At 35.0% G+C, this 72089-nt stretch overlaps 6 protein-coding genes across 7 annotated transcripts in view; 4 read left to right on the forward strand and 2 right to left on the reverse strand.

Annotated features, from left to right (window-relative positions):
• Positions 1 to 12434: 12434 nt before the first annotated feature.
• Positions 12435 to 13632, reverse strand: LOC140021355 (uncharacterized). The gene is made up of 3 exons (XM_072072110.1): positions 13285 to 13632; positions 12920 to 13075; positions 12435 to 12821 (listed from the first exon to the last, which is right to left on the reverse strand). The coding sequence occupies exons 1-3, from the start codon at positions 13630 to 13632 to the stop codon at positions 12435 to 12437; spliced, it is 891 nt and encodes a 296-aa protein (XP_071928211.1).
• A 5846-nt stretch (positions 13633 to 19478) lies between these two features.
• On the forward strand, positions 19479 to 25713 carry LOC113717859 (transmembrane 9 superfamily member 2-like). Its single transcript, XM_072072969.1, has 8 exons — positions 19479 to 19683; positions 20845 to 20997; positions 21605 to 21645; positions 21782 to 22337; positions 22454 to 22591; positions 22690 to 22846; positions 24338 to 24822; positions 25349 to 25713. The coding sequence occupies exons 1-8, from the start codon at positions 19664 to 19666 to the stop codon at positions 25563 to 25565; spliced, it is 1767 nt and encodes a 588-aa protein (XP_071929070.1). The 5' UTR covers positions 19479 to 19663; the 3' UTR covers positions 25566 to 25713.
• A 7149-nt stretch (positions 25714 to 32862) lies between these two features.
• Positions 32863 to 41747, reverse strand: LOC113717977 (uncharacterized). Of its 2 annotated transcripts, XM_027242853.2 has the most exons (5): positions 41276 to 41747; positions 37727 to 37882; positions 37134 to 37208; positions 35610 to 35747; positions 32863 to 35387 (listed from the first exon to the last, which is right to left on the reverse strand). In XM_027242853.2, the coding sequence occupies exons 1-5, from the start codon at positions 41655 to 41657 to the stop codon at positions 33136 to 33138; spliced, it is 3003 nt and encodes a 1000-aa protein (XP_027098654.2). In that variant the 5' UTR covers positions 41658 to 41747; the 3' UTR covers positions 32863 to 33135. The 2 variants fall into 2 exon arrangements, with proteins under 2 accessions (XP_027098654.2, XP_027098655.2); XM_027242854.2 differs by lacking the exon at positions 37134 to 37208.
• A 7565-nt stretch (positions 41748 to 49312) lies between these two features.
• Positions 49313 to 49852, forward strand: LOC113718402 (uncharacterized). The gene has a single exon (XM_027243310.1). The coding sequence runs from the start codon at positions 49313 to 49315 to the stop codon at positions 49850 to 49852; it is 540 nt and encodes a 179-aa protein (XP_027099111.1).
• A 13098-nt stretch (positions 49853 to 62950) lies between these two features.
• Positions 62951 to 66233, forward strand: LOC113718403 (subtilisin-like protease SBT4.13). Its single transcript, XM_027243311.2, has 9 exons — positions 62951 to 63036; positions 63152 to 63243; positions 63343 to 63592; positions 63698 to 64190; positions 64367 to 64461; positions 64555 to 64773; positions 64868 to 64979; positions 65276 to 65489; positions 65571 to 66233. Exons 1-9 carry the CDS (start codon positions 62960 to 62962, stop codon positions 66128 to 66130), a joined length of 2112 nt encoding a protein of 703 aa, XP_027099112.2. The 5' UTR covers positions 62951 to 62959; the 3' UTR covers positions 66131 to 66233.
• Positions 66234 to 70138: 3905 nt separating this feature from the next.
• Positions 70139 to 72089, forward strand: part of LOC113718404 (transmembrane 9 superfamily member 3-like) — a 4017-nt gene continuing 2066 nt past the window's right edge. Inside the window, exons 1-4 of the mRNA XM_072072111.1 lie at positions 70139 to 70284; positions 70449 to 70507; positions 71324 to 71906; positions 72057 to 72089. The exon at positions 72057 to 72089 is cut by the window's right edge and continues 105 nt beyond it. Coding sequence (XP_071928212.1) covers positions 70139 to 70284; positions 70449 to 70507; positions 71324 to 71906; positions 72057 to 72089 — 821 coding nt within the window. The remainder of the gene's footprint in view (positions 70285 to 70448; positions 70508 to 71323; positions 71907 to 72056) is intronic.

A 72089-nucleotide genomic window follows, 5' to 3' on the forward strand; every position in this document is an offset into this window, starting at 1 on the left:
GCAGATATTAGTCATGACACATCAGCAAATTCACAGTTTTCTTTACATTTGATAAACTTAAGTGTTAGTAATTCACAATTCGCCATTCAAAAGATTAGCGAAAGAATTAAAGAGTTGGGTTCAGCAAATGGGTTGTTCATTTTATTTGTTTGCAAAGGTAGAATAAGCGATGTTGTTCATTTTATTTTGTCATGATCCCCTACGAGTTGATTGCGTAAATTGAAATTTACAAATTCGGCTGCTGAATTATCCAAAAAAAAGTTTCATTATGCTCCTTAATTATCCAACAATTATTCCATAATTTTTCCCTAAACTTATGCGTAGTTTGACACATTAGTATTTTGACACGTCCTAGGCCCGGGATTGTATTGAAAATGAAAATAATATTTTTACATCTTTTTATATTGTGGTACAGAATAATAAATAAAATATATATACATATGTATATATGTATATATTACAGAAAATTTGAAATAAGTGATGCATGACATGCTAAAAAAATTGTAATGTATAATGATTTACATAACAGAAAGATTGTTAAATACAGTGAATGAGAAGGTTATGTTGGTTGGGAAGATTAGAAATAGTTTTTGAAAAATGTATCGATATCTGACAAATTATATTAAGAAATACCCATCTACCAGTACTTGCACTATTATAAAAATTTATAACTAATTTGATCATTGTATTTCTTGACAAACAAGTGAAAGTGGTACGTCGTGGCCATAAAATTGTTGACTGTGAATATTTACGGTAGCAGTTCCGATAAATTTGAACACAAATTTAAAAAAAAAGTTGTTTACTGATATGTTCGGGTGAGTTTTAAAAAATGTGAAAACGCATCTTCATTTCCTTCTTCTTTTATCTGTCCCCTATCAATCAGACGCCTTCTAGTACTTTCATATCTTATATCATGGTACAACTCTCTCTAAATTTTTTTGCATAATATTTTTCATATTCCTATAATACCCTTTATTCTTTTCTCCATTCTGCGCCCTTCCTTGAAACCCATAATTTTTCAACCCATCTTGTAACTTTTGAACTCCTCACTATTTTCTTACCATTTTCTGGTCATCCTTGTAAATGCATTGCACAGAAGCACTCCATTCAAATCAAGAATAAGAAACTTTTTCTTTGAATCATTGGCGGACGCAAGTTCTGGCGGATTTTTTGTTACCCTTGTACTTCAACTGGGGAAAAATTGAAGGCATACAGCATTTCAGCACATGAATTTTGCTTGTGAGATCCAATTTGAATGTCATAATGCGAAATCAAACAAGAGGAATTGGAAAGTGTAAAGCAATGTTCTGAGGTCGAGAATTTATTACAATGTCGTGAGCAGCAACCCTGCAATAATGGAATAGCGGGAGTAGAAAAACAATTTCTGAATGCGATAGTCACGAGGAGATGCATCGAAACAAAGGTACATACACTTTTTATGGTTATACAATGATTAATTTCGTACCAATAATCTGCTACAGCCCTAAAGAATTTAAAATTTAATATTGCCTTCATATGCAACGAGCCAATTGCAGTAAAGGCGAGACATAATGTACCGTTCCCTGTTTCCTGATGCCCCATATCCTTGGTAGCATCATCTTGGAAATCTCCTCTGGTTACAGGTTCATGTGCCTGTTTATTCTCTATCAGGAAAGCAGCATAAGCGAACGGGTCAGCAAGTTTTCCCATAACGATCTCTCAGGCAATAAATTTTCTAGCAATGACAACATCAAGCTGTACATACATTCAGAAACAATGTCAGACGCAATAAAGTGAACTTGCCACAAAGGGTTGTCTATTTGTGCACTTACAAATTGTGGCTGACACCCCTTTGCCCAACATTGCGCAAATTTCAAGGTGAAAACCCCGCAACTTGCTGTGTCTATTTGTTTTAGTTTGTGTTTTACAAAAATAAATGTCCAGGGTTGATTTTCGTGAAAAATTTCCATCAAAATCCATTCCTAAAAAGGAAATAAATACAGCAAGTATCGAATGTTAGAAATATGTTACCTTCTTCGGAAATGAAACTAAGGTACGATTTTGAAGTTTACTCACCACAGATTGCATCAAACCTTGGTAGAAGGTTTTGTAATTGTTCATAGAATCAACAATGTACACTTCTTTGTCCTTGACATGTGCAATCATGAGCAACTAATGATTTGAATAAATGATTGGCAAAAAAATCTGTAATTGCATACAACAAGCAATGTTGAATGTGTTAAAAGCTAAGGCATATTAGGCTGAATCCAATTCCACTAACATGCAGCTGCTACTCATATTGTATAAGAATGTTAAGGCGAGAATGATAGTTAATGTTTACCTTTTCAGGATTTGTCATGGAGTCGTCATTGCTTTGATCAACGAATATTTTTTTGGTTGCGGGAGATATGCATGGATAGTCTAACACGCATTTCAGCTACAATGAAGTGATTGAGAAGCAAGTATTAGGTCCACATTTTGCAAGGCACAACAGCACATACAATAATTTTCCTTACGTACCCAAAATATAGGATTGAAGAAAACAAATTGCTTATATTATTTCTGGAGTAAGTGAAGGTACTGGATCACAATCTTCACAGAATGGAACAAATTCAAACATTCAATAAGAGTGGAAATACAAAGCGAGATCAGTGAACAAGGTAGGCCTGTGCAATCGCATAAAAAACTTACTTTGTCATTGAGACATGTCTCCTGAAGCATCACTTGCTCCAGTTCTTCTCTTGTAATATCAAAGAGATGCTGCCTATCTAGTGTACTACCACAACTGTGAACAATGATTGACATGATTACAATAATCAGATGAAAGCGAGATCATTGTTAGCCATTGACAGTACCGATACTTTAACATACATCTGCGGGACTAGTTCTCTGACATGAAAGCATACGGCTTCTTTCAATTCATCAGGTGTTACGCCGGAAGCTTGTGGTAGACACTGGACAATAAAGGTATTAGCATATATAAAGGGGATTACAGGAAAGCGCAAGAGCATGTCTTACATCTCGTAGAAATAGCAATGTCTCAAATCCACAGTCCTTCACTTCGATGGTACCAACCCTTTGTAAAATTTATGTCACTTTATCCACAACCTAGTCATACAAATATTGGGTTATGCTCCTGTGTTGCCATCGAGAAGAAGAAACAAAAAAAGAGTAAAATAACATTGTCACATACACTTGCCGTTTTTCTGGTTTGTTCAGATAGTATGACAACATCTTCAAGGTGTGCCTTTTCCCCCACAACCAGCCGCACCTCGACCCCGACACACTTCCCCTCCTTATTCATCTCTTTTATTTCTTCAACATTTTTATTCGCGTCCCCAGTCTGACCAATGACAGCATCAGAGGTATAGGATTTCTTCCACATCCAAACACCATCTTCAGCTTTAAATGCCAATTTTTTGAAGTACGATACTCCCATTTTTTGGACGTAAAATCCTTTGTCAATATAGTCAACCAAGAATGGCACATTAAAGTGCCTAAAGTGCCTGGTCAGCAACATACCAAAAGGGAGATGTATTCTCTTATTCTCCCTACTCTTAATCTTCCTAATCCTGTTGAGCATTGTTGCAATGATCAAATTGCCTATGTTAACGGGTTGTTTGTATAACATATGCCACAATATAACTCTTTCTAATGCACTAATGGAAGTGATACTTCCGACTTTAGGTACAATGTTATGAGTTATTATCAGATGTAACAGCCGTGGCAACACTTTCATATACGGCGCATAAAACTTAGTTTTTTTGCCCATGTTCATAACTCTGTCACCATTTTGCCTAATCTCTCCAAAAAATTCTAGGTCATTGTACCCCTTCACAGCAACCTTATCTACATTCTTTGCGCTAATCCGTTTATAGTCAACAGTGTATCCACTGTCAATCAACCCAAACTCTGAACACAAAACTTCAGCAGACAATTTCATGTGTACATTCCTAACCACTGAAGATCAACAAATCTTCTACAGCTGATAGATTCCAGAAAATTTTTGCGGTGTGAAGGTTGTCCGCAATGGCAACGTTGCGTGTCATACTGCAGGATACCCCTGTTCAGCCAGAAATCGTGTTACAGATCAGTCTTCAAAGTTGGCGCCGAAGTGGATCCACACGTCAGTATGGAGCAGTGATTTTAGACTGAGGAAATGTGCAACAAATTCCTCATTGCCCACAAACCAGGCATTGTAGGTCATGATATAAAATGCCTTCAGGTTCTGAATAAGGGGGAGTGGACGACGGCGCCACTTGACCAGCGTCCGGAATACTTCCTCGTTTGCAATGGGGTTGCGAACGGGGATGCAAGACATCAGCATCGACTGCGAAAACTCCACTCCGGAAAACCTATCTAACCGAACCAGCGCTTCCTCAACTATCCACTTCACTCCAATGTGGTGAAGTGGTAAGACCTCATCTTGAACGCAGCCGACCATGCCTCCGTTGTTGAGGACATGTATTTCAGGAAGTCGTCCAAGTGTCATGAGTCAGTCTGGAAAAGGATTATGTTACGAAGAAGCTGGTCGATTCAGGAGTTAGAACATACAGAACGAAGCGAATCTTTCGTCTAGTTACATGTTACAGGTGGTAAAGGAAGATGCGAAACTTACAGAAGATGGTTGTATGAAACTGAAGCGGCATGCAATAGCGAAGGCTGTTGTGCGAAACCAATACGGGGGTGAATGGGCATGCAAGGAAGAATTTTAGTTGTGTGAAACTCTTATAGGAGGAGATATGGATGACGGACATGAGTTTAAATGGAGGAGCTTGCAGTGCATCGACTGAGTGGTTAAGAGCAGTTTGACCTCTTTCAGGCATCCTTTTGAGGACTACGGTTAACGAACCTAAGTTAGGTTAGTGCGATAATAATTCACAGTAGGCACTACATCTAAATTTATTTTTGGGAAAATTAGAAGAACCAAATCGAATGCATATTTCTGAATTGCACTACTCCGCTGTAGAAGACCAGATGTGGACGGGTTCAGTAGGAATATGAGAACAGAATACCCATTTCCGTAGATAGACATGTTTTTCCGAATACAATAATAACAATGATTTTTCCAATAAAATACCAGTTTTTTATGTGTTTCCACCATTAGAACAACAGGGTACTCATTTTCCCTTCTACAAATACATTTAGTTGTGGGTCGAATAACAATGCAACCGTTTTCGAAGAAAATACCAGCTGTTTACGCCATTCCTCCAATACAACAAAAGAGTACCCATTGTTCCATACACAACTTAATTTAAGGGATAAAATACAAATAAAAATATTTTTGAATAAAATACCAACTATTTTCTGCCTATCCTCCGTTATAAGATGACGGTACTCATTTTCCCATTAGCGGATTCAGTTCCTCCTTTGGCTGAAACAATAATAAATCCATTTTGGTGGACAAGAATAACTCTTTATGCTTTTCCTACCCCTATTTGCTTGGAACAAGTTTGTAACTTGATTATTACAATAAACGAATTGAAGACGGTTAAACAAAACGGACTTTATGGCTTTCATGTTGCACAAGTAATACCACAGTGCACATTTAAGCAGAGTACTACTAACCAAATTATGTATTTGAGTTATAAAGTAACCCTTGTCCACTTCAATATACGCTTTTCTTGGGTTTGCTCCATTGTAATCGGAGTACCCATTTTTAGGCATCAAAACGAATTTGCTTGAATTCGGAGTATCGTCCCCCGAAAATAATTTGAGAAGGTTAAAACACCAGCTTTTTAAATCTTTCCTCCTTCATGACCTTTGACTACTCGTTTGCCCAAAACGCGTTATGAAGTTGGGATGACAAAAAATGCCAGGCAGTTCTCGCATAAAACACCGGCCATACTTGGCTTTTCTCCATTCAAGTAAACAAATACGTATCCTAATCTAGGTTGAATGGGGCATGCAAGAGAGATTTTTTTATCATCAGTAAGAATATATTTGTATCACTTACTGTATCTTAATTTATGTTGGATGGGAGCCTACGGAAGCCGTTGTACGAGTTAGTGGATTAATAAAACCCAACTAGGTTCAACAACTGGTGTAAGGCACACCAGTTATATTTTTTAAGGCAGCAGAAAATTTGGCTCCGGTGATCATACGAGTCACATGGGTTACAGGGAGCTTGTGCTAGAGAGCAAATTTAGCTCGATTGGGGTGTAATTCCCCAAGATGACAAGACTGGCGCCAGTCTTGCTTATAGAAGAAGATGCACAAAGGTGTACGGTTGGACAGATAATGAACGGTGTGGCTTCAATGGTGGCCCACCTTTCAACGTGAATTCCAATATGAGATTAGAAGGCAACGTTTTTGAATGACTACTGCACCGTACCCCTTCACATTTGCTTAGGGGCGACAACACTGGCGGTTCCAATCGCGTATTACGAAAAGACGAAAGCATGTTCCCGCCTTGAAATTTAGTCCAATCTTTACAGGCCATATGCACTGTGCAGCCGCAGATATTAGTCATGACACATCAGCAAATTCACAGTTTTCTTTATATTTGATAAATTTAAGTGTTAGTAATTCACAATTCGCCATTAAAAAGATTAGCGAAATAATTAAAGAGTTGGGTTTAGCAAATGGGTTGTTGATTTTATTTGATTGCAAGGGTAGAATAAGCGATGTTGTTCATTTTATTTTGTCATGGTCCCCTACGAGTTGATTGCATAAATTGAAATTTACAAATTCGGCTGCTGAATCATCCAAAAAAAAATTTCATTATGCTCCTTAATTATCCAACAATTATTCCATAATTTTTCCCCAAACTTATGCGTAATTCGACACTGTAGTATTTTGACACGTCCTAGACCCGGAATTGTATTGAAAATGAAAATAATATTTTTACATCTTTTTATATTATTGTACAGAATAATAAATAAAATATATATGCATATGTATATATGTATATATTACAGAAAATTTGAAATAAGTGATGCATGACATGCTAAAAAAATTGTAATGTATAATGATTTACATAACAGAAGGATTGTTAAATATAGTGAATGAGAAGGTTAGGTTGGTTGGGAAGATTAGAAATAGTTTTTGAAAAATGTATCGATATCCGATAAATTATATTAATAAATACCCATCTACCAGTACTTGCACTATTATAAAAATCTATAACTAATTTGATCATTGCATTTCTTGACAAACAAGTGTAAGTGGTATGTTGTAGCCATAAAATTGTTGACTGTGAATATTTACGGTAGCAGTTCCGATAAATCTGAACACAAATTTTAAAAAAAAAGTTGTTTACTGATATGTTCGGGTGAGTTTTAAAAAATGTGAAAATGCATCTTCATTTCCTTCTTCTTTTTTCTGTCCCTTATCCATTAGACGTCTCCTAGTACTTTCATATCTTATATCATGGTACAACTCTCTCTAAATTTTTTGCATCATGTTGTTCATATTCCTATAATCCCCTTTATTCTTTTCTCCCTTCTCCGCCCTTCCTTGAAACCCATAATTTTTCAACCCATCTTGTAACTTTTGAACTCCTTACCATTTCCTCACCATTTTCTTGTCATCCTTGTAAATGCACTGCTCAGAAGCACCCCATTCAAATCAAGAATAAGAAACTTCTTATTTGAATCATTGACGGACGCAAGTTCTGACGGGCTTTTTGTTACCCTTGTACCTTCGACTGGGGAAAAATTGAAGGCATACAGCATTTCAGCACATGAATTTTGCATGTGAGATCCATTTGAATGTCATAATGCGAAATCAAACAAGAGGAATTGGAAAGTGTAAAGCAAAGTTCTGGGGTCGAGAATTTATTACAATGTCGTGAGCAGCAACCCTGCAATAATGGAATAGCGGGAGTAGAAAAGCAATTTCTGAATGCGATGGTCACGAGGAGATGCATCGGAACAGAGGTACATACACTTTTTATGGTTTCCTTTATACAATGATTAATTTCCTACCAATAATTTGCTACAGCCCTAAAGAATTTAAAATTTAATATTGCCTTCATATGCAACGAACCAATTACAGTAAAGGCGAGACATAATGTACCGTTCCCTGTTTCCTGTCGCCCCACATCCTTGGTAGCATCATCTTACAAATCTCCTCTGGTTACAGCCTCATGTGCCTGTTTATTCTCTGTCAGGAAAGCAGCATAAGCGAACGGGTCCGCAAGTTTCCCCAAAGCGATCTCCCAGGCAATAAATTTTCTAGCAATGATAACATCAAACTGTACATACATTCAGAAATAATGTCAAACGCAATAAAGTGAGCTTGCCACAAGGGGTTGTCCATTTGTGCATTTACAAATTGTGGCTGACACCCCTTTGCCCAACATTACGCAAACTTCAAGGTGAAAACCCCGCAACTTGCCACGTCTGTCTGTTTTAGTTTGTGTTTTACAAGAATAAATGTCCAGGATTGATTTTCGTGGAAAATTTCCATCAAAATCCATTCCTACAAAGAAAATAAATACAGCAAGTATCGAATGTTAGAAATATGTTACCTTTTTCGGAAATGAATCTAAGGTACGATTTTGAAGTTTACTCACCACAGATTGCATCAAACTTTGGTAGAAGGTTTTGTAATTATCCATAGAATCAACAATGTACACTTCTTTGTCCTTAACATGTGCAATCATGAGCAACCAATGATTTGAATAAATGATTGGAAAAAAAATCTGCAATCGCATACAACAAGCAATGTCGAATGTGTTAAAAGCTAAGGCATATTAGGCTGAATCCAATTCCACTAACATGCAGCTGCTACTCATATTGTATAAGAATGTTAAGGCGAGAATGATAGTTAATGTTTACCTTTTCAGGATTTGTCATGGAGTCGTCATTGCTTTGATCAATGAATGTCTTTTTGGTTGCGGGAGATATGCATGAATAGTCTAACACGCATTTCAGCTATAACGAAGTGATTGAGAAGCAAGTATTAGGTCCACATTTTGCAAGGCACAACAGCACATACAATAATTTTTTTTACGTACCCAAAACATAGGATTGAAGAAACAAATTGCTTATATTCTTTCTGGAGTAGGTGAAGGTACTGGGTCACAATCTTCACAGAATGGAAGAAATTCAAACATTCAATAAGAGTGAAAATACAAAGCGAGATCAGTGAACAAGGTAGGCCTGTGCAATCGCATAAAAAACTTACTTTGTCATTGAGACATGTCTCCTGAAGCATCACTTGCTCCAATTCTTCTCTTGTAATATCAAAGAGATGCTGCCTATCTAGTGTACTGACACAGTTGTGAACAATGATTGACATGATTACAATAATCAAATGAAAGCGAGATCATTGTTAGCCATTGACAGTACCGATACTTTAACATATATCTGCGGGACGAGTTCTCTGACATGAAAGCATACGGCTTCTTTTAATTCATCAGGTGCTACGCCGGAAGCTTGTGGTAGACACTGGACAATAAGGTATTAGCATATATAAAGGGGATTACAGGAAAATGCAAGAGCATGTCTTACATCTCGTAGAAATGGCAATGTCTCAAATCCGCAGTCCTTTACTTCGATGGCACCAACCCTTTGTAAAATTTGTGTCACTTTATCTACAACCTAGTCATACAAATATTGGGTTATGCTCCTGTGTTGCCATGGAGAAGAAGAAACAAAAAGGAGTAAAATAACATTGTCACATACACTTGCCCATTTTCTGGTTTGTTTAGATAGTATGACAACATTTTCAAGGTGTGCCTTTTCCCCCACAACAGGCCGTACCTCGACCCCAGCACACTTCCCCCCCTTATCCATCTCTTTTATTTCTTCAACTTTTCTATTCGCGTCCCCAGTCTGACCAATGACAGCATCAGAGGTATAGGATTTCTTCCACATCCAACCACCATCTTCAGCTTTGAATGCCAGTTTTTTGAAGTACGATACTCCCATTTTTTGGGCGTAAAATCCTTTGTTAATATGATCAGCCAAGAATGGCACATTAAAGCGCCTAAAGAGCCTGGTCAGCAACATACCAAAAAGGAGATGTGTTCTCTTATTCTCCCTGCTCTTAATCTTCCTAATCCTATTGAGCATTATTGCAATGATCAAATTGTCTATGTTAACGGGTTGTTTGTGTAACATATGCCACAATATAACTCTTTCTAATGCACTAACGGAAGTGATACTTTCGGCTTTAGGTACAATGTTATGAGTTATTATCAGATGTAACAGCCGTGGCAACACTTTCATATACGGCGCATAAAACTTAGTTTTTTTGCCCATGTTCATAACTCTGTCACCATTTTGCCTAATCTCTCCAAGAAATTCTAGGTCATTGTACCCCTTCATAGCAACCTTATCTACATTCTTTGCGCTAATCCGTTTATAGTCAACAGTGTATCCACTCTCAACCAACCCAAACTCTGAACACAAAACCTCAGCAGACAATTCCATGTGTACATTCCTAACCACTGAAGATCAACAAATCTTCTAACCCATCTTGTAACTTTTGAACTCCTCACCATCCCCCCCTTTCCTTTTACTTCAGCAAGTTTCATCCAGCTAATCCAGTGGAGTTTCTTTTCCTGCTCAGTATTTCCCCACCAGAAATTTGCAATACTCTTGTAAATGTCATCACACAGTTCTTTTGGTAGTTTGAAGCTATATTTTCAGAACTGAACCGGATATCGAATCAGTCAAACTCAGGGGTCAGGGGTCAATGGGTTCAACCGGATTCGATCGGGGTTCAACCAGATGATGTCATAAATAAAAATTATTTAAAAATTAAAATATTATATATAAAATACCTAATAACATGTTAATATTAATAAAAGGTATATTCATATATATTTGATGTTTCAAATATATTTAATAAGAAAATATAAATAAATTAGAACAATCAAGTAGCAATTTATATTATTTAATGAGCATTAACAAGTTTAGAATTAAAATTATGGATTTAATTGAAAAATAACACCAAATTTTAAGACAACATTTATAAAGTATGAAATATTTGAGATATATTAATAATTTTTAACAACTTAAGGGTCAAAACATAATATTAAAAATATTTTGACCTTTCAAAAAAAATAAAAAAAAAGAAGAAGAAACCGGGTTCTTTTTTCGGTCAAATCAGGTCAAATTCGGTCAAACCCGGGTTTTGAACTGGTTTGACCAAGTCTTTAAATTTCTGATTTTCAGAGTTAACTCGGACCGGCTAACTAGCCGGTTCTCAATTCGATTGGTCGGACCGACCGATCCGGTCCGAGTTTAGAAACAGAGGTTTAAAGCAGGCCATTACGTAGTTGGGCATCGCAAGTATCACCGATTTGATGAGCACTTCTTTTCTTGCCATACTCAACATTTTGTTTGTCCAACCTTTTAGCTTTTTGATTACTGCACTTTTAATGTACCCAAACATTGGGTTCTTTGTCCTTCCTATTGCCATTGATAGCCCCAGATATTTTCCATTTGTTGCCTCCTTTAATTTCCCCAACTCCTGACAGATATCTACTCTTCTTGTCCTTTGGATGTTCCTACTATAGTACACAATAGATTTCTCAAAATTCACTAGCTGTCCTGAAGCCATCAAATATCTTTGTAACATTTCTTTCACTTGCTTAGCCTTCTGGATTGTTGCCTTGCAGCAAACCAGAGAATCGTCTGCAAAAAATAAATGTGATATTTGCAGACTATTCTTGCTTACTTTAACTCCTGTGATCAGCTTATTTTCAACCTTTGTGTGTATCAAATGAGACAAACTTTCTGCACAGATTAAGAAGAAATAAGGGGAGAGGGGATCTCCTTGTCTCAGGCCTCTACTCGAATTAATATATCCCACCTTAGCTCCATTAAGATTGAAGGAATAAGACACTGAAGAAATGCAAGCCATGATCCACCTAAAAAAGATAGGACAGAAACCCATATGCATCATCATTCTTCCTATGAATTTTCATTCCACTCTATCGTACGCTTTAGACATGTCAAGTTTAATAGCCATGAATCCTGTCTTACCTTTTCTTTTATTTTTCAAAAAATGCATCACTTCATGAGCAATGAGAACATTATCCACTATTTGTCTACCTGGCACAAAAGCTGACTGCGACTCACTAATGCATTTGTTTAGGACAACTTTAAGTCTATTAGTAAGCACTTTTGAGATGATTTTGTACAAGGTGTTACACAAGCTAATAGGTCTGTACTGAGTCAGATTGATGGGATGTTCCACCTTAGGGATCAAAGTAATCAAAGTTTCATTGACAACCTTAAGCATGTTACCAGAGTGGAAGAAACTAGTGACTGCATTTACCACATCTAGTCTAACAATATTCCAATATTTTTTGAAAAAAAGAGGAGACATACCATCTATCCCAGGTGATTTGTTTGGATGCATGGAAAGCAATGCCTTATGTATCTCTTGTTCACTCACAGGTCGAATCAGGTGTTCGTTCATCTGTCGTGTTATATAGTATTGGGAACTCCCTGTAGTGTTTCCTCTATTTGATTAGCTTCTCTAGCAGTGAGCAGCTATTTATAATATCCACAAATTTCCTCCTTCACTTCCTGCTCGTTCTTGCGCCATTGTCCATTATTCTTTTGCAGACATGTGATTTGCCTTTGTTTCCTTGCATTCATTACACTCGCATGGAAAAAAGCTATGTTTTTGTCTTCTTCCTGTAACCACCTTGTCCTTGCCTTTTGGCTACAGTATAATTCCTCCTCTCGATATGCCTTACTCAGTTGCAACTTCAGTTCCACCAACTGGCCCTTTTTTCCTATGATGTTGCTATCCTTTAGCTCCTGAATTCTCTCCTTTATCACCTGGATCCTTTTCCCTGAGTCCATGTTTTTTTCCTTTTCCATGTTAGTAATGCCATTCTGCACTCCTTTATCTTTTTCGTTACCTTGTACATCCTGGATCCTTTATGTTCTGAACCCCAAGCTCTTTCTATCACCTCTTTGGTTTCCTCATTCTTGGCCCAACGATGATCAAAATAGAATCTTCTTTTTACCTTCTTCTGATTGGGGTTAAGGTCCAAAATCAGCATACTATGGTCTGATGCTTCATTTTCTATATGACTGCAGCGAGCTCTATCAAACATTTGGTACCATTTGACATTAGCCAAGTACCTATCCAATCTTTCTTTTACTTCCCCCTCACCTTCCCACTGATTTTACCATGTCCATGATTTCCTTTCAAAGCCTAAATCAACCAGCTCATTTTCCTCTATAAACCTATTAAACTCCTTAAAGCTACTCTCATGTCTCCTCTTCCCTCCCCATTTTTCCTCCCCAGATCTGATATCATTAAAATTCCCTACCAATACCCAATGTTCCCCCACTCCCTTTTTTTTTGCTCTATCATTTTCCACTGTACCTTTCTTGTGTTCTCATCTGTGCTTGCATAAACTCCCACCAGCCACCATTCACAACCAGAATCACTGTCTTTCATTTTCATTCCTATGAAGAAAGTCCCCTGGTCGATACTTATCACTTCTATATCTTCCTTCCATACCATTGCAAGTCCTCCTGCTTTACCATTAGAGTTAACCACACAGCAATTATCAAACTTTAATTGTTTTTGAACCTTTTCTATGATTGTTTTCTGATTCTTTGTCTCAGCCAAAAAGACAACACTTGGAAAGTGGAGATTTATCACCTCCTTTAGTTGGAAAATTGTCAAGGGTCCTCCTACACCTCTACAATTCCACACCAAAACCTTCATTTACACTGTGGAGGCTTTAATGGAATTGTCTCCAGTTCCCTCATTTTAGTCATTTTCTGACTTTTCCTTCTTCCTTGTTCCTAAAATCCTTCTTCCCCTCCATCCTCTTCCATTATCTCTCCCTCCTTATTAACTATAGGTTTCTTTCTTTTTTCCTCCTGATCCCCTACATGAGTATTCATTTTTATCTCTCCCAGTGGTGTTCTTTTAAGCCTATAGAACCCTCTTTGCATCTTTAATTTGTTTTCCACCTTCACAGAAACTAGAGGAATCATTATTTCTTGGCCTTCCCCCATTCCTAGCTTCTGAACATTCTCCTTATTATCTGGCCATTCCTTTATTACATCTCTTAACTCGCCTCCCTGCATTTCGAAATCCATGTGACCTTCCACCTCCCTTGTCGTTTTCTCCTCCTCTTGTACTTGAATTTCTTTTCCAGAAGCCTGATCTCCCATGCTCACCTCATATGTCCTTGGCTCCCTCGTTTTCTCTACCATATTACTAATTACTAAAGCCTTTTCCCACCCTCCCTCTTCCCTACCTTTTCCTACATTTCCCTCCAGATCTTGTCCCCTTCCCTCTGCTCTCTATCTCATCCTCTCATGTTGTACTGCTCTCTCCCCTATCCCATCCTCCTTTCCTCCTGAGTCAACCCTATCCAGTATGTTGGATTGTCCTTTAGGGTGCATTTGTTTTCCATGTTCACCCCTAAGTGGTGATGTCATTATATTCCCTGCTCTCATCCACGGTCCAAACTATGCTTCCCTATGGGATTGATTGGCCCTTATTTCCATTCTGCAATTTTTATCTCCATGTTCTATGATACCACACTTATAACAAAAATCTGGGCAGCATTCGTACCGAAATTCAATCCAGACCATCTCTCCATTTAGTTTCACTGCTGTCCCTCTTACTAGTGGCTGGTGCAAATCTACTTCCGCATATATTTTCATATGCCTCCCCTCCTTTCCACCCCTAGGTGGTAATATGACCTCCCTCACTTTCCTGAACATCCCCCCTATTTTCTTCCCCGCTGCCTTACTCATCTAGTGTACCAGGAGATTCCAGATTTGGATCCAGAAGCTGGCAAATCTAAAGCACTCAGCTTGTTTTTCAAATCCTACACACCACTCCCTAATAACGAGCACCTGATTGTCTAAAATCCATGGACCTCCTGCCACTATCTTTTCCTTATCCTCCTCCCTTTCAAACTGAAATTGAAACACATTTGGGCCTATCTCAGTGACTCGTAAGTTTCTGGGATAACCCCAAACATGGTTGGTGAACTGTTTTACCCCAGTGAAATTGGCTATCTTATCTCCCATAATTCGGCCTACCAAACTTCCTCTACAATCTTGAACGCTCTGTTCTACATCATCATTACTTAAATCTATTCCACCCACTTCCTTATCTGATAAATCAAACCTTCGCAAAGCTGTTGCTAGAGCTTCCTCCATCTTCCCCCAAAACCCTACAGTGTTCCCAGTACTATCTTAGGATGAACAAACAGCCTTTTCACCTGTGTTTACAAGAGATAAAAAACACACAGCAAACTCAAAACACATTAGGTTATATAAAAGAAAAGCTAAAAAGGAAAGCTAAACCTTCTTCCTTTTTGGAATTCTGGATGTTCATAGTTTGAATGCGTACCACAGAAGCCTACTGCTACCCTTTGTTAGGTGGATACTAAGTGGAAAACCGAAATAACGACGACAAAGAAGTAAAAGAAGAAAGTGCAAGGAAATGAAGATGACTGAAGCTACTGGCCATTAGTGAGCTGAATCTTCTTCATGGGTTACTAGACTCCTCACTATTCCCCTGCGTAACTCCTTCAGGATTTTCCAAATTTTGGACCAGCTGATTTCCGCTAGCTGTGTTCTTGAGATTTGAAAAATTTTGAAAGCTAGGCGGGCTTTGGTACAGACAGTGGAAAGTGGTGTGAAAAGGTGTTCGAAAGTATTTGCTCCAATACCGAGGAGGGAAGCTCTCAATTCTAGAGAGAGATGCTCTCAATTCTAGAGAGAAAACTATGCTCTAATGATGCTAGAAAAATGTAACGTGTACATCAAATAAGCAAATAACAAACATAATGTTGAAATGAAATGGAAATTTTATTGAACTATTAATACTAACAATTTCACAGCTTTAAGGGGAGAGTAGATTGCCTATTGCTCTTGGTAAAATCAGTATCCTTCTTGAGCTGTTGATTTTAAATTAACTTTTTTAAAATATAGGTTTGACCAACTCCAATCGAGGCATATCAATCGTTGTTCGATTTGGATGATGAATTGACCTCTACAACTATACCTATGATTTTAAAACCCCATTTCGTTGATCTTAAACTACATAAAGCGCCAAGACTCCACCTATAGTGAATTGTCCCAATTTTAATGTGATTCTGCACTTGATTTTGGCATTTCTTGTCTTTAGCATTTTATGGGGCCTCCCGTGGACAACTTTGTCTGTTGTTGCTTCCTTTCTCAATTTTCCTTTTGTCATCTTATTCCGATTACGCCCTTTTGTCCTGGTTTCTTTGTAAATTTACTGTCAATTTTGTCTTTTTGTTTGTTGTACCACTGCAGCGGCTACCCTTAGTTCCGTGATACAGATGTGAATTTTTTTGGCCTCCGCTATACAAATTTATATAATTTATGTATCCTTGCGCTTTCTTTGTGTGCGTTTATATATATATGTATATATATATAAAATTTTTGCAAATTATATATTTGTATGGACAAAAATATTGATTGTTTGGAAAATATATACATAACAATTATATTTCCCTAAATTGTCTATCTTCATTGTAAAAAAATCAGAATTTTCTCACCAACTATTAAATTTCTCTCATTATCCAACATTACAAAATTTCCAACATTACTAATCAGCCTACTCATATATTGACTTCTAGACATGCCCTTCTCCAAAATCCTTCTAATACACCCCAAAAACAACGGACTTAAAGAATTAAAAAATTCAAAAATATAATACTAAAAAACAAAATAAAAAAGATAAACTTTTCTTCGAAACTATAACAAAAATAGCCAAACTACCACAAATTTACATACAAATATTTCAAACCACGCCCCTACAGATATATAGACAAAAATATACATGATGCAACTAAAAAAAAATTCATATTCACACATGAATCACAACACAAATAAGAATGCCACATCTATAAAAAAAAAAACAAAACCAGAAAATATATAAACATTAAAACAATATTAAACAATCATACAAGCTCAAATAAAATATTAAATATCCATATATATATATGTATATATACACATATATAAATAAACAAAAAATAAAAATATGACAAATTGACAAAACCACAAAAAATATAAACACAAAAAAAATAAACCATTATATCACCTCAAATAAAATACTAAACATGCACAACACACACTCACACACATATATACATATTAAAAAAATATGTTATATACCTATATCTATATATTAATACAAATTCACCACAACTTTGAGTAACATAAAATAAGTCACATAAACATCAAACAATAAATTTTTAAAAATTCTACTACAAATTACTGTAATTAAGCTTTATAATTTTCATATGCAATCATTTCTATTTCTTATAAAAAAATTTATACACATCACCTTACTTTCAATAATATCCATTTATCAATAAACTATTAATATAAAATCTCTTAGCTCTCAAAATTAATATTATCCCTCACTTATTCAAACTCTATTAATTAAAAAAAATATAACTTCCATCAATTTCAATCTAGGGCTGCAAACGAGTCGAGTCGTGTCGAACTTTGGGTAATCGAGTCGAGCCTTGACTTAATTTCATTGAACTCGAATTCAAGCTCGAGCTTGACGAGTTGACAATTTCAAGCTCGAGCTCGAGCTCGAAAAAATAAAAATAATTATTTTATATTTTAAAAAATAGATAAAATAATATTTTTTTCTTAATAAATAATAAAATATTAAGGATATATATATAATTTTACTATTTAAATTAAAAAATATAAAAATATATATATATACTTAAAATAAAAAAAAAATATATATATACTTAAAAAAAATATATATATATATATATATATACATATATACTCGAGCTCGCGAACTGGCTCGCGAGATAACTAGCTTAATATTTTGATCTCGAGTTCGAGCTCGATTTTGACTCGGGCCAGCTCGAACTCGATTCGAGCTCGATATTGATGACTCGAGCTCCTCGCGAGCGGCTCGATTCGTTTGCAGCTCTATTTTAATCACATTCATTCATAACTAAATCAATATCATCTTCACTCATCGAAAAAAAACCTACTTAATTAATAAACACACATGTTACCAACCTATAATATCAAATTATTCCAAATTATTAATTTATCTCATCACACAATGCCCAAATTATAACACTCTTAATGTAATTCTCCACTTAATTCTTTGTCCTATCAACTTTAAAAAATATATATATATTCCATTAATTTAAATAACATTTAATTATCACTAAATTAAAATAAAAAAAAACTAAATTTTTTAAAACCAATATTATCCATCAAATGCTTAAATCATATTAATTTTAAAGAACACAATACAGATCACATCAAATTTATTATATTTGTTTATAAATAAATCAATCCTCTATCCATAATTCCAACTCCATTATCATACACAACACTCTAACTATACATTACTAAATAAATTTTACATTACCCTAATACAATCAATAATGGACACCCGAGGAAGCCACGGGCCACAAAACGTGGTAAGTTCTAACGCCTTTAATGGTCTTGGCACATTTTACCAAAGGCCCATATTTTGTCAAAGTTGGTAATGGTACCTAAGGAAGACCCGGTCATTCGCACCCGCTAACAATTCTAATTTTCAAAATTCTCAATTAATAATTTATCTAGGGCTGAAAAGTTAGAACAAGTTATTTGATATTCCAATTTAGCTCGTTCAAATTTGAGAACCTATCAAACCAAATATAAACTAGCAGATCCAAAATCAATTTCTCTTTATACCTCTCCTTTTTCTCTAATTTCTCTCTATTTCTTCTTATCTTCTTAGAAGGCTTTCCTCTTTAGAAGGAAGACCACCATCATCTCCCTCCCATGGATTTCGTTTTATTGTGTTCCTTAATCATGGCAATTTAAAATTTTCTTACATTTTTCAGATATGTAAAATCATTCAGATTTACTGTATTTGTTGTTAAATTGCAAGTCTGTTACTTTAAGTGCATGTTTAACCTGCCACTAGAGTAGAGATGTAAATCAAATCGTGTTGGACAATTTTCAACAATTCGTTAATGAAATTTACTTGTTATTAAATAAAACCAAACGTGAACAATATTTTACGTATAGCAAAATTTCAAATTCGACTCGAACTTGGCTCAATTAGTATAATAATTAAAATTTACGTATAAAATATTCAAGACTCGAGTTTGATTTGGTAAAAAGTCATTCGAATTTGATTCGATAGACGAACAAACCAAAGTTGAACATAATTTCAAATCCATCAAAATAAACAAACAAGGTTGAAGATTGAATATTAGATTTGATTAATTTTACTAACGTCCTGACGCCACCTCACTCCCACCATCTAATGCAATGCTCTCATGCTTCCCTTTTCTCTAAAATTTTACGTATTTTCGATTCTTTACTTTTAGACACCATGCAGTAATATCACTACTCTAGTTCAGAACAAAATGAGAAAAATGCACTAACATCTCAGTTACTCTAGAGTCATAGCCAAATTACTTTTACAGGAAGTACTTAATTGGTAAAAAGAAACAATAAAAAAGAAAAAAGAAAAAGAGTAAAGATCTAAATTAGGTACAATACTATCTCAAATTCTCAATACATAATTTGCCCATCCACATCAACGCAAAGAAAGTCAACAACCTTGTAAGGGGGGATGCCCAATTTGTCTGAAATATCTCCAAGTCAAGTCGATGACACTATGCCGAAAGAAAGAATCAAAGAAACCTTCCTGTCTTTGTATCAAAGAAACCTTTCCATCTTTGTAGCTTTCTGGTGGACTGAATTTGTATTAGATGGCTTTCCCGTTTCTTCTGTAAGAATTCCTTAACCTTCTGCATTAATGCAAACATTCTGTTCAAACATTTCTGCAGATTACAAATTTGCATTTGGACCTGCTCTGTATTTTCTGATGTTTTGCTTTTGCATAATTGCAATCATTCCTCTACAATCTACTAATCATAAGATAGATTCAGGAAGTTGATGCTTAGTTAAATGAAGGGCTTGAATGATTTTTAACTGTATAGGGGTGTATAGCCGAACTATGGTGTTTAATTAATCGATATTGGATGGCAAGAACTGGGCTTTGCTTTAGCTGTGGAATGTGTGAAAACGTAAGTTTTACCTTGACATGTGGCTTTTAAATGAAAAATGACGAATTCAATTACTTGAAGGTGAGGGATGGTGAGTAATCTTGAAAGCTAGGTAGAAGCTGATACTTGTATTTCTGAATTGTGATTAGGATCAAAACATGGACAGTGGGGATGTTACAATGCATTATTTTATCTTACTTGATTGGCTTTCTCTGTCTATTTTGTAGCATTGGGCGATTAGTTTTGAAGGAGGATGGCTAAAGATAAGTTAATAATTTTAAAAATGATTGAGTTTATGTGGTGAGATGATCTGAACTACAAAAGGAGCTTTGTGTTTCAAGAGAAATGATGAATCGTTATCCCCCCAAAAGCTAGACTTGTGAAACATATATGTTGAGCCCATCTCTGCGCAAATTAGTTTGCTCCTGCCAAAACAACATTGTAATTTAATCATGTCAAGTCATCCTACCTATATCACAAGGAGTAAGTTCATCAAATCAACTATAAATGGCACCTATCTGGTGTTCCTTGGAGGCTTCAAGAATATGAATTTAGCAATAAAATGACTCTGCACGGCCAACCTTTTTTTTTTATTGGATAGAAAACCAACTATTGTAAGCTTGGATTATGGCTGGTGCTGACTTGTACCATATCCATGCTAATATTGGTAAAAACGATTAAATGCTGTTGTGTATGAGGTTTGGAAGATGTGGATTTCTCTTAAGACATGGGAAATTAGGGAAAATGTTGAGTTCTAGACTCTTTATGCTGTGTTACAATTTCTAGGAACTCAGTCTGTAGGCTACCTTGCTTTCCTTTCAGCTGTGCATCTGAGTTTGCTGGGTTTTCATTTTAATTGTCTCTATTTCTCTATGATGCCATAGGAGCATGAAAGGGTTTGTGGACATTCTTGCTGTCACTGTCATATTTACCAGTATTTCTAGCCAAGTGAAATCAGATGCTTCCAAGCACATATATCAAAAAGGAGATCCAGTCCCACTCTATGCCAACTGGGCTGGTCCATATGGCAACCCCAGGTAACAGCCGCATTTTGTCTATTAATCACAGTTTTGTAAGAATTTTATTCTTAAATGACTATTGATCAACATACCATTTAGATTCAATTTAATTTATTTGAGAATGAATGATTGGTCTTTTATGGCTTATATAGACTGGTTTTGCTTCAATTGTCTTGATAGTAGGATAGGAATTGGCATGGATATACCCTTCAACCATTCAATTTATATCTTGATTTCCAATTCATATATGTCAAAAGCAGTTACAACCTTTTCTGTATTGTTTCTGTTACATTGATGGGACAAGGGTAAAGGGTGGCTGAAAATCGAACCTACTTATATGTTTAACATGGAAAATGATGACACTGCCACTACCTGAGCGATGCTGTTCATCTATGTACATGATTACTGTGGAATAATGAATTAACCCTGTAATTAAATGAATTCTACCTACCTATCATGATCTTGTCATATGATCTGAATCATGTAGTGACCCTTTGTGCTAAGTGAGAATAAGTGGTTGCACAGCTCTGGACTGTCCTATTGCTTTCACAGATTTTTAGCTCACATCATTATAACTGTACTCCTAATTCCTACTTTTCTTTTTGTTATTGGATTGTGATGCCAGTGAAACTTTTCCATATTACAGTCTTCCTTTCTGTCAACCAGGTTCTTTTCTTTGCTCTACATACCTTTTCCTATATACTTATATACCAGTGAAACTTTTCCAGACTTTCTGCTAAATGCATATGTATACACACACACACGTGTTTGTGTGTGTGTATATTGAAATAATATCTGGCAGATCCTTTGAAACAGAAGAAACAATCTATTGGCGAAGTGTTGAATGGAGATCACCTTGCTTCTTCTCCATATAAGATTGATTTCCGAATGGAGCATAAATTACAGGTTGTGTGTGGGAAAAATCTGACCAGGCATGAAGTATCTTTGTTTCGAACTGCCATTGAGCAAGACTACTTGTGGGAAATGTACTACGATGACTTGCCATTTTGGGGTTTTATCGGCTATGTTGGGCCTGGATATTTCATATTCACACATACTGACTTTAAAATTCTTTATAGCGGAGACCATGTGATTGGGATTCTTGCTATGAACACACATCCTGCTGAGCTGGCAGACGGAAAGGAAGTTGATCTAAACTTCACATATGCAATAATGTGGCAAGAAACAAACATCACATTTGATAAAAGAATGGACGAGTACATAGACATCTCAAGGCATTTACCACATAATATCAAAATCCATCATGTTGCAATCTCAAATTCATTGTGGACAGTTCTCATTTTATTTGGTTGTCTGGTGGTACTGTATGTGCGAGTCCTTAGAAAAGACATTTATGAGTAAGACACTCAGCATAAGATCATTTCAGCTAGTGAAACACTCTCTATTTCGCAATGTTCTGATTTATTTCTTCTTTTGCTTCACACGTGCTTGTTTTCTTTTGAATTCTGTAAAGGTATGCAAGTGATCAGGAATCTGCTCGTGATCACGAAGAGACAGGGTGGAAGATTCTCCATGCAGATGTGTTTCGGTACCCCAAGTACAAGTCTTTGTTTGCTGCAGCTATTGGTTCTGGTACCCAGTTATTAATATTGTCAGTATCAAGAAGAAATTGCATTGCTCAAGAATATAATTCCACATTTGGTTGGTTAAATATCTGTTTATTGATCCGCTACATTGTTCATGCTGCAGGTCAATGTTAATACTGGTCTTAGGCCTTACTGGTTTATTTCATCCGTATGATCGAGGAGTTTACAAGACGGCATTGATCATATCATATGCAATTACATGTGGGGTTGCTGGATTCTTTGCAGTTTCTTTCTATCATCAGCTTGAAGGAACTGACTGGGTGACAGGTTGTCGAAGCCTGTGCAATAATAAAACCTGCTCAAACTAAAAGTAATTTCTGTAGATAGTGGTAAGCAGGGTCGAATCCACAGGGACTGGGAGTAATTGTTTCTTTTCAAATTCACAGTGACAAGGGGGTGTTTTTATGCAGGATGTGACAATCAAAGAAATTCAACTAAAATCTAAAAAGCTACTAAAAATTAAATAACAAATTACTGAAATCAAATGAGTGATAATTAAGGATCTAGCCAAGAAATAACTTCAGTAACGGTTCACCCAATTGATCATCGATAAGCAAAGGCAATTCCAATTATTTACTAATAAATAGGTTATAACTGCCAAACAAGCGATGACAGTCAACCCCTCCTTACTGTGTCGATGATTAAGGTACGCCCGTTAATCACTGCTCTAATTGAGAAATAATCCTAGGTACGCCCGTAGAATTTAATTCCCCAATTGCCTTACGTATTAGAGGAGCCCTATTCTAACCAAATAACACACTACCAGGGTTATTTTAGATTAGCCTGCGTATCCCCCTGACACGAATCTAATCGTGTCAGTTGTCACTATTTTGAGGTAATTAAACAATTACGGATTTAACGCCCCAATTGACAATAGATTACCCAATCAATTAATTATCCGGATCCAAGACAATCAACGAATTAAATAACCATAAGCATAGTAATTAGAGAATACACGAATACCAATAAATAAAAGGGAGAAATTAAATTAAATCGATCTCACAATTTTTAGGCGAACCAGAGCCTTCGTTGCTCCTTGACTAGATTTGGAAAATTAGTTCATAGTTGATGAACTAAACCCACAGGAAATTGAAGTAGGAGCTGCGGCCATTGATTAGAAAATTGGGCAATGCAATTCACCCGAAGGAATAAAGCAAAGTAAAGTAACAATGGATGATTTAGTCTTCAGTGCTCCTGACTCACGTAGAGGTAGCCACAAAATATTCCAAGAAAAGTCAAAAGCTCTCCACTACAAGACGAAGGAGACCCAACGGTCAAAGGAAAAGCTAAACTATAAAAATGGAAGAAACTAAGAAGGAAGCCAGCTCCCTCTGTGCGGCGGCTTTGTGCGGCGCCCTCCCTTGCGGAGAGGACTCCGGAGGAATAAGAAGCTCCCCACTTCAGCCCTGCGTTCCTCCTTTTAATGCTGCCATCTGCGAATTACCAAAAAAGACTTGTATCTCCTTATTCCAGAAATGCCCTCGATTGCCTGCTATGTGAACTCTTTCTCGATAACTGTCAAATTGGCCTTTATTGTGACATTTTTGTTCTACTCCCTGAAATAAATGTAAATTACGAAAAGTGAGTAGAATCTAATAATTAATTCACATTGGGTTAAGTAATAGGAAAAATTAATAATAAAATTAACTATCAAATTGCAACCTATCACTGGGTATGTTCTAGTAACTTCTGCTTTCCATCCTCAGTTTTTTTGGGATTTTAATTCTTTTATTTTTTTGATCACTTGACAGATGAGGAATGTATTCCTAACAGGATGTATTTTTGGTGGGCCTCTATTTCTTTCTTTCTGTGTCCTAAATGCTGTTGCCACTATATATGGGCTTACTGTAGCACTTCCTATTGGTGGAATTGTTGTGATTTTTCTTCTGTGGATGTGTTTAGCATTGCCATTGCTATTGTTGGGAGCATTTTTTGGGAAAGTAACTGATTGGCACTTTCAAGCTCCTTGCCACACCTCAAACTGTCCTAGAGAGATTCCAGCTCTCCATTGGTACAGGGGTGCTCTTCCTCAAATGGCCTTGGCAGGATTTCTGCCATTTGTTTTTATCTTTATTGAACTCTATGACATCTTTGACGCTGTATGGGGTTACAGGGTATACAATCTGTATGGGATTCTATGCATTGTCGTAGTGCTTGTTATAATCGCTACTGCTTTTGTTTCTGTTGGTTTGACATACTTTCAGCTTGCTGCCGAAGATCATCAATGGTGGTGGAGGTGAGCAATTCTGTTTAGGTGCTTATCCTATATTTTTTAGCTCATCCTGAGTAATTAAAATTGGTTTTCATGGTGATCAACATTAATTTGGATTTGCAATTTGTACCTGATTGTAGATGTGTTTCTGGTTGTCTTGTCTCTGTGTACTTAGCTCCTTTCTACCTAACATTTAATCTTTGTACTGAAAATTCTCCGACCTTGTCAAACCTACAATTTTATGTGTCCTCCTTATTTTCTGATTACACAAACAACTGAGACATGTTTTGATGCATTATTTGGTTGCTTAGTTATTCTGGATTTAACAATTTTTGATGCTTGTGTTAGAATTAGCAGAGATATTACAATGTTGTACAAATTTCTGGCTCTAAGCTTATTATGGGAAATACTTTTCTCTGCATCTATTTTGTTGTGCTGTTCATTAGACTGCTACATCTCCCTATTACATTTGTCTTCCTTTCTACAATCTATAGAGTTTTGTTGTGGACTCCTATCATTGAGACTGATCTCTATACTACATTCTGAACAGATCATTTCTTTGTGGTGGTTCAACTGGTCTCTACATATTTGGCTACTGCTTCTACTATTACTTTAAATCCCAAATGAGGGGCTTCATACAAACCTCATTCTTCTTTGGCTACATGGCCTGCATCTGCAATGGGATCTTTCTCATGCTAGGTACTGTAGGTTTTCGTGCCTCTTTACTTTTCATTCGGTACATATATGGTTCCATAAAGTGTGACTAGTTCACTGTAGGTTTTGAATGAATTCTTTAGTTGTGTTCGTCATGTTTACAAGGAAAAGCTTTGACTGGTGTAAAAAGAATAGATTTCCACTCTATTTCTGGAGAGGAAAACAGATTGTCTGTGGAATGTAGTTTTATCAGTTTCGATATGGTCAGATATTTTCATGAAACAGAAGGCACAAAAATCCCCATGTCTGCAGCTTGTATATATAGTCAGACAATAAGGCTATGATGAGTTTTATATTTTTGTCATGAAATCATGATCACCACCACAATCTATTACCAAATGTAATAGTTAAAGATACAATCTGAAGTCACATTAGCAATATAAAACAATCTTCCTTTACTGACCAATAACAGTTGTAAGTAGCAGTTCCTAGACAACAGGCATTAGCTATATGGTCACTGAAAACAGCATAGGTTCGATTTTTTGGCCTCCAGTAAAATGACACAACAGAATGGAGTTTTAGCAAAATCTGAGTCAGAAAACTCCTGGAAAGTGTGATTTCCATAAAGATGACAGTATCCGATAGCCTCCATAGGTTCGATATTTAGGACCCCAGTGAAGATGACACAATAGAAAAGGAGTTTGAGCAAAATCTGAGTCAGAAAACTGCTGGAAAAGTGTGATTTCCATAAAGATGACAGTATCTGATAGCCTCCTTTTTGAGCTGGCAATGGAGTGTATAAACGAATTGTTAGGCAGATTATTGAAAATGTCAACATTGGATCCTGAGCAAGCAAATACATGCTGCATTTGGCAGTAAAAGGCCAAAAGAAAGATGGAGAAGAGTATGGCTTTGGTAAAAGGACTCATCTTGCTTTCCAATATCTGTTGGTTGAAGGTAATATCTGCTATATTCATGTAATATAGCCCACCAAAGTATTGGAGAAATGGATAATGATGACAATAGATCATCCATTTATGCATATGCTTTCCTCTGTCAAAGGAAGATGGACAATATTTGAGGTTCCAATTCAATATCTGTGGTTACATGAATTGAATTCTAACTTCGCCAAGCTCTTGATGTGAATCAAATTCTAACTTAAATATTCACAGCATGTATTCATTTTCTTGGGGCTCATGCTAGGTAACATATGTTACTAAAGCATTTGTAATGAAAGGTACAAGTCCTACATCAAAATCTCGTGTCTCAAGCTTGCAACATCTCTAGTCGAAAGAAAGAAAAGAGCTGATTTCTTTCCATGTTCCACTGAACAAAAAGTTTAGCTACACCACTAACCATCCAGCCCAAAAATTGCAAATTAAACGTATGGCATTGTTGCTGCTATTGGCGTATTAAGAAGGGCCAGAAAGGTACATAGGTAGCTTTGGCCAACAATTCCAAAGGCAAATATGAGCAAGTTTTTAATGGTAGAGGGTAAGAAGGGTTAGCATCAGATACATTAAAAGAAACTTATAGAGGTATTTCTTATGTATTTTCCCTTAATTAATGATATGATTATTTTTTTCCTCAACTTCATTTTCCCAGAAAACTAATATGACGCCCTTCAAGAGTTTCATGCTTCAAATTTCTTCGATACCCTAAATGTTGTTTATTTTCAACTAGTGAAAGGAGGCTAAGCTAACTCCAATGTCATTTAGTGCGAAATAATGCAATTAATGGGAATTGCAAGATAATCCTCTTTATGGGAAGAGTGAATGTAGCCCAATTTTCCCCTCTTTGCTCAACAGGATTTCTTTTGGAGATCATTACAACCACATCTTTGCTCAAGTGTCGGAAGAACTTGCCTTTCCTTTTTTTTTTTTTTTTTAAGGATTCTGCATTCGGACTTGTAATGTCCTTTTTAGCAGAAGCATTTTCCCTTGTTCTTCCTTTTCTTGTTGTTGTATTGATTCTTGGACTAATTTCCCTTCTTGCTCCTTGGGATTTGCTTGATTGTTTTTTTTCAATCACATACACTTTGTTGAAATAGTCTTTGTTCTCTTCTTGGACTTGAGAATCCTTTCTGTCTTGCATGAGAATTTCTTTTTCTATACGGATTTAGCAAGGTCTAACTGACTATCTCTCTTGATATTTGCCTTGAGGAGGAAAAGTTTGTGGATGTTGGGTTTATTTGACTTATTGAATTTTTAATAACATCTAACAGTTAGATAAATAAATAAAAATGATATTTACTTTTGATTTCTGGCTGCGTGCCTGTAAGATATACAAATGACTTTCAGATTGCTAAAATATCAAATTGTCCTTTTTTTTTTTTAAAATTGTGTAAACTGTTGTTCATATGTTGTTAAACAGGTAAGTGCAATCTTTATAAGAACGAGGATATGGTTGGAATTCGGCTTCAGAAAGTTGTTGACTTGACTTGTGTCGACAATAATTTTGGAGTCATGTCTAGACGTAGAAATCAAGGATGCTTACTATTCATCATTCGCAAAGAAAACTGATTAAGTCCATAAAATTTTCATTTATTTATTCCAAAGCAATAAAATACATTCAAATGGGCATTCACTTTTTTCCAAGCACTTCAAATCTTAATCAGTAGGAATGAGATCTGCAATACTCATAGAATCTTGATAGAATCCAATAATCAATATAATATGACCATGCTTTTCTATGATAAGGGCTAATACAAAGAATTATGGCCAAGGCAGTTACTATCACCACATATGAAGCAAAAGAGCTCCAAATGAATGCTACCACATCAATTACGCCATCAACTTCTTTGTCTTGACCACCAACATTTACGGGTTGTGAAGCAATGGGGTCACAACTTCTCTTGATCAATGGTCCACAGAGATCTCGATTTCCACTTTCAATACTTGCAAATTCATTGGACCTTTTTCCAAATTGAAGAATCCCAATAGAGTAACTAGGACCCATTCATATCATTCTCATGTTTCAATTGAAAACTTTCCATGTTTGCTTTTTCTCAAGAAACGAGGCCTGCAATACTCGTAAAATCTAGATAGGATCCAATAATTAATATAAAAAGACCATGCTCTTCTATAATAAGGGCTAACGAAAAGAAGTACGACTAGTGCAATCACGATCACCATATATGAAGCAAAAAAGCTCCAAGGGAATGCTGCCACATCAATTGCACCATCAACTTCTATGTCTTGATCACCAACATTTTCAGGGTGTGGAGCAAAGGGGTTACAACTTCTCTTGAGCAATGGTCCACAGAGACCTGGATTTCCTCTATAATTGCTGTCGTCAAAGTTTGCAAACTCCCCTGTATCAGGTGTTCTGCCAGACAAGTTATTGTATGACACATTGAAGATGGACAAGAAGTTCAAGGATGCCAGCTCTGAAGGTATTTCGCCACTGAAATTGTTGTAAGAAAGATCCAAGGATGCCAGTCCTATTGGGTTTCCCAATGTAGTGACTATCGTGTCAAGAGGAAGAAATGCATCTGCGGCAAAGTGTCCTCTGCCGAAAGAGATGTTGCTGAAGCATGAAGGTAGTGGCCCAGAAAATTTATTTTGAGAAAGATCCGTAATTGTTAGTTTCTGCAGCTGACATAAGTGCAAAGGAATATGACCATGCAATTCATTTCCCCCAAATAGAAGAACCCTGAGGTCTCTAAGTTTGCCAATATAGCGTGGTATACCACCAGATAGCTTGTTGTACCTCCAATCAAGTGTCATCAAATTGAAGCTTCCAGACAGCATCTTTGAGATGGATCCTGAGACCATGTTATGGTGCAGGTGGATGAACTTCAAGAACGTAAGTTGGGAGCAAGCTGGTAAAGGTCCGATCAACTGATTTTTGGAAAGGTCAAAAAAACTAAACATCTCAAGATTGCATACAGCATCTGGTAAGTTACCTTCTAGCAAGTTGGCTGACATATCAAGAGAATACAAAAATGAAAAATTTCCAATCCAACTAGGAATTCTGCCCCGAAAACCATTATTGGAGCAACTAATCTTGGTTAGGTTGAAAGGATGTCTTAGATTTGATTCCATCAAATATTTGCCTTTCCTTTCTTCAACAGTGACTCCTGAATCCTTTGTTCTTGTTTTCAAAGATTTGGAGTCGTCTAAAAGGGATGTTAATTTTTATTTATTTATTTAAAAAAAAATATTTTGGGTGACTTGGCACACTTAAACTCAATACCAAGTAGTGACTCTTATTTTTTCCTAAAAACCCTTTTTAGACTTTTATTTTGGGCCAAAACCATCGCATATTTTAAGTTCCATTTTAGGCTCTTTTCCTTTATTTATTTTCTAATATCAAAAAATTAATTTTCAAATAAAAAATATTAATCAAAAAATTTATTTTTTTCTAACACCTAAAAATTCATTTTTTTCATTCTTTCAATACTAAAAATTTATTTCATAAAAAATCATTCTTTTAATACCTAAATCAATTTTATTATTTTTCAAAAAAAAATGGGGCATGTCAATAATAGGATATGGACCTTTCTTGTGACTAATTGCAAATGTTCCAAGTTGTTTCAATTGCTAATATCCTGTTCTAAATCAAGAAATTGGGCTTGCATCAATCTACTTTGCATGAAGAGTTAAATTCTGTAATTCTGGAAGTGGACAAGGATCTTGAGTTCGAGTCAAGTACTTGAGCTTGATCATACTCGCAAGAAAATCGAGTCGATCTCGAATTTTCAAGCAATTTTTCGAATTCGAGTCTGAACTCCATTTCTGCTACTTGGTGGAGCTCGAGCAATATATCTCTACTGTCGAGTCGAGCTCGAGTATAACGATATTCGCACTTGACTCAACTCGATTACATCTCCAGCTATAACTAGCCATTGGAGGATATTTTTTTGTTTAAAACAACTTATGTCAGCTCTTGGATGATTTTCAATTAACATTTGTAGGGGTCTTTTGGAAATGGTAAAATTGTAAAAGTATTGATAAAACAAAGGTTACAAGTGTGTGTTGCAATTAAAATATACTATTATTAGTTTTGTCATATTTGATGACTATTTCTTTCGATAATGTACTATTATTTATCCAATAAAAAATCCTCTCTAACCACAAACGCCAAATACCCACGCGATGCGTGAGCACTCCCCCTAATTTATAGAATTATAGTAAAGTTTAATGGTTGAAAAAGTCTTATTTGACTAACTAATCTCTCTCGCAATTGCCCATAATTGCACCAACGCCCTTTTATTATAGGACTTGTGATGTCAACCCGCTATATTATAGGGATAACTTTTCTATACATTGTTTATGTGTAATTTTTTTTTTTTACACTAACAAATTTAGATCATGTCACGTAACATGAATTCAAAAAATTGAAATTCAAATCATGCACATGTGATATTCATCCAAAATTGCTAATGTAAAAAAATTACTACACTATTTGTGTATAAAAAGTTAATCCATATTATAGTCTATATATATATATATATATATATATATATATATATATATATATAGGGCAAAAAACCGCGGTGGTTCTCAAACTTTCAACTTTGTACACTTTTAGTCTTCCAACTAATAAGTGCGTAAATGTAGTCCTTCAATTAATAAAAATGTGTAATCATAGTCCTTCCATCTAATTTGACTACTAAGATGGACAGGAAGATACAAATATGGCACAAAAAATAAAGGGATAATTTCAGAAACCTCCCTTGAGGTTTTTAACAATTTCATTTAGCTCGATGTTTTAAAAATTACATATACCTCCCTTATCATTTAAAATGACAATACTACCCTTGAATATTTAATGAAATTTCCTTGTTTGGTATGTTTATATTTAGAATAAAATTATTTTTTATTTTTTTTCCTTCTTATTCCTTTTTTTAAATTTTTTGCCAATAAAACTGTGAAACTATCACTATTATCTCAAGTTTCTATTGCAATCAAATGTCCAATTAGTGATTTTTTTTATGAGTTAACTTTATATGCAATCCAATGTTTTTGTTGATCTTCATTTTCTATTTTTTGGTATTAAATAACAATAAATCAAAAGAAAATGGTCCAAAATCACTATTAAATTATGATAATCCAGCTATTTGAAAAATTCATAAACACTACATGAATTATTTCAACATTTTCTTTTCTATCTTATAAATTTAAATCCATAATAAAATACCATCAAAAGTATCCTATTATAGTGATAAAATTATTATTATTGCCGTTTATCAATAGTAGGTACGAATATGAAAAATTGGGCACCTTTTTATTATAATTATACTAGATAATCTTATAATTATATAGGGAAGTAAATTAAAACTCATTGCACAAGGGTATTTTTGGAAATTCATTTAAAAATTTAACCAAATCAATATTATTTTATGATTTTGTTACTAAACTATCAAATCAAGGGAAGTAGGTGTAATTTTCCAAACATTAGGGGAGCTGAGTGAAATTTTTAGAAACCTCTAGGGAGTTTTTTGTAATTATCCCTAAAATAAATGTCATGTGAGCATTGTGTGATGTGTTTCCTGTCTATCGTAATAGTCAAATTGGATGGAAGGACTACAATTACATATTTTTATTAATTAGAGGACTACATTTACGTACTTATTAGTTGGAGGACTAAAAGTGCGCAAAGTAGAAAGTTTGAAGACCATCGCAGTTTGGGGGGGGGGGAATGGGGCGCAGATTTGATTTGAGTTAACCCATTTTATCAAGTTAGAAATAGTTTGAACTGCTCTAATTTTCATATTGATACGAATTTTTTGTAAAAAAAAATAATTAGTGAAATATACACAAATTTTACAAGTTAATTAAACTAATAAATCAAGAAATAAAAATCATTTACTTGCTGTGCCACATTTTGTTAATCGTTTAGTGGCTAATGTTAAAACCCCAAAATATAAGGGTTTTGAGTTTTAATCCCCCTCTCCTCTCCCTACATTGCTAGAAAAAGGAAAACAAAAAGTTGAGCGACTGTACAATTTGGCCATTTGTATTGCAAAATGGGAACTTGATCATTCATTTGCTTTTGACCAATTAAAAATTATCCAAAGCCGCTCTAATCTTCATCTTCATACATTAATTAGTAAAAAAAATTAAGGCTACTCAGAAACGAAATAGTAATTGTGCAAATAAAGAAAATTAAACCACAAAAAATGAGAAAAAAAAAAGCTGCAGTGCAAAATATATTGTTGATGGTCTCAACTCTTTCTAATTTGTTTCATTTTCATTGCTGCACTCCCTTCCCCAAGATTAACTCTATTGGAAAATAAATATTAATTTCCACAAATAGAAAGGAATGCTGAAACTAACAAACACATAATCAACATGTTAAAATTTATTTTGTCTGACCAAGAATTCAGTTTATTATTGTTTCTGGTTATGGACATGAACCCATTGTGGGAGCAAAAGCAACTAATTGTGTTCTGTGGCACTAATATTTTCAATCTTTATGAGAACAAGAATATGATTGAAATTTGCTTCATTTATTCTGAATCAACAACATAGATTCATATGGGACTTCACTTCGAAGTACTTAAAAGTCTGAACCAGTACTTTTTTTTTTGGGATGATAGTGGAAAAGTCCACTTTTATTGTCACTCTACAGTGTTGGACATGAGAATTTCACCTCATAGAGTTCCTCTTTCGATGCTTGCAAATTCATTGGACCTTTTCCAAATTCGAGAATCTCAATAGAGAAACTAGGACCAATTCATCTCCTTCTCATATTCCAATTAAACACTTTCCATGTTTGCTTTTTCTCTAAGGAACGAGACCTGCAATACTCATAGAATCTAGATAGGATCCAATAATCAATATAAAAAGACCATGCTCTTCTATAATAAGGGCTAACATAAAGAATTACCACTAATGAAATCACGATAACCATATATGAAGCAAAAAAGCTCCAAGCGAATGCTGCCACATCAATTGCACCATCAACTTCTTTGTCATGATCACCAACATTTTCAGGGTGTGGAGCAAAGGGGTTACAACTTCTCTTGAGCAATGGTCCACAGAGACCTGGATTTCCTCTATAATTGCTGTCGTCAAAGTTTGCAAACTCCCCTGTATCAGGTGTTCTGCCAGACAAGTTATTGTATGACACATTGAAGATGGACAAGAAGTTCAAGGATGCCAACTCTGAAGGTATTTCGCCACTGAAATTGTTGTAAGAAAGATCCAAGCTCTCTACTAGGTTCAACATGGAAAGTCTTGAGGGAATAGATCCTTGCAAGTAGTTGTGGGATAAATTTAATGCCCGGATATGACTGAGATCACCAAATTCAGACGGAATTGCTCCAATCAATTGATTACATGACAAATCAAGTCCAGACATGAAATTTAATATATTCCCTGTATAGCGTTCGGCTCTACTTTTTGTTGTGAATTCCACTTCTTCTTGCTCGGGAGAAGTTAACTCATCCTCACTCACGTGCTCGTCAATACCCAATGAATTAGACTTATTGAATCCTATTGGGTTTCCCAATGTACTGGTTGTCGAGTCAGGAGGAAGAAATGCATCTGCGGCAAAGTGTCCTCTGCCGAAAGAGATGTTGCTGAAGCATGAAGGTAGTGGCCCAGAAAATTTATTTTGAGAAAGATCCATAATTGTTAGTTTCTTCAGCTGACATAAGTGCAAAGGAATATGACCATGCAATTCATTTCCCCCCAATAGAAGAACCCTGAGGTCTCTAAGTTTGCCAATATAGCGTGGTATACCACCAGATAGCTTGTTGTACCTCAAATCTAGTGTCATCAAATTGAAGCTTCCAGACAGCATCTTTGATATGGATCCTGAGATCATGTTATGGTGCAGGTGGATGAACTTCAAGAACGTAAGTTGGGAGCAAGCTGGTAAAGGTCCGATCAACTGATTTTTGGAAAGGTCCAAAAAACTAAGCATCTCAAGATTGCATACAGCATCTGGTAAGTTACCTTCTAGCAAGTTGGCTGACATATCAAGAGAATCCAAAGATGAAAAATTTCCAATCCAACTAGGAATTCTGCCCCGAAAACCATTATTGGAGATGTCAAGATAACTAATGAATCCATTTGGAAATAATGCATCCGAAATGCTCCCAGTGAAATTGTTATTATCCACGTAAAGCAATTCTAGGGCTGTGGCATTCATGAACCTAGAAGGGAAATTCCCATCCAGATTGTTATAAGATAATACCAGGTTTGTAAGCATGAAACATCCAGTTGCAATTTGATCTGGCACTTCCCCAGATAACCTGTTATGGGACAAATCCATTGACAATAATTCTGTCACGTTTCCCAGTGATTGGGGGATATTGCCTTCAAGAAAATTTCTTGACAAATTCAAGTGGCTCAGATTTGGGAAAAATAAACCCATATGATGAGGAACCTTACCGCTGACCTCATTGTTTGAGATGTCTAACCGGATTAGATTTAATCCTGGAGAGCCATCCAGCAGAAACGGTCCCATAAAATAGTTATTCATTAATTCGAGAGTTTCCAAGTGTGTATTATTTTGGAGAAGCCAAGTAGGAATCTGGCCGACTAACTTATTTGAAGAAAGATCAAGAAGCTGTATTTCTTTCTGATAGAGCAGAAAACTTGGGATTTTTCGAGTCTGATTGTTCAAGTTGCAGCCAGATAAATAGAGAACCTTTAGCTGAAATGGTGGGGGGAGAGCAAGATCCTCAGTGTCGACATGTAAATCATTGCTTTGAGGTACAAGTTCGAACACCTGAAGCTTCGAATGGTTGGCCAAAGAACTGAAAGAGAAAGAACCTCCAAAAGGGTTACCAGAGAGGGAGAGAAACTCAAGGTGTATGAGAGGAGTAATAAGAGCTGCAGGTATGTTGCCGCTAAGTTTATTTTCGGAGAGATCAAGAAGTCGAAGAGATGTCAAGTTGCTGAAGCACATAGGAATAGACCCGTTAAATTTATTCCAACCTAGTTCAAGTTCATGGAGATTCTTCAAACTGCAAATTCCTGCCCAGAAAACCAGTTCCTTATAAACTTTTCATACAGTAATTGTTGATGATAGGTATGAATTGTCAATACACAGCCAATTCAGAAACCGTGAAATCATATCTTACACACAAAAATACTGAAATGTTGTTGTCAATTTTCAGTCCGTTCTCAATCAACCTTTTAAAAGTAAATAGCAACTTTAAGCGAAAAAAGTGAGCCTTTCATAGCCTAGATTATTACCTTGAAGGATGGAGGAATCATTCATACCGATGCCACTCAAAGACAAGGCTTTAAGGGAAGTTAAAACCTCAATGTCTGAGAGTGTGTTAAAGCTTGTATCTTCAAGATTGAGTAGCTTCAAGTTCTCCAGCTTCAATTCTGCAGTTCAAAACTTTTATGTTAGTATTATAGCTTTGGATATATCAAAATTAAATAACTATCATTGAATACCGTATTCTTTTAGAAACTCAAGCAGTCTAAAAATAATAATAATAAAGTAAGATCAGGTCAACCGAATTTTTTTTCAAAATATTATTTAATCACTATAATTTTTTCTTGTCAATTGACCCATTGAACTACTAAAAGTGATCAAATTGGGTTATTGTATCCATTTTTTTGGTTAAAGTGGACGAAAGTTACAGCATGTGAGCTGCACACTAAGTAGGGCATCTTTGTCATATTGTAGTGGAAAAGTTGTTTAGTCGGCTAAATGGGACTTTAGAAGAATACACCTTTTTGGGAAAAATTTTTGAAACTAAAGAAGAATAACAAAAATCTCTCAGAGAAAAGTTAGAACCACAAATTAATCGTTGCATTTCTAATTCTTTTAAAGATTACAGAAGTGCTTTTAGCAAGGAGGATCCATTTCAAGAAAACAAAGAAAGAAAAACTACAAAAAAGAGTCGGTACAAAATATTGAAGGATGTATTGTGTTGATGAACAAGTAAAGAAGAATAAAAAGAAAATATTTCCTTTTAGAAGAGGAAATGCTGAATTTCTTTTCCAAAATTTTGCTGTAACACTTTCTTTTATTTTTTTTTTCTAAATTTTTTCGTAAATCAACTAACTCTCTTACTACAGTACTTATATTATTTCTCATAAGATTTAGGAGTTCAAGGACCACTTGCGTCTTAAGTTTTCGCTAATATAATTTTTCTTTAATTACCAAAAAGTTTGCCAATGAAATACATCAATAGTTACTAAACTTTTCTAAATTCTCGCTTTAGTACACTCTACTATTTTCATATATGAATTGATGGAAATATTCTTGCAAATGTAACGTGCAATTTACGTGACGTAAATTTTGCCCCTTTTATTTGAGAAAAATAGATGGAATGATGCAATTGATTACTTTTAGGAGTTTAGCGAGCAAGTTGACACAGAAACTAGTATAATAGGTTAAAGGAGATTTTAGAAAAGTTTTAGTGATTCGTGTTTCAGACTTCGCCCTGAAAAACAACAGTTTGACTTCATTACTAGATGTGTAACTTCATAAACCAAATATCCTTTGCAATATTAAGTTAATTGAAATTTAGCATAAGAAAATTTAGCATAAGATACTTGAATTTCCTGATTGTTAGTGAATGGATTTTTGAATTAAAAATGAAAGAAAAATTTACATAACTGATCCTTCTAGATTCACAAATAGATCTCCTGCCTTTTATCTATGTTCCATTTAATGTTCATTAAACCTACTAAAACGAATGGAGTATCTCTAATTTAGGCAAATCATATACAACTTTATGTCAAATTAGATGCACATACCTGCAAACGACAAGGAACCAGAAAATCTAGTACGACTTAAGTCAAGAAGCTCCAAGTTTTCCAGTCGATAGAATTCTATAGCAATAAGATGATCCAAGAACAGTTAGAATGCACAGATTGTGCTCCAAAACAACTCTCATGCCTATAGATTGGACCTTTTATCTTTCTTTTTTTTGGGTATATCTATAGATTCATAATAATTTTAGTACATGCAATATCTCTCACAATTAAAAACAAAAAACTAATTAACTTACCCCTCTAATCCAATATTTGTGAAGGTAAAAATGAAAAAAAAATGATTCCTTACAATTTGTTCCTCTTTAATAAAGTTCACATTTCAATGGTATTAATTGCAATAGAGTTCTAAGTTTATATTTTCATTTATATTTATATGCAAAACCAAAGAAATAGAAAAAACAAAATATAACAGATCGAAGCAAAAAAAGAAAAATTGCGTAAACAAAGTTCAAGAAAGCCTCATAAAAGAATTTTACTGGACTATCCATGGAATTATACTGAAAGGAAACAATGCCTTTAAAATTGTAATAATTATACTGGACTAAATATGAATTATGGATTCTAAGTGAAAATACCTTCTAAAGGAAACAATCCCTCTAACTGCAGACCAGCCAGAGACAACCTTTTAAGTTTAGTAATTGCGGTTATAAATGGAATTATACTGTTGTTGAATTTGTTCCAATCGAGATATAAGGACTCGAGATTTTGCAACTTAGCCCAATTCCTGCAACCTGCAAAGCACGGTCATATTCTAAATGAAGTTTGGGGTCAAAATATAATTCTAAAAATATTTCATGGTATAAATTAAATTCTAGAAAAAAGCTTATTCGCTACTGCTTTCTTGCAAAAGAAATAGTGTAGAAATTCACCATGGCTGTTCCCTGCAGAATCATCCCAAAGGACGTGGTTAGAATTTTGTCACACTTTAGTATTTTCTTTGGGCAAATTACCCAGTAACCTATTAAACTTTTGAAATCGTATAGTTTTGGCTATTCAACTTTTAAGAGTATAATGTTTTTTTTCAAAATTATGAAATTACCCACTCAACTCCCAAACGTGCATATTTTGGATCATTTCATCTATTTTTACCGTCCACTTTGCCTCCTGGTTATGTCTCCTGACTTGTGTGAACCCTTAGATGTATGTGACAATATTGACTAATTATCCCATATTACTTTTCTGCAACTGGGAACGGTTTGGTGCTACCAGAGCTACAACTTTCAATTTCTATCACATTAGGTTGACCCATTCAAATGCGTTCACTGAGAAATGGGTTGGGTATTTTTTATTTTTAATTGGGTTTATATTAGTGGGCACTAAATGGATACATTTGGACCCAATTAAAGTTAATTTCCAATTCAAGCCCGTTAAGTGGGTGATTGGGACCATCCTCCAGCCAATTACGATTTGCTAATATGTGACACATATATAATAACTTTTTGATGTTCTTTTATTTTGTTCCTTTCGTTTTTTCTCTTCTACCTACCCAAAATGTTTAGATGACTCTTCAGTTTTTAAAATTGATTGACTTTGGTGTTAAAAACTAAGGGTATAAAGCACAATTAACCAAGGACGAATACAAATGGACGAGGTTTTGCTGAAAGGTTATTGAATTAAGGGTCTGTTTGGTTGGAAGTAAAATGTTTTCCTTGGGAAAATATTTTCCGTGGAAGTAATTTTCCATGAAAATCATTTCCCTTTCATCATTTTCAGGTGTTTGGTTGGCTTATTGAAAATATTTTCTTACTTCATTTTTCTGGTGTTTGTTTAACTTTTGAAATATTTTCACTTTTATCTCTATCTTTACTTTCTACACATTATAACTACATACTTCTTCCCATGCAAAATAAGAAAATTTATCTCATTGTTTAACTTTAAAAAATCTTGGAGAAAGGTATATATGAATAAAAAATATCTCCTTAAGCAAATAAATAAATTGCTGGCCATTTAGTGTCAAATATCAATCACATGCAATGCTTATTGTGACATATATCTTGCACTCTCACTGCTGAAAGTTTCTCTAGAAAAAAATGTCCATATTATACATAATTAATTACTAGCATAGGATGAGCAGGATGAGGTTTTTTTTTATTTTGAATATATTAGGGGGAGGGTTGGGTGGTACGGGGGAGGGAGTGTAAGGAAGAGGTCTTGGGTTCAAGTCTTCCTGTTTACACTAAAAAAAAAAAAAGAACATACTGCAAGATGATTTCAGTAAGTTTGGAACATACTACAGGCAAGATGCATGCATTTCGGAAAACAACTTCAGGAAGTTGGGAAGGGAAGTTGTTTTTCATAAGATGAGTGAAAATATTTTACATAGGAAAATGTCTTCAGTAACTTTTGTGCAACCAAACACGGGAAATTAGGAAAATATTTTCCTGGAAAACATTTTCACCCGAAACAAACGGACCCTAAGGGTCATTAATTCAACTGTTGGGCTAACTATTATCGATTGGTGACATCATAAATAAATAAAAATAATTAATATATTACTACTACACTGGTATCTGCACATCCATTTCCTTAAACCTTAGACCCGAAACGAGAAATACCAGAAATATAGTACAATGGTATAATAACCGCAATGAAAGACCACTTTAATTGCACCTGCTGGAAATAGAAAGAGAGAAGAGAATCCTTTTAGACAACAAACATGCAAAATCCAGTTTGATTTCCCTAATACTGACTGGGAATAAAATGTTGTCAAGAAAACTAAAGGATGGAAGGATGAATATGATCTGTAAGATAGTTTCCTGCTGAATTAAACTAGTCATCAGTTTGTGAGAGATTTTGAGTCTTCTACAAATATAATATTGATGTACACCCAGACTAAGAGAAACTATAAGAAATAAGGCCAAAAAATAGAGATGAAGAAATGTGAAAAACTTGTATCAAGCCACTGGCAATAATGTTGAAAATAAGCCTAAAAAAAAGAAAAGAAAAGATGACGGATGAAGATGCATTAACGATGGAAGAAGTTTGAGATGACCGGCAGCTTTCTTGGAAGTCTTGGTCAAACTTTTGCTTTTTTTAAAGACTTTTTATTTTTCAAGCTTGACCAATTTTAATCAATACAAAGAACCAGACTAGTTTAGCAACCCGGTCCAGTTCAACGGTTCACCGGTTGAATCAACTGGGTTTATAAAATAGAGCAGTTTTATTATCTGATTGGGTTTGATGCATAACCGATTCCGATCGATGATTCAACCTGTTCGGTCAAGTTGTTGGGACTAAGTTTTAAAACCATGCAAATGGAGTCCAACTAAAATAACATTACCAATAGCTCAAGCAAATAAATTGGAATTTGAGTTCATGACTTTGGCAGTGAAAATACCTTAAAGGTGATTTTTTGCTCAAATGGACTAATCTAGCTGTTTAAGACCTTGACCCACACAATCGCATACCAATTTTGACTAAATAATTAAATTGTACAACTGATTGATCCAATTAATTATACCATCACCTTATTGTGACTAATTTAAACCTACCCATTTTGACAATTACAGATTCACGTCAGTGGTTCAACTCTGATGTTTTGCACTTGACTGACAGTACTTCATAAGCAAAACGTTTGTTAAATAGGTTCATACTAACGTCTCCAGACCCCAACAAAAGTTTGTCTCCTTTTGTTGTTTGAAAAATTTATAAAACAACGAAATGTGAAAATTAGGATTTGATGCGAAAACAATTATCTTCAAGGAAATAAGCCCTCAGTATGTTTTCTGTTGGATAAATAGCACCTTCCTCCAAGATTAACAAAGCCAAACTAAAATTTCTCATAAGGATATGAACATCCCTCCAATTGGATCGGTAAAAAACAAGATACTTATATGAGTTGTCATCTTCTTGTAGCTTTGCAATCAATGTGGGATTCTCAACCAATATATCAATAAGTACACTTTACAGTATCTAACCATTTGTAAACGTCAAGATAAATGTATTACTCCCCAAAAATCTGCTTATATTGTGTGCAAAAACCTCTTTCAGCTGGTAAAAATATTGATTAGAAGTTTCCTTATAGCAATTACCAAGAACAAGGAATCCCAAACCATACGACAAAAACAATTACAAAATTGAAGTAAACAAATGATTTGAAGAAAGATATATGGCAGCGCAGTTACCTGTCACTTCACTCTGGAAGAAATTACCACTCAGGTCTAGAGCTCGCAGGCCCTTCAGACTTATGAAGGTGCTGATATTTAGATACCAATCCTCATGCGCATTCTTTGGCAAATTGCTAAGGTGGAGTTCAACAATTCTCCCAGTAATATTACTACATTTGACCCGTTCCCAGGAGCAGCAATCAGTGTTTGCACCATCACCTCCTTTTCCAGTCCATGAAGGAAGGAAAAGGTGAGCATTTTCAGTCTCATTTAAGGAAGCCTTGAAATCTAATAGAGCAAGTTTTTCTTCTAAAAAGCAACCTAAACAAAGTTGCGTTCCATCGAGTATCAATGATACAACGAGAGCCCACAAGGCAATCAGGATGGAATGACCGCGCATGATTTCAGTATGGAGAATTGGTGGAGGAAAGTGTCGTAACCAAAATGGGCGGCAGAATAGTTTATAATCCCACCATATTCCAGGCTTCCAGTTGGGTTTGTGCTGGGCGGAGTGTCGGGGACGGAAGAAGACGACACAAGTCAAGTCAAGTCAAGTCAACTCGGATACCGGTCTGTTATGCGTCTGATTGACGTTGACGCCCTTTGTGGTAGGAATGCGTTGATGCGTGGCCAAATGCTACAAGGACACGTGGGACAAGGTAAATTGTGCCAGCTTTTGTGGTCGAGTTGGCCGAGAAATCACTCACAAGGTGCCTTGGGCAATAAATATTGAAAAATAAACTCTTAGTCTTAGATTATCATTGTTCAGCTCCATGATCTTTGTTAGCACGAAAAATCACGCAGCAGAAGTATCATTGAAATTTTATAAATAATAAACAATAAGAAAGACACGAGAAACAAAATATTGTGTTTCAATTTACTAATTTTCTTCAACTACAAATTTAGAATTTCAAGTCCTTAAATACATAAACATAATCATAAATCCTATTTTAATTAAAATACCAAAATATGATTCAACTATATTTCCAAAACTAAATATGACATCAAATCTAATACAGTTACCAAATAACAGGTTAGTTTTTAAAACTATTAAAATTCTAAATATACTTGATTTAAAATATGTCAACAATCCCAACTCTTAGTGGTATACTAAGAGCTGCAACATCGTTATCCGTTTTACTCTAAATATTGAACAATAAACTCGTTCACATATTCATTCTTACTTAATGTCTTTGTGACAGAAACAGTATTTCAACTTTTGTTTCGCTTTTCTTTCTACTTTTTTTTTTTAAAATTAAAGTATTTTAGTTGGATTTTTTCATTTCACCTTTTTCATGCTCTAACCTGTTAATCATGTTGTAATGTGGATCTTAATATTCTATTGTATCAGGAAATATACAAAAATATTTTGTATAAATTCTCCCTATCACATTTCTTTTTTTTTGCATTTCTGTTTAGTTTTGTTAGGCCATCCCAACACAATGTCCCATCTCCATGGACAGACCACCCTACATAACAATTTCCTTCCACTTCAACATTTTATTCCTTAAAAAAAAAGCCAAATTTGTTGGGCAAATCTTTATGCCAACATTATGGAGTACGCACAAACCGTAGTTACTGTTTGCTGGAGCTCAAATATTTGCAAGAAAGATCACACTAAAATATCAGTTGGTGGCTAATGGATTTTAACTGACAACAATTTTCCAAACAATTCATATTTTCCAAAAAAATCTCCTTCCAGTTCAAGATTTTATTCCTCACACTAGATTGAGGATTTTTTTTTTTTTCCTTTTCAATACTTTATCTCAATATGACATTGTTTTAATATGACGTTCTGTTGAACTGTCACGCACTCTTTGTATTTGTGACCCTGTCCCTACCCAATGGTTAATTGCAATTTATTCCCTTATGGTATACCTTGATTCTCACTTTATCCCCTAACATTTATTTTATGTCATTTAACCCCCTGAGAGACAAAAAATACCCCTCTACTATGTAAGTTTTTGTCCTTTTTTCGTTTCATCTCTTTTTTATTCCAAATCAGTTTTCTGTTATCAAATTTTTATCTCTAAGAAACTAATAAATTTCTGTAACAAAAAATTAGAATGTTTATTCTCTGATTTACAAAATTAGAAAAACTATTTATATTTTTTTACAAATTAATTTCATCTATTTTCCAATTTAAGAAATTAAGAAAAAAAATTTATTCTATTTCTTTATAATTACATTATTCACAGTCAATTATCCATTTTTACTGTCACATATTTACATGTCAACACTGGACCTTTTTTTTTTGCCTATAACAAGTTTTTGCTTATTAGGAATTTTTCCTTTTTTTAAAATAATCAATTATTAATATATTCCCTAATATATGTACTCATCTCATGTGAAACTTTGTCATCATCAATTAGAGTAGTCAAAATCAAATCATAGGTTAAAATTCAATAACTAAAGGAAGTGCAAAATATGAAAATAAAAACTTAGCATAATAGAGGGGTATTTTTGTCTCTTAAGGGGTTAAGTGACAAAATAAAAATGTAAGGAAATAAAGTGAGAATTAGGATATATCTTAAGGGAATAAATTGTCATTAACTCCCTTCCAAATTGCACATCTTACTTTTATATATATCTAACTGGTCCCCACATACGGTATCACACGTGTGCGTTGTTATTAACCCCCAACCAAATTGCACATCTTTCTTATATATATATATATATATATATATATATATATCTAACAGATCCCTCACATACGGCATCATACGCTTTCACTCACACACACACATATATAATATTTAGTTATTATTTTGATAGTTTGTTGAGTCGATTACTCTAACTTTCTGCTAAATAGACTATCCATCTTTATGCCATCAGCCCCATATCTTTCCTTTTCTAATCATCTTCAATCATGCGTTGCTAAGTTGATTGTATTTTGTCAAATGAAAATTTTATCTTTTTGTCATATGGAAAAAATTGTGTTTGCTTATGTTTCTTGGTGGATTTTATTACCTATTTGTTTTCGATAAGAATAAAGTACAGTCCCTTTTTAGTCCTGTAGTTATAGCAAATTTCAAAAATCTATCAATTACCTATTTTATATATGTTTTTATAATTTATGACTTTAAATATTTGATTCTTATCCCATAATTTTGTACCCTTTCAATTTTATAAAATAGCATTTCAAGTTCTTTTATAACAATTTTCGTTAAAAAAATATAAATAATAGAAAAACTAGTTCATTAGTATTTTCTACCCTAGTCCATCACTCACCTCGTGCATGTTTTATTCACTTTTTCCTCTTCCCTGACAGCTTCCGTGCATTTACATTATTCATGTGCATCCCCCTCCCATCTTGAATTTCAGCCGTGGGTACCCTGCATTTATGAAATCCACACTTGTCGAGCCGTCTTGCCAGTTGCCACTACCGACGGTGGGAACGATAAAGGCGTTCCTACCATAATGGGGTCGCCCACTTTAGTCTTTATGTTTATGGAGTAGAGATTGACTTGACTTTTTCTTCAAATCCACCAGCATGTCTGTATAGAGCAATGAGTCTAACTTAAAGGCTCAAATTGATATCTCTAATAGCTCAAACTTAAAAGTATGTATTCAGGGCAATACATTCTTCTAAAAAGCATCGTGAACAAAGTTGTGTCGTATCGATTATGATTAGCACGACGAGAGCCCAGAAGGCGTGAATGAAATGAGAGTGCATGATTTCAACAAGAAAAAAATAATGAAGGAATATACTGTAATGAAAATTGAAGGCTGAAATCTTACTCTCCCCAGAAAGTAATTGTAGTCCCACATTGCAGTTTCGTGTCCAAGTGTTACTCGGGGAGTACCAGCAAGTCTTGGCCTTGATTGAGCCAAGCTCCACTTAAATTTTGGCTCAAAGCCAAACTCAAAACCCAATCAAGATCCTGTCGTGCAACTTATGTTCGATCTCCAGTTCAATTATAAGAGACAAGGATTGAACCCTTAACCTCCCACCTGCAAAGGCACTTAAATGCCTTGTGGTGGTCAAGTCGCTTAAGCGACTTGATTTCACTTTTAGATTGTTAAGTTTGACAATTCATAATAGATAACTAGTATTTGATCATCAATAGATTGCAAACTAATTTTACGTTATTTAATGAGTTGAAATATAGTACCAAATAATTTTCCTGGGTTTTGGATTTGTTAGGAGTTGTACTATCAAAAACTAATTTGGATGTTGGAGTGTCCTTGTTTATTAACCCCCAAGACAAATGAATACCAAATTTCAACTACGGAGCTTTCCTAGGTAGATTATCAACTATAGTAGGAAAACAGAAAATTGACTAACTGAAGGAAATTCTAGCAAAATATTCGAATAAGAAAATGAAAAGTTCTCACACTAATATTATAATCGTGGCTATAATTGATAAAGGACTTCTTATAAAGATTAAAAAAAAAAGGACCTTCCTTAATACTATATGTTTTTTTAATAAACTTGTTTAATTAGTTTCTGAAGCCAATATGCATAATAACTTCTTCCAAATCTAACTGTGTTAGTGTAGGTTTACCCCAAAAAATGGAGGTATCGAATTGTAATTACTCCTTTTTTTTTTCCAACTTTGATTTTCAATAAAATTACAGTAGAGTTTGTTAATGTAATATGCACATAATATTGGGTCACTTCCATGTCACTAACACTTTAAACTTGGCAGAGTGGGGATCAAATGGAACTCAAGTGATCAAATTACGGTCTTTAAAATGCGTTACTAGGTTCATTCTAAAAACTGAGAGGCCAAAATAACGCTGAACAAAGACTTTAGGGACTACCTGCAAGGTTAACCAAAATGCACTGGTCGAAATGAGCTCACATATTCATGACTTACATCTCTATGTAACTGTATTGGTTAAGTGTTTAATTTACTTATATGACATTTGCAAAGCCTCTTGCATTTAAGAACGTTGTTGAAATATCAATACTTACCAAAAACAAGTCCTCAATTTGAGGGGAAAAAAGTAAGTGCCCTTTATTCTGTGTAAGTAGAGGTTGCGCCAAGCAAAAGGATCAGAACATATATGCAATTTTTCTTGATTCAACAATGGTTAGATCCTACTCCTTTTGGTGTTCCTACATTTTCTTGCTCACTAGTTTAGGTGATTGGAGTGGAAGTGCTAATGTCACTCGTGAAGAAAGGAAGGTAAGTCATCGTTCTACATTAATTTTTTTTTTTTGTTGTTATTCGTTAAATATTTTCAATCTTTAGGTTTTTTTCAAGATATAAAACTATTAACTTCCAATTTCACAGATATACACTAAATAAACATGTAGAAAACCTATTTTGTGATGACACCAAATTAACCATTCATATGTTTTGTTTTCAAAATTGGAATAGAATGAAATAGTCAAACCTATAACTTAGGGGTAGGGATGCAAAAGCCATTCAATTTAAGTGAAAACAGAAACAATTGGGAACAAATGTTGCCCAACTCCCTTGGACTGATTCTTGGTGATCTGTCCAATTTGATGCAGTTAAGGCAATCATCAACGATTAATTCTTCATTTCTTTTCACTTGTTTCAATGAACATTTGTTCCAACCAATTAGACAACAAGAATCCACATTTTTATCTTCATTACTCCTCTTTTTCTAACTCTATCTTCATTAATTTTCTACAAATTATAGATAAGATACTCCGTCTCTTTTTTCCCTCCCCAGATATGTATTACTACTATTGTGTTGTGGCATTTTTTTGTCTTTTAAAGTAAATTTTTTTTTTGCTTCTTCTTTTACAAATTTATTTTATTTATGTCATTTTTCTTTTACAACATGATTTAACTTGACCAAAAAAATGGTTCTTATATTTAATAGTCTTAAAATGATATTCTATTTTTAGAAAAATGTTTTGTTTAATTATTAAGGACTACTTGTGTTATTGATTGGTGATTAATGTAGATTTCCTTTTAAACACAAGAGGAGAGTTTCTAAAAGTAATTTAATTGCTTACTTATTTAACAATTAAAATTAGTGAAGTAAGGATTCATGGCTGCCCTTCAGCCGAAGGGATGTCTCCTACAGGAAAAAAAATCTTTTTCTCAACTCTTTACACAACCGGCGGTATCTACAATCCAGATCACGCAGGCATCAGTTTACAAGGGAGAAGCTGCTGTTGTTTTTTCAAAAGCAGACGCGGACAGACTTGCGGCACCTTTTCGATTGGCTTTGGTTGGAAAATTCTCTCACGGGCGACCTTCATTGGAAACTATTCGAAAGTTTTTTGCTTCATTAAACCTGAAAGACCAAGTTTCCATTGGATTGATGGATTACAGGCATGTTCTTATTAAATGCATTGCTGAAGCAGACTTTAACAGAATTTGGGCGAGAGGAGTTTGGCAATTGAGCAAATATCCAATGCGTGTATTCAGATGGACCAGGGATTTCCATGTGCATAGGGAGTCTTCTTTGGTACCGGTTTGGGTAACTCTTCTGGCTCTCCCTATTCATTATTTTGATAAACATTCTTTGTTCTCCATATTGTCACCAGTAGGAAGACCCATGTTCTTGGATTCGGCAACGGCTGTTGGAACACGTCCTAGTGTGGCCAGAGTGTGTGTTGAGATCGATATAGCGAAAATCATCGTATCTAGGGTCTGGGTTGCTGTAGAAGGGGAATCTGGTTTTTGGCAATGAATTGTTCCAGAGAACATGCCAACTTATTGTTCATCTTGCTTTCGATTGGGTCATTCTCAAGTGGAGTGCAAAAAGAATTTGATTGAGGATGGAATGCGGCAACATCATCAGCAGCAAGGATTAAATTTACAAGGGAATAACGTTCAGTTGTCCCACCCTGAAACTGTCCGTAAAAAAGCTGTTGTGAATGAATCTCAGGATGTGCGAATTACAGATATGATTCATGAAGGAGGAAAACAACAGATTGCAGTAGAGGAAGCTGCTGGTTCTGATATGATGGCCGAGGAAGGAGATAAAATAGTTCATAATGACGACCAGCTCAATCCACTGTTGGCTGAAGGAGATGAAGGAAGGCAGAAAAAAAATCCAATGAAGGAGGACGCTGGTCCTATTATGATTGAAGAGGAAGATGACGCATCAGTTCCTAAAGACTCATTCATAAGCAAACCAAGTTCAATTTTTGCTGAAGGACAAGTTGCTGCTATGGGAGATGAAACCGACAACATTGCTATCCAAGCACTTTCGCAAAATGGAGGGTTCATCGAATGCACATCATGAGGAACAAACAATAATGAGTGACCAGCTGGATAAGCAACAAGCAAATGAGAAACAAGGGACCCATCTTTCAGCAGACAACTCATTGATAGTTGAACATCATCACATGGCCGAAAGTAATGCATTGGACAATATCTATGTTGACTTACGTGGGGCTGAGGATGATTTTGTTTCCACAGACAATGCAGTTGCGGGCAATTTGTCTCCAAGATTGGTTCTCCTACCTCAGCATCTGCTGGAATCATCAAGCGACGCTTTAAATATTGATCAATCACAAAGGGATGACCATGAGTTCTGACAAATGCGAGGAAAGGGTGTTCGTGCTCGATTTCCATCCGACAGACAATTTAAGGTCAGAGACATCATCCAAAAACTCACCATGCTCTTTCTCATGATTAATGGAATATTTTGGAATATTAGAGAGATTGCAAAGGTTCCTAATCTAAGAAGATTGATTAAACTAGTACGGCTTCATCAAGTTCATTTTGTTGTGATATGTGAACCAAAAGTAGATGTGTCAAAAATTGAGTCCATTCGTCTTGGATTATCATTTGATTATGTCTTTGTTAATTGCTCGAGTGATATTTGGGTTTTCTATAGTAGTCCTTTCGTTTGTTCCACTGTTGGTAGTTCAGACCAGCATATATCTCTACATGTTCAAAACTCGTTGCTTCCTAGTCCAATTATCATGTTCTTTGTTCATGCAAAGTGTTCGGTGGAGGAGCGTCGAGAATTATGGTGTTCATTGTTAAATGATAAACCTACATTACATCCTTGGTGTATTGGGGGGGGGACTTTAACGTCATTTTGGCACCTCACGAAAAACGTGGATGACGTCCATTTACTATAGCGGAAGGAGCTGATTTCATGTCTTTCATGGAGGAGGCTGGGGTTTTTGATGTAGGGTTTTTAGGATCAAGTTTCACGTGGTCTAATAATCAGAGGAGTAGAGCTCGGATTTCAAAAAGATTGGACAGATTTTTAGTCAATGGGGCTTGTTTGGAACTCTCTGACGCCATTTCTGTACTCCATTTGACAAGACACCCTTCGGATCATGCTCCGTTGAAGATTTCATTTGCAACTAGGTTGGATAATAAGCCACGTCCTTTCCGTTTTTTGAATGTTTGGACATCCAAACCTGAACTCTTAGAGGTGATTCGCCAAGCTTGGAATCAAAATGTTGATAGATCTCCATTGCGAATCTTATGCTCTAAATTATTGACAACGAGAAGGGCTATTCAATCATGGGACAAGCAATACTTTGGTAACATCATGGACACTGTGCGTTTTACGGAAATTGCGGTACAACGAGCAGAGGAGATGGTAGATCAAGATGACTCAGACGAATGCCAGATTGAGTTAAATAAGGCTGAAGCGAAGCTCCATCATGCACTGTCAATTGAAGAGCAGTTTTGAAGGCAAAAGGCTAGAGTCAAATGGCTTAAAGAGGGAGATAGAAATTTACGGTATTTTCATGCGGTGGTAAAGCAAAGACGTGTTCAAGGAATGATACATTGCATCAAAAATTCCAATGGAGTTTGGATGGACAAGGATGAGGACATAGCAAGTGAAGCAATATCATATTTTAATGATCTTTTCACGGCTCCTTTGGATTCATTTTCCGATATGTTGCACCTAATTCCGCGTATGATTTCTCTAGAGGACAATGGAAAGCTGGAGTCACTGCCTACGATCGAGGAGGTATATCAAGTAGTAAAATCAATGGATGAGGAAAGTGCTGCTGGCCCGGATGGTTTCACAGGAAAATTTTCTATATTTGCGTGGGAAGTGATCAAACAAGATATTCATAATGCAATACTCAGTTTTTTCTGTGGGGCGGAGTTACCTCGGTTTATCACTTCTACCTCGATTGTACTAATTCCAAAGATGACAAATCCTCAGAAATTTTCTCATTTCAGACCAATCAGTCTATGTAACTTTTTTAATAAGTTGCTTTCCCGGATCTTGGCGGATAGACTGGCTAGTATATTGCCAAAAATAATTTCCCCCCAGCAAACAGGCTTTGTGAAGGGTCGTAATATAACGAAAAATTTTCTACTGGCTCAGGAGGTGGTTTCGGGTATTGGAAAAAGGAATAGAGGTGGTAATGTGGCTATGAAGCTAGACATATCTAAGGCATATGACCGGGTCGCTTGGGGTCATATCATCAATGTCCTGAGAAGTTTTGGTTTTGGGGAAATATTTATTGATATGGTATGACGCTTGCTTTCTAATGTCTGGTTTTCAATTATTATTAATGAGTCTTCACATGGTTTCTTTAAGTCCTTGAGAGAGCTTCGTCAGGGTGACCCATTATCACCTGCGCTATTCATTATCGGAGTTGAAGTATTGTCTAGAGGATTGAACAACCTTGCACTGCAATCGGGCTTTCTGGGCTTCAAAGTTCCATATGGTTGTCCAGATATAACTCACTTGGCGTTTGCGGATGATATTCTCATATTTGCAAACGGATCCGCCTTGTCTTTAAGGGCGATCATGCAGGTGTTAGAGGCGTATCAAAGATGTTCGAGACAACTTATTAATGTGCAAAAAAGTTGTTACTTCGTCCATCCAATGATGTCAATGGCGAGACGAAGGGTGATTCATTGTATCACAAAGTTTGCCTGGAAGCCTTTTCCGATATGTTATTTAGGGTTTCCGCTCTACTTTGGAAGATGTAAATCATCATATTTTGGAGAAGTGTGCCAGTCTATTATAGGGAGGATTCAGTCATGGAAATCAAGGTTACTTTCCTTTGGAGGCAAGATAGTTCTAATCAAGCATGTCTTGGAATCAATGCCAGTGCATCTAATGTCAGTATCTGTGATCCCGGGTAAGGTGTTTAAAATTATTGAAAAAACCTGCTCATCCTTCCTTTAGGGATCATCACCCAACGAAACAAAGTTTCACTGGATAAGATGGTCTCAACTATGTTATCCGGTTGATGAGGGCGGAGTTGGTTTCCGGAGACTACAGGACGTATACACAGCATTTTCTTCCAAGCTATGGTGGAATTTCCGAACAAGATCGTTGCTGTGGGAGACATTCATGAAAGCAAAGTACTGCAGAGGTCTTCATCCTTGTCAGGTAGAACTCAAAAATAAGGACTCCTCAATATGGCGGAGGATGGTAAATGTGAGCCGACAAGTGGAGCTTTCTATGTTATGGGTTGCAAAAGAGGGGGCGTGTCACTTTTGGTATGATAACTGGCTAGGATGTGGTGCTTTGTTCTTACAAGTGCCGGTTAACCTAGAGTTGTCATTTCATAATTTCATAAACAATGGTCACTGGGATGTGAGCCTCTTATGTCACACAATACCAAAGGAGTATGTGTCCTACATTTTACAACAACCCATTCTGGAAGAAGGGAGTGAAGTGGAAGTCTTTTGGATGCCTACAACATCTGGAAAATTTTCCATACATTCAGCTCTTCAAGATATTAGGCAGACCCGAATCAAGTCGATGGTTTTTGCATCGATTTGGCATCCTCGTATCCCTTTCAAAGTTTCATTTTTCATGTTCAGATTGTTGCGAGGGAGGATACCGATACTAGATAGGCTATGTGAACTTGGTTTTCATTTACCGTCCAAGTGTTTCTGTTGTCCTTCAGCATCCGAGGAGTCTATTGAGCATTTATTCTCCAACGGCCACACAACGTCGGTAGTTTGGAGTTATTTTGGAGGATTATGTGGATTAAGCCCAGGAACTTCTTTGCGCTCTCGAATAGTAGGGTGGTGGTTGAGGTCGTATGATTCTGAGTTACGGCGGATTATGGGCCGAATTATTCCTACTATTATTTGTTGGCAAATTTGGAAGGCAAGAAACAAAGCAATGTTCGAAGGTGCTCAAATGAGACCATCTGCAATTTGCCAAGCAATTTTCTTGGAAATTCAGTCCATGGTAGGGATTCATTTCAAACAAGCAATCCGATCACAGTCCTTCCGACAATTGTATGATTCGCCGAATTTTACTGTTGGAAGGGTTGCCTTCAAAGCTATTCACTGGGAGTCAAAGGAGCCAGGGCGATTCATACTAAATACAGATGGTTGTTCTAAGGGTAATCCAGGACTGGGTGGAGGTGGTGGTGTTCTAAGGGATTCAACGAGATTACCACTCTTTGGTTTTTCGGCCTATTTTGGACAACCTACAAGTCTCCATGCAGAGGTTCGGGCATTTCTCATTGGTCTTCAAATGTGTATACAAAGGGGGTTTGGGAATATATGTATACAATCGGGCTCATTGGCCTTAGTTCGAATTATTCATCGTCAAATTCAGTGTCCATGGCAGATTACAAGGGAGGTCAGGCAGATTCGGCATTTTTTGGAGGACCCGACTTGTTTATCACATTGTTATCGGGAGGCTAACACAGTTACTGATGCGTTGTCCAATGAGGGGGTATCTCATCCACAGCAACAAGTCAGGTTATATGACACATTTTCTACGTTCCCAAGACTGGCCTGTGGGGCAATACGTCTAGACAGAATAGGAATACCTTCAATTCGGAAAATTAAACATATGTAGAAGGAAATTTCTGTATGTTTTTTATCCATATATGAATAAAAAGACGTTTTAAAAAAAATTAGTGTATGATATCTGTAACTTTACAGGTCAATTGTGGTCCAACCACAAGAGTTGAATCACTGAGCCTTGATCTAGTAATTTTTTGGGTAAACAAATGGATTAGCTTTCACCTTTGATTTTGCTTCCAAACGCAAATATTGAGTATTTTAGTTGCTTGTGCCTGGTTATTCGATCAAGAATTCCTTTTCTAGTGACTAAAATGTTTTGTATTGATTTTTTGTTTTCAAGCTTTGACCGCTTTTCTTGATATTTTTGAACGAACAACTTCATATTTACTTCCAAGAAGCCAGGAGTTTGAGCATCCAACGACTATGCAGATAAGAATTTTGTGCATCCATCTGACAAGTTTGCAACCACAATATAAATTTGTTTATATTGCCTTGAAAGATTAGCTAAAATCTCACTCGTTGCCTTTCACCAATGTTCTTCTGCTAGCAGGTTTATATGGTACATTGGGAAGTGTCCCTCCAGGAAATTATTCACCTAGAAGGCACCATATCAGGATTTTGCAAGAAGTGATGATAGCAGGTAAAAACATATATTCAAGACCTTAAAATTAATTGTTCATATAATCTTTGCACCTTCTTATTCTTTTCATCTGTCCTTTTACTCTTTAATTAGTGAAAGTAATCCAAGAGAACACCTTATTAGGAGCTACAAGAGAAGTTTTAAAGGATTTGTGGCAAATCTCACATACAAAGAACAACAAAAAATGGTAAGTAAGTATAATATGGCTATTTCATCACAATATGGTTTTCTATGTATTAGGCATTATTTTAATTGTAAATGCCAATATATAAGTCCTTTTCTGCAAATTATGCAGCTCACAATGGTGTGGTGTGGGTAATTCCAAGTACAACTTTAAAACTCCAAACTACTGCATCGTGGGACTTTATGGGATTTCCTTAAAATGTTCATCGAAATCTTAGCGTTGAAGGTGATATAATCATTGGAGTTGTTGATACTGGGATTTGGCCAGAATCAAAAAGTTTTGATGATTATGGCTTTGGTGCTATTCCCAAAAAGTGGAAAGGGGGTTGTTATGTCGGAGGCAAGAACTTTGCATGTAACAAGTAAGCTTTCCAATTGCTCATTATTCATTTATTAAAAAGTGCAAAATTGGTACTTATTAATTGTATCTTGATATTTACTAACCCTTGTGTTTGCTTGACAGTAAACTTATTGGAGCTCGGTACTACGGTTCAGTTGATTCTCCAAGAGATTTACATGGCCATGGGACTCATACTGCCTCAATAGCTGCTGGAAATATTGTTCAAAATGTAAGCTTTTATGGAATTGCACAAGGAGTTGCACGAGGGGGAGTCCCTTCAGCACGGATTGCTGTATACAATGTTTGTGATGATTCAGACTGCAAATCTGAAGATATGTTGGCTAGCTCTGATGATGCTATTGCTGATGGAGTTGACATTATTACAATTTCACTAGGATCAATTGAACCAACGCCGTTGGGAAAAGATCCTGTAGCAATTGGCTCTTTTCATGTAGCAGAGAAAGGAATACTTACAGTACAGGCAGCGGGAAATCATGGAACAGTTGGATCTGGATATGTCATAAGTACTGAACCCTGGTTATTTAGTGTTGGAGCAAGTACAATAAACCGCAAAATCATTAATAAAGTTGTGCTTGGAAATGGAGTTATTGGAGATTGCAGAATATTGTGTGTATATTTTGTGCATATATTTGGGCTGTAATTGCGTAAAGATAGGAGCTGTGTTTTTTTGGTAGTTATTCTTTGGTAATTGTTTTGGTAGTCGAGAAAGAGTAGGAATTGATTTCCTTTTGGTAGTTACGGTAGAAGTAGGAACCATTACCTTTTTCGATTTCGGCTTTGCTTTGTATATATTTTGGGGCCTGAGGGTCATGAAAGGACTGAAAACTTTTCCAAAATTTCTTTTCAGGAGTCGCATTAGAGGTAAGTGCTCAAGTTGGTTGCCTTTTCACGGAAAACAAAAAGTAAATAGTAAAGACTTAAATTTACCATTACATACAACAGAAGATAATGGTACTCAAACTTGGAATTGATGTTGCTAAGATATTTTGCTACGTTATTATTTGTTTTACTTGGATTTGGCCATTGCAGGGACATGCCGTTAATTCCTATAACTCGAATGGAACAAAATTTCCTCTTGTATATGGTAAGACTGCTTCGCATCATTATTGTGATGAAGAACAAGCTAGGTAAATTTATTTATGTCAGAAGAACAATTGTTATTGTAAAATTTTAAACAAAACACTGAATGTTCCTGCTCATTTTGGATTCTAGGTCTTGCGCATATCAATGTTTGGACTCAAAACTAGTAAAAGGAAAGATTGTAGTTTGTAACAATGACAATGGAGTGGAATTCGCTACTGAAGCTGAAGCTCTTGGATCTATTAATCTAGATGATGAAGCTGAGGACTATTCTGAGGTAGTTCCTAGCCTTGCATCATTTTTAGGCTCTGAGCAATTCAAACAGCTTGAGAGCTACATAAACTCTACCAAGTAAGCACCTTATAACTTCCTATTCTAAACATACTTAAGTGAACGAGTTTTGGATAAATTTCATAATTTTCTTAAATGTGACATTCTTGTTTAAGTAGAATGCCCGAAGGAAACATACTCAAAAGTGAAAGTATACCAGATGTAACAGCTCCAGTTGTTGCTTCCTTTTCTTCTAGAGGGGCAAACATTTTATTTTTCCAGATATTCTAAAGGTATCAATACTAGATAGTCTACATTTATAAACAGAGAAAAAAGTAGTCCTAATTTTTGTATTTTATGCTTTCATTTCTCAACCAAATATCTGTATAATGCATGCCAGATATAGTTGCATCTGGGGTGGACATAATTGCAGCTTTCTCACCTGAAGGTTCACCCTCAGACCACAAAAAAATGGATAAGAGACATGTTGGTTACAGTATATTGTCTGGAACATCCATGTCTTGTCCTCATGTTACTGGAGCGGCCGCTTATGTTAAGTCAATAAATCCCAAATGGTCTTCTTCAGCTATCAAATCAGCTCTTATGACTACTGGTAATATCTAATGCATGATAAACACATTTACATGTTCCTTCTGTTACAGAATTAGCATGTTTTAATACGTTTTCTTGTAAATGAATTAGCTTTTGTATCCTCAATATATTGCGCTTTTTAACTTGAAGTTTCATTTTGATAATAGCCTGGCAGATGAATTCCACCAATACCGTATGGGGAGATGCTGAGTTTTCTTAGGGAGCAGGACATGTTGATCCAATAAAAGCAACAAATCCAGGACTAGTGTATGAGACACTTAAAGAAGATTATATTAAATTTTTCTGTGGCTTAAACTATGATTCACCAGCAATAAGAAAGATTTTTGGGGATAAGACCACTTGCAGCGGATTACTTCCATCAAAATCAAAGGATCTGAATTATCCAACGATGGCTGCTAAGGTTGGAAAAGGAAAACCATTTTCAGTCGAGTTCCAGAGAACAGTTACAAATGTTGGTCTATCAAATTCTACCCACAAAGCCAAAATCACAAAACTTCTCAATGTGATATAAAAATGGAGCCAAGCAGTCTTATTTTCAACGCGTTAAATGAAAGACAATCTTTCAATGTCACTATTGCTGTAGATGGAATAGAAACAATGGTATCTGCATCCCTTGAGTGGTTTGATGGTGTGCATAATGTTGGAAGCCCAATTGTGTTGTATACAACAAATGAAACGTCAGTTGAATCTATAATGTATTAATGATTTTATATTGTTTAATGGCTATTGAGTAGAATGAAAACCTTGCTCAAACATGTGTAATCATTTGTTGTCTTTACGTTTTGTTTTTTATTGATGAGGTAGATGGTAGGTTTTAAATTTATCATTTGTTTGAATCTTTGTGGTTACCATAATGCCAAGAAAAACGTGTAGCAAAATTTGATATTAATAAGGCAAACTTCGGAAACAACCACATTCTCATTGATGTATTTCCGTGGGATATTATCCAATCCAGTATGAAATAAATTGGAAGCCAATCTTGTAAAACTTTGCATGAAAGTTTTTTGATTCTTTAAATATGTAAGGGCTTCCATCGATATAATAAAAAATATGAAATAAATTAAACAAAGAATGGAAATTTAACTCAACATCGTATGCCAACCATTGGGCTTCGGCCTAATAGAGCCCATGCACTTGGTCAGGGTTCAAACTCTATCTAGTGCATTATAAGATGTGCTTCTTTTGTAACAAAAATTTAGAGAATATAATAGTGTGCTTGTCTAATCTGGCGGTTCACTCTCCAATCCTTATACAAGTCCAATTAGATTCCTCCTCTTCCACAGGATAGGAGTTGTGGAGATTGTTACCGTTAGGCCAAAAAAAATCTATAGAAAAAGGCTGAACATAATATGGAGGACCAGTTGAAGAATCAACTAATAAAAGGAAAATATTATTTCAAAGAAATTCTATCAAGAGAATCGAAAAGGAAACAAAAAAACTTGTCATGCTAAAGATAAAAAAATAGCTGTTCTTGCTTGAAGCTGATTTAAAGATTGCTTCCAGGAAGATATAATGACCTTCCATGAGTCGTATCCAGTTTCTAATGCAAAAAAAGTTTTTGTTTCCTCGGTAAAAGGCATCCGAGATATATTCCATAAATTTGTTCAATTGTTTAGAAATAATCAACGTACTATCTTCTTCCAAGTTAAGACCTGCTTGTAGAAAGTTGTTTAGTCCAGAAAAAAGTTATCGAGATCTAAACCCTAGTTTTCCTTTTTAGCATGGCTGTGATTGAAACAATAGCAAGTCAATCAGTCTAACGGTTTTCTAAAAGCTACCCAGTAGGCAATCGTTAGTAGATCTAAACTTATCATATGGTACACCCAATCACAACTATTCCATCCCTGTATTTAAATATTTTTCTAAACTAATTATACTTTTTTCAAGAAACTAAGGTTTGAAACCTTTTTAATGAGTGCTACCTACTAGCCAAATTGATAATCCAATATACATATATGTTAATGATTTAGAATAGAACGCATGAAGTAAGGTAACAAATGAAAGGAAAATGAAGAGCCACGAAGATGCGACGTCCAGGACGGGACATTATTGATTTCTCTTGTAGTTAGCTTGTTTTTCATCTTTTTCATAGGAAGGTTGACTAAATCAATGTTTTGAAAATTAGATCAGATCAGCCGGTTTGACTGGTTGAACTGTGAATCGATAAAATCGAGAGGTTCAACCGATTTTTATTAAGTACTTATTTTCTAAAATAAATATTTTAGTTTTATTCAAAATTCTTAATACTAAAAGTCTAAAATGAATAAAAAATTATTAAACCTTTGAATCGGGATCGAACCAATTGAACCGATCAAACCGTAAATCAGAAGGTTTTTCGATTCACTCACGGGTCTGAATTTAAAAACATTGGACTAGATCAGGGTTGTCTTATGGCTTAAGAATAAGAGAGAGAAAGAGAGAGGGAAAGGACAGCGGTCAACTGAAGAAGAGGATAAAAGGGGGAGAAAGAGATAAGAAGATAAGAGGTTATTAAGAGTGGAATGGGAGCAAGGGCGCATCCCAGCCTAATAAACCAAACTAGTATTTTAAGTAGTTGGGAGAACTGAGAAGTGAAGCACTCGCAGGAATGGAAGAAAAGACACTTAAGTCATAACAGGATTGGGATAAAAAAAAAAACTTATATAAATCTGATTTTGTCTGTCAGCACAAAAGGACAGACTCGAGGCAGGTATCATTGATATTTTAGTGTAATGTTCGATTGTTATACTTTTTTTACGTAATATAGTGTACTCTTATGTAACTTTGTTGCCCTCATAAATGTCTTTTGCATATATCAACTCAATGTACGAATACAATCGTGTCTATTAGCATATACCACATTGCGGACGGAGTGCAACAACTGTTCTTAACGATAGCTAGCTCAATTGTAACTAGTCCGGTTCCCAAAAGTACAGTGGAAGATAGGAGCAGGGCCATGCTGCAATGCTTATAACATCAACATCGAACCGAGCAACCAACTAGAATAAAGTAATTGAAATGTGACAGTTTAGCTATTCGATGAATAAACTAAACTTTTTTTTTTTTTTATAAGTGAGAGATTTTGAATTCAGAAGTTTCGACATACAATTCCTCCCATCTTACAATTCAACCTAACCCTCCTCAAAATAAATTAAGCTTGGTTTAAGTACGGTTTAAATACACCAACATTGCTAACGGAGTAAACAAATGGAAGTAAGATTTGGAAAGAAACCCCTTCCAACTTCTTTAATTCAAAAAAGGAGGAAGTTGTTTGTTCTTTCTTGGAAGGTTTTACATTTTCAAGAGGCCTTTTATATTTCAATTTTACAGAGAATAGAGGTCAAAACTTTACTTTCAAGATTGAATATGCAACGTAACTTGTTCCAAGATTTGGATGGGACTGTTTTGCAAAAACTAGTTTTTCAAATACAATAAAAATTTTTAAAAAAATACTCTAAAAGGTAATCTAAAAATTAGTTTAAATTTTTTTAAAATTTTAAAAAATATCTCAAAATATATCTTAGAAACTCTTCTACTCTTAAATATCCCAAAATATTTTCTGAAAATATCCCAAAATATAATCTAAAAACTCTGCTACAACAAAATTTTTCAAAAACACCCCAAAAAAGCTAATCCAAAAGGAGCTTGGTTTTCTAATTTTTTTTGTTAGTGTAAGTAGAAGGTCTCGAATCCCGGACCTCTCACTTACACCCTCTCTCCCTGAACCATCTAATCCGTCCCTCCTCCCAATATCATGGTTTGAATTTTGTATTCTTGATCAGCAATTGTCTTTTTAAAAAAAAAAAAAAAATTGTTTTTAGAACCCACAATATTGGGATGCGTTACACCTGAATAGTGATCAACATTGTAAGTAGTCGAACAATTTATTAATTGTCTCGTCATATCAGCTAAACACTGGGATTTGATCATTATTAGACTTGCGACAAGAAAAATTGTAACTTTAGTCATGAAATCAATGGAAATTGCTTTGCAATTCGGAAAAGGAACAGTTGAGATGCATGAGGAGTGAGCAAGAACCAACTTCCAAATATACTATCACGAGTCTTCAAACTTAACTAATTGTCTATTCAATCTAACTTGTTATTCCATGAAACTAATATTCCTCTTCATCAGATTATAAATCGAGAAGTTCACTTCATGGACTACGATCAAAACTTTGACCTGAAGAATTGGAATGAACTGAATTGTGTATTCGTTTATGCTCTATGCTGTCGTTGTTATCTAGATTCAATGTTTTAGTTTTAATTCAATTCCTAGATTAAAACCTAAGTAAATTAAATAACTCTGGTATTATTAACATTATTTTTTTTGTAATACTTTTTAAATGGGTTGTCCGCGGTCTCAAGCCACGGAGATGTGCAGTAGGAATACTTATCCTAGGCGGAGTCTTGATACCTATCCTTGACCCAATAGGAGAATTATTTTAGGCCTAATAAGTTGCATCAAGTTTCTGATACAAATTCTTTTTTTTTTTCCTGGTAAAAGTCATCCAAGAAAATTTCTATAATTTATTTATTAGATAATTTTTTAATACACTGTCAATGTAAAATTCATTTTACACTAACAAGTTTTAGATCATGTCATATAATATGGATTTAGATTTAAAATTTAAATCATGCACATGTAGCATGAATCCAAAGATGCTAGTATAAAAAAAATTGCTACACTGATAGTGTATAAAAAGTTAATCCTTTTTAATTAGCTTCTAATGTTAAACAAATAATGTACATATATACATGTACTAGCAAAAAAATTGAGGGTAAAGTGTGACATAAATCACCAAACTCTTTTAACGTTTCATTTAACCCACAATATTAACGAACTCGAGTTTGAGCATAAGTATTTTAGCTCGAGTACTCAATAGTGAACTCAAGCAGTTTAGTACTTAAACTTGACTTAATTTGTTGCACCCTAACCCTTATGGCCCCATGGCAAATCTGCCTGCGAATATTGTTTGATTACATTTTCCTATAGCTTCTAAGCTTGATGCAATGAGGTTCACATGGAACTCAAGTGACAACAAAGTTAGATTCCTAAAACCCAAGTTGGCTGCCGGAGGATTTGTTTACCTTAAAAACTAAAGAAAAAGAAAATCAAGAAATTGGATGAAAAGTTTCATTTAATCTACAAAGAGAGGGACCAAAATAATGTTGAACAAAACTTATGGGACTGGAGGAGACATTATCCTAAGTATGACTTTAGTCCATTTGGAAAGAGCTTATGGATTTATAGTTTAAATCTCCATAAAACTGAGTTGGTTATACATTTATTACCTGTGGTTCAAAAGATCATTCAGCATTAAGAAAGATTGCTGAAATATTAACCGCAATTTAAGGCAAAACATAAATGCTTTTGACTCTATATATATGTAGAGTTTGCACAAGGCAAAAGATTATAACAAATGTGCAATTATTCTCGATTCAATAATATGGCTAGAGTCTTTTATCTTTGGTTCCCCTACATTTTCTTGTTCACTACTTTAGGTATTTTGAGCGGAAATACTGATGTTCCGGATGAAGAAATGAAGGCAAGTCGCTTTTGCTATTTAGAAATATTTTTGCTAGTATTTTCTTTAATATTTCCACTGACTAACTTTTTGAAAATATAATAATCTGGGCTATCATTGGAAAAGATGCAATTTGAGAACCCTTTTTTCTTTATCTCTTTTTGTTATAACTACGAATTTTTTGAAGAATGTCTAATAAACCCATTCTCTGATGAGAATGAAATGGCTAATTTGGTTTTATCAACAAATTTTGTGTTTCAAATCGATTCTTTTAAGACCCGGATTGGAGCGAATGGTTGGATCTGTTAAATATTCGACCAATTTGTGAGGGCCGAAAAAGTGTAAGGCTACAAAACCAAACAATTCAACCATTGAATCGCTGATGCAGTCTGATTTTTTGGCTAACAGCCCGATTTGATATCTTTTTTTTTTTCAATTTTATGGATTTGATATGTTATATACAGTCAAAGATTAATTTTTTATTTCCTCTCATTCCTTTACAATAAATAACAAATTTAGTTACCATTATGAATGCTTATTTACCTCCAATTAATAAAAAAAAAAAAACAAGGACTTACTCATTTATTTTAATTAGTACCTTGGGTTTGACTCTACCTTCTTTAATCTCTCTACAAATTAGGCATAAATTACCTGATATTTTCATATATCTCTATGTCTGAAATATGTACTAGTATTGTGTTGTGGAATCTTTTTCGTCTTGAAATGAATTTTTTTTTCTTTTTTCTTTATTTCATTTTTCTCAGAATATATCTATAGCGTTCCTTTCTCTTTTACTACCTAATTTAAACAATACTTTTTGCATTTACTTGTCTTAAATAAATTATTGTCTTTTTGTGTAGCAATAGTTTAACTTTTTAGCCATTTGAGTATATGTGTTTGTTGTGCCTTGGCCTCCACAAGGCACTTAAGTGCCTTTGTGGGTGGAAACCTTGCCTCCCATATGCTTTCTCTTAGATCCAGCGGATGCATCAAGCATCCATCTTCTGCGTAGGTGTTTGTGCGTGTATAATGTCAATCGGTCAATTATGGTTCAATTGCAATTGTTTTAGGACGGTCACCCTTGACCGAGGTATTAGCATAAGCCCATGAAGTAGTTAAGCTTCAAATCTTTGGAAATTGTTAATCATGTTTCTAACCCAGATAAACGACATGTTTTTCCTAATGTTTTCGAAAAAAAAAAAAACCTACGCTATTTGGTTGAAGATGTTAGGAGACCAAAGATCCTAGGAGCATGCATAAAACTATTTGGAGCTTCCATCTGCACTGAAAAGCCACAAATTATGCAATTTTCTGCGTGCCATATAACGTATCAGGTAAGACTGTGAGCAAGATTTTTAGTTTTTCTTTTTCTGGAAGCTACTTGCAGGTTTATATAGTATATATGGGAAGTCTTCCTGAAGGTGATTATTCACCTACTGAGCACCATATGAGGATATTGCAGACAGTGGTCAATAGCAGGTAAGTATTAAATTCGAGATCTCAAATTGAACTGGGCACTTCTTCTTTATACCTTTTTTTTTTTTTTTTTTTTTTTTTTTGCTTATTAGACCTTTTACTCTTGATTTATCTGTAGGAATTCAAGACGACATTTCATTAGAAGCTACAAGAGAAGTTTTAATGGATTTGCTGCAAATCTTACCTACAAACAGTACCAAACAATGGCAGGTAAGCATAGTACTGTCATGTCACAACATTAGATTTTTCATGTATTAGATCTTGGTTCAGATGTAGTTCACATTTATGAGTTTTCATTTTATTACGCAGCTCACAATGACGTGGTGTGGGTATTTCCGAGTACAACTTTAAAGCTTCATACAACTGCATCATGGGACTTCATGGGATTTCCTCAAAATGTTCGTAGAAATCTCAACGTTGAGGGAGACATAATCATTGGAGTCATTGATTCTGGAATTTGGCCGGAATCAAAAAGTTTTGGTGATCATGGCTTTGGTCCTATTCCCCAAAAATGGAAGGGAGGCTGTTATACCGGAGGCAATAACTTTACATGTAACAAGTAAGTTTCTTGATTGCTCTTTATTTATCTGTTAATAAAGCTATGTTTTAGAAGGGAGGCTGTTTTAATTGTATGACATTTACTAGCTCTTACATTACTTGACAGAAAAATTATTGGAGCTCGGTACTACAGTTCATCATATACCCCTAGGGATTTTGTGGGTCATGGAACTCATACAGCCTCAACAGCAGCTGGAAATAATGTTCAGGACGCAAGCTTTTATGGAATTGCTCGAGGTATTGCACGAGGAGGAGTCCCTTCAGCAAGGATTGCTGTGTACTGCGTTTGTTCTGAATTTGCATGCAGGGATGAAGATGTATTGGCTAGCTTTGATGACGCTATTGCTGATGGAGTTGATATTATCACAATTTCACTAGGGCCAGGAAGTCCTAAAAAATTAGAAACAGATCTTATAGCAATTGGTGCCTTGCATGCTTTGGAGAAAGGAATACTTACTGTTCATTCTGCGGGAAATGAAGGATATCGTGCACCAGGATTTGTTACGAGTACTGCACCATGGTTATTTAGTATTGGAGCAAGCACTACAAATCGTAAGATTATCAGCAAAGTTGTCCTTGAAAATGGAAAGACCGTAATGGTATATATCCCTAATTGGTTGCATTTTCATTGGAAAAAAAAATAAACATTTGGATGGATTTAAGTAAACCGTTCCATACCATATAGTACTGGTTAATGTTCATCCAAACTTGCAAGTGTGCTGGCATCTTTATTTGCTATGAAATTGTTTGTTTTGCTCATATTTCGACATCGCAGGGACATGCAGTTAATTCTTTCAAGTTGAACGGGACGAAATTTCCTCTAATATATGGGAAAGATGCTTCTAAAAATTGCTCTGAGGACAGGGCAAGGTAAATTTTTTTTTTTTTTTTTTATGTTAGTAGAATAACCATTACAATAATTCTGAATAAAAGAATGAAATTTAATATCATTTTGAACTTTAGGATTTGTGGTTCTGGATGTTTGGACAATGACCTAGTAAGGGGAAAGATTGTGCTCTGTAAAAGTTATGACGGGATGCTATTTGCCTATGATGCTGAAGCTCTTGCATCTATTTGTCTAACGGATGAAGCAGAAGATGTTTCCCGGGTTGTGCCTGTTGCTGCATCAGTTTTAAACGGTAAAGAATTTGAGCAAGTTGAGAGCTATGTAAACTCCACCAGGTAAGCATCTTACAATTTGTTATCCTGTGTGAAGGAACTTCGGCTAGATTTCAATGAATTTCTCAAGTCTAACATTCTTGTGTTTTTTATGTAGAACGCCTCAAGCAAACATTCTGACAAGTGAAAGTATACTCGATTTAACAGCTCCAATTGTTGCTTCTTTTTCTTCTAGAGGGCCAAACAAAATCTTTCCAGAGATTCTGAAGGTACATGATATTGGACAAATGTTTTTTCAACATGTTGCCTTTTCTTCTAAACACCTCCGTTTGGATTAGCAGCTTTGGGGGTATTTTTGAAAAATTTTACTGTAGTAGAGTTTTTAGAGTATATTTTGGGATATTTTTAAAAAATATTTTGGAATATTTAAGAGTAGCAGAGTCATTAAAATATATTTTAGGATAATTTTTAAATATTAAAAAAAATTTAGACTACCTATAAGAGTACCTTTTAGAGTATTTTTTAAAAATTTTCAGTATTTGAAAAACTAGTTTTTGTTAAACAGCCAGATATAGTTGCACCAGGGGTGGATATCCTTGCTGCATATTCACCTGAAGCTAAGCCCACAGATGCTTTAATAGATAAAAGACATCTAGACTATAATATATTGTCTGGAACATCCATGGCTTGCCCTCATGTTGCTGGTGCTGCTGCTTATATCAAATCACTGAATCCAACTTGGTCTCCTTCAATGATAAAATCAGCTCTTATGACTACTGGTAACATCTGTTCCTTGATATAAATTTAACATCTTCAATATCATCACTACTTGTAACTCAAAAGTTTCATTGTTATGGTAGCCTGGCAAATGAATTCAACCAACACCCTTTGGGGAGATGCAGAGTTTTCTTATGGAGCAGGACATCTTGATCCAATAAAAGCTACAAATCCAGGACTAGTTTATGAGACTCCTAAAGAAGATTATATCAAAATGTTTTGCGGCTTGAAGTATGATTCATCAGCAGCGAGAAAGATATTTGGAGTCAACATTACTTGCACAGTTTTGGTTCCATTCATATCAAAGGACCTAAATTATCCCACAATGACTGCTCGGGTTGAAAATGGACAGCCTTTTTCAATTGAGTTCCCAAGAAGAGTTACCAATGTTGGCCTTCCAAATTCTACATACAGAGCCAAGGTTACAAAGAGTACTTGTCAATGTGATATAAAAGTGGAGCCGGACACTCTTTCTTTCAATGCTTTGAATGAAGGGAAATCTTTTACTGTAACTATTAGTGGAGAAAAAGTAGAAAACATGGCATCTGCCTCACTTGAGTGGTATGATGGCATCCATATTGTTAGGAGTCCAATTGTATTGTATTCAACAAATCAAGCGACAATTGAACATGTAATAGCTTAATCAATTTGATGCTTAAGATGCAATTCTTGATGAAAGCATCTCAGCTGTAAGGATTTTCTTTCTTTTATTTTCTTGAAAATGTGTGGTTGCAATAATATTTGTAGTATCTTCATTGAAAGCTAACAGAGTTCTAAACTTGAGCGTATAATACCCAAAAAATTAAATTGTAGAATCTCCCAAATCTCAAAGTAAATGTGGTATATTTATTGAAAGTCAACGGACTTTTTAGTGTGAGGTTGAGTGTTTGGTAGCCAATAAAATCTTGAAATTAATGTTAGCATAATATTATGAATATCTTCAACTATTGTGTAGTGTTATATTGGTCATTGATCATTTTCAAAGTTATTTATCTACATTTTTGTACTATCTTATTTGTCAAAATTTGATTTGGGTGATTTAGATTTTCTTTCGAAGTACTTAACATTGAATGGCTTTTATTAGATTGTTGATATTATTTATGTACAATATTCCAAAGGAGAAAAAAAAGGAGAAAATACAATTAATCTTAGGTCGTGGACAAACTACAAGGTGACACCATGGCATGGAAGCTGCCATGTTATCAACGTGGATCCCACTCTAGTTATGGACAAAGCAACATGTATTAGGAGGAAAAATTGGATCAAGGTGACAGTAGGATACAATACAGATACTATCTCAAGAGATGTAAATATCAATATGACAAATGTAGATATACAAGAAGATGAAATATGCAATAATTTTTTTTTTTATACATTGAAAATGGTTCCAGAATCTTCACTGTCCAATTTAAAAATACTCCGTCTTCATCGTGAAAAGCGACTTGCTATCACCATTGTGACAACAGAGAACCCTGTTTACTTATAAACAGGAAAAAAAAAAGAGGGCGAAGAGAATTGTGGCCAGTATGTCTAATTCAGTTAGAAATAGTGGATAACCATTATAAAAATTGTGAATAAACATATAGAAGTTCAAAACATGAAAGATTGGAACATAGGAAATTACAATAGAGTTTTCGGTTCTTGTTTTCTCTACACTATAGCTACTCGTGTAATTATAAAAGGGTAAAAAATAAAAAAGTCTCCTGTGGTATAGTCATCTTACAGAAAAACCCCTTGTAATTTTAATTCATACATGTGATATCTCATGATTTGAAGTAATTTGAAACATTGACAGAAATTATTAAAACAAATAGTTTTGAGTGAAATAACAGAAACACCCTAATAATATAAGCAAAAAATAGCCTAAAACAAACGATTTTTTATTCATCAATTTCATTCACTAATAATATAAGCAAAAATCGTCGGTTTCTACAAGTTTGGAGCGAAATTGAAAAAAAATCATAATAGTTTTATTAATGTCTGAGGGGCAAAACAAGTATTTCAGATCAAAATTTGTCTTAAAAAATTATATTTTGGAAGAACCATGTGCAATTCTATCGCGTTTACATCAAACCCGTTAAATTTAACGATTTCCTTTGATTTTTCACTTTACTTTAAACCATGAGATACCGATGTGTATGATTTGAAACCACATGGGGTTTTTGTGTATGATAACTATACCACAAGGGGTTTTTTTTTTTCTTTTTTTTACCCAATTATAAATTTATGTTTAGACAAAACAACTTAGCACCATATTTTGCCAAGAAAAATAATAAGCCATCCATAATCGACAAGATAACTCATCCAAACTAAACCTTGATTGGTATTATTCTTGTGCAAATAAATCTAATTTCAATGTCCACCTTAACATCATAACCGTAGCCTTTATGATTTCCTTTATGAATTTTGTCCAATTCTTAGTGACGCCATGGTTATATGACTTGATAGCTATCTACAACAAATAGGAGAGTGTCATTATTTATAGTTATACAGCTACCGTGCACAAATTGCTAATTAAGAAGTAGATGGAAACTATATGCCTTCCTCACATTTCGAAATGAATTATACAAAAATTAAAAGCAGTTTTCTCCTTGCTCTGATTGCATCGTTTTACTATCTTGACATTGTTTATGTTTGTGCAACTATTTTGTTTCAATATCCAGTAATTGTAGTCGGTAGGCTTCCAAAAAATTCTAACTTTCTCCACATTCATTGTCAATTTAAAGATAATGATTTTGGATATCATGATCTACATCCAAATGATCGATTTAGCTGGCACTTTCGATTTAATTACTGGGGCACAACTCTATTTTGGTGCCATTTTTAGTGAGAAAATAAAGATACAAGTTTTGATGCAATGAGTCATTCATTTGCAAGCTGTGGCAGAGCCACGTGCAAGCAAGTGGGGTCAAAAATTTAGTTTTCAGGTTTAAAAAGTTTAGAAAATTTTAAAGTTGTATATTAGTTGATCCCACTAAATTTTACCGAATTCTCTTATATATATATATATATATATATATATATATATATATATATATATATATTGACCCCAAATAATTGAAAATTCAGAATCGTTATGATCACAATAATTTGAATTTATTTCAAGTTATTTGTGGAAGTTAGTTCGAGAATAAATTCTTTCAAAATTTCCAAAATAAGGGATGAATTTTCTAGAGTAGAGTGGTCAAACCAATTTTTTTCAAACTTCAAAGTTTCCAAAAACAAGAATTTTTCAAGTGGATGCTAAATTTTTATTTATGATACCATATTAAGTTATTATGACTTTTATTTATAATAGAGTAAAGACAAATTTTTTTAAAGAAGATCAAGTTGATGGTTGTTCACAAAATTTTTTTTAAAAAAATCAAGAGAGCTTTAGTTACTGATATTGGAAAGATGTATTTAACATAATTAATAATAAATTGATTTTGCAGTGTTTTAATAAACTAAGTACTCTTAGGAAACAATTATAATATGCATGTAAAGTTAGTAATTTAAATTTTACTGTATTAAAATTTGACCCCACTTACTATGGGATCTTGGCTCTACCCTTGTTTGCAAGGCACCATTGTGGTACATATCCAAAAAATACATGTTATTGGTTAGCAAAAGAAGATGGATTCCATTTTGCCAAAAAGGACAATCCTTCCCTAAGGGATCTAAAAGAATTGCGAGAATAACGTATGACTAACTGGAAAAGTTAAAATTAACTAAATATTCTTTAAAATACGTCATTTGATAAACAAGATAGCTTCATTTATTCATTGAAAGCTGCACAAATGGTAATTAATACATCGAGGCTAGACAACAGATATAACAGACAGAAGAAATTTCCTTCAAATATAAACAAATCATAAAAGATAACACTGTAAAACTCCAAAATATGTTATAATTACATATAAATCATTACAGCTCCAAGGTTTGTTCATATCTTCAATAGGCAGATTTAGTGTATACAAGTTCTAAACCCCAAGATCCGACTAGATAAATTTAATTAAGCCCCAAATAAAATAAAATATGAGAAAAATTCAAATCTAAAACTAAAAGAAAAAAGAAAATAAAAAAGAGACTCCCATAAACTCTTACTAAAAAAATTCTAGGAAAGAGAAAAAATTTTATACAGTTGAAAATATTTTCCTCCTCATCAACCTTTCATGCCTGCATTTTTGGCCTGTGAATTTTCAACATCTGTCAATTAATTTTACAAATTTTCTTCCAATGTTGGTCCTATTTAACCATGGATCAATTTTTCCTAGGGTAACAATGTAAGAATTAAAATAAAAAGAAAATAGGCTATACTGGACATAACACAACTGGTGAGACCGTGATCCTTAATTTTTCTCACCCAGACAGTGTAAAAGAATTCTTCACACTTGACCCACTCATCTGAAAATATATTTGGACCAATAGTGTAAGGGAAAATAATCAACAAAACTATTTTTTTGGACAAAAATCAACAAAATTATTTGAGCTAACTGTCTCTATTCCTCGGTAAAATGTAGAAAATGCGGTGAAGAACCAACCATATGCACATCCACGTTAATTAGGATTCTCTTCAAATTTTATGCCAAAATCTAACCTTCTATGATTTGCATTAGGTGATGCTCTGAATTTCACTTCCATCTTCCTTCTCTTCTTTCCATCTACCCAAATGTGGAAACCAATTTCCATTTTCATCTTTCTTTTATTATGCCACCGAATAAGCCCAGTTAGATCAGATGCATCTAACCATCGTTACCAACCTGGAGAACCTGTCCCTCTTTATGCTAACAAGATTGGCCCTTTTCACAATCCCAGGTTTCATCACTTCTCCCCTCAGTAACCATAATTGTAGTCAGATGTCCATGCACATGAATAACGTTGGTAGATTATTGTATTCAGATTGCTTTTGTTTTCATGAATGTTCTATATTATTGCGAGAAAGTTTGTTCATTCCTATGTTTTGTTTTGTGATTTTCCAGTGAAACCTACCGATATTTCGACCTTCCATTTTGTATACCAGGTTCTATTCTTCAATTTGGTGATGAATTCTTGAATTTTTCGCTTTTTTCATTAGTGCATTCTTCAGGCTTTGATCCATTTAATTCCAAGGCATAAGATCATTAGCGAGTTTCATTAATTTGAATTGAACGTTTGTTTTATTTCATTTCTTTACCTAAACTCCAAATTTGAGTTGCTGGGATGCCATGCATAAGCGATCATTCTTCCAAATTTTTGTTTTTTTTAGCAATGTTTGTTTTTCAAGCACTATTATGTTTTAGCCATGTAATTCACAAAAATTCAGCTGTACCACATTGCTTTATATGAGGTTGCTCCATCATAAGTAAAGTGCTTACTTTTAAAGCTGACTACATATATCTTCACTGCTCCCTTCTTTGTTACGAGTCTCTAAATTTTCCACCTTCTGTCAGTTTGTTGTGATTGTTATTAAACGTTTTGGATACATTTGACATACGAACTTTTAAGTATTTGGGATTCAGTGATTACCCAATTAGTTTGATGTTCAAAGTGCACATTGATATGTTGATGTAATTCCTTTTGTTGATTTAATGTTGGCTTTCATATATTGATGCAAGGTTAGTGATGAAGCTCAGAAGGGCTAGGATAATTTTCTGAATTGAGAGACTATATCGAAATGCTTTGTAGCAGTCGTATCATAGTTTCATATGCAGTAAATTCATGTTAATTAGGAACTTTTTCTTCTTCAATGTGGGAATGGTCAGCAGAACTATAAGGGTTGTGCTGATCAGAAGTTTTAGCAGTAGCTTTTCTGCCCGCAGGCTTTTACCTTTTTATTTATATTGTTCTCTGGATATCAAGTTAATTGAAATGACAGATCATATCAAAGAGAAAAAGGAAGCTCTAGGGGAGGTGTTGAATGGAGATAGACTCGTTAGCGGCCCTTATTCCCTTGATTTTCTAGTGGATAAAGAATCTGATCTCCTGTGCAAAAAGAAGCTGACAAAGGAAGAAGTTTCTCAATTTCGAAAAGCAGTTGAAAAGGACTATTACTTCCAGATGTATTACGATGACCTGCCCATATGGGGTCTAATAGGAAGGGTGGACAGAGAAGGCCGAGCAGAGAAGGATTACAGATATTATCTATACGAACATGTCCATTTTGATATTCAGTACAATAAAGATCGAGTGATTGATATAACTGCAAGGATGGATCTGCATTCAGTTTTAGACCTGACGGAAGATAAAGAAGTTGATGCTGAATTCACATATTCGGTAAAATGGAATGAAACTGATATTCCTTTTGAGAAGAGGATGGATAAATATGCTCAAAATTCATCCCTACCACATCATCTGGAGATTCACTGGTTCTCAATTGTAAACTCTTGTGTCACAGTTCTCTTGTTAACTGGTTTCCTTGCTACCATCCTCATGCGAATCCTTAAGAATGATTTCATCAAGTAAGTGCAATTTAGATTGTTAAATGGTTTCCTTGCTACTATTTCCTGCAAATCCTGAAGAATGATTTCATCAAGTAAGTGCAATTTACTTAACTAGATTGCTATTCTCTAATTGTATGTGTTTAAAATAAATCTGTTAACCAATGGAAGGTACACACATGACGAGGAATCTGCTGATGACCA

This window comes from Coffea arabica, chromosome 11e, assembly GCF_036785885.1.
Source record: "Coffea arabica cultivar ET-39 chromosome 11e, Coffea Arabica ET-39 HiFi, whole genome shotgun sequence".
Taxonomy (NCBI): domain Eukaryota; kingdom Viridiplantae; phylum Streptophyta; class Magnoliopsida; order Gentianales; family Rubiaceae; genus Coffea; species Coffea arabica.

Excerpts from the sequence above, each read along its gene's own strand:
- LOC113718403 (XM_027243311.2), top strand. The coding sequence starts at position 62,960 with ATGGGAAGTCTTCCTGAAGGTGATTATTCACCTACTGAGCACCATATG. Across the intron at positions 63,037-63,151 it reads CAGACAGTGGTCAATAGCAG|GAATTCAAGACGACATTTCA; the intron begins GTAAGTATTAAA and ends ATTTATCTGTAG. Across the intron at positions 63,593-63,697 it reads AATAACTTTACATGTAACAA|AAAAATTATTGGAGCTCGGT; the intron begins GTAAGTTTCTTG and ends ATTACTTGACAG.
- LOC113717859 (XM_072072969.1), top strand. The coding sequence starts at position 19,664 with ATGGCTTTCCCGTTTCTTCT. Across the intron at positions 22,338-22,453 it reads CTTAGAAAAGACATTTATGA|GTATGCAAGTGATCAGGAAT; the intron begins GTAAGACACTCA and ends AATTCTGTAAAG. Across the intron at positions 22,847-24,337 it reads AGCTTGAAGGAACTGACTGG|ATGAGGAATGTATTCCTAAC; the intron begins GTGACAGGTTGT and ends ATCACTTGACAG.
- LOC113717977 (XM_027242853.2), bottom strand. The coding sequence starts at position 41,657 with ATGCGCGGTCATTCCATCCTGATTGCCTTGTGGGCTCTCGTTGTATCA. Across the intron at positions 37,209-37,726 it reads GGGATTGTTTCCTTTAGAAG|AATTCTATCGACTGGAAAAC; the intron begins GTATTTTCACTT and ends TTATTGCTATAG. Across the intron at positions 35,748-37,133 it reads TGGTTCCTTGTCGTTTGCAG|AATTGAAGCTGGAGAACTTG; the intron begins GTATGTGCATCT and ends TTTGAACTGCAG.
- LOC113718402 (XM_027243310.1), top strand. The coding sequence starts at position 49,313 with ATGGAGGAGGCTGGGGTTTTTGATGTAGGGTTTTTAGGATCAAGTTTC.
- LOC140021355 (XM_072072110.1), bottom strand. The coding sequence starts at position 13,632 with ATGAAGGTTTTGGTGTGGAATTGTAGAGGTGTAGGAGGACCCTTGACA. Across the intron at positions 13,076-13,284 it reads CAGATGAGAACACAAGAAAG|TGGGAAGGTGAGGGGGAAGT; the intron begins GTACAGTGGAAA and ends TGGTAAAATCAG. Across the intron at positions 12,822-12,919 it reads TTAACCCCAATCAGAAGAAG|GATGTACAAGGTAACGAAAA; the intron begins GTAAAAAGAAGA and ends TAAAGGATCCAG.